We start from the raw sequence: 72,089 nt of genomic DNA, 5'->3' as shown, positions 1-72,089 counted from the left end.
TGAGAAATTTCACCTTTTCCTAGTACACTTGTTATATATCCAACCTCTCGGCTGAACTGTCTTATTATTTCTTTTCTTTTTTTAAAAAATATTTTATTTATTTATTTGAGAGAGAGAGAGAGAGAGTAGAGAAGGCAAGTGAGAGGGAGAAGAAGACTCCTGCTGAGCAGAGAGCCCGACATGGGACTCAATCCCAGGACCCTGAGATCATGATCTGAGCCGAAGTCAGATGCTTAACCAACTTAGCCACACAGACACCACTTTCATTATTATTTCTAAAGAGAAAAGAAATGCTCAGTTTCAATGGATAAAATCACAAATATAATGAGGGGTTTATGTGTTAATTTTTATCATTTAATCATAATTTACTTATTTTAATCATCTTCTAGGATATTCAATACAATATCCAACAGAGTTCCAAGAGTGGGCATCGTGATTTTTCCTGTTTTTAAGAGGAATATTGCTAATGTTTTATGATCATATACTACAGTCAACCACACACATATTTACCCCAGCACATGCAACTGTTAGACACACAACATTGCTAACTGAAGCTTTGCCTTTTCTAACTTTCACCATGCATGTTCAACTATACATAGTATAATGACCTTTTGACCTCAAGATATTTCAGCTCATTGGCATTTCTACTGTAGTTCCAATTTGTCTTCACTTTTTTCTAATTTATTTTAATATTTCTTGTCCATCATTTTAGTAATTCTTCTATTGATATATAAAATTCTTATTCTGTCTTTTTCTCAAATTTTGCCTGAAAAATTTCAAGTCTGGATGATCCCAAGTCTTTGCCTGTGCTTATATTCAAAAATTTAATATTGCTATAAAAAGTCACACAAAAATTTTGATGTTTTATACTATAAACTCAGAATAGGCACACTTAAATTGTCCTACAACTTCGATAATCATGCCTACTGTCTTTATCTGGCTAGGCCATTTTTTACTTCCCATGGTAAGTTTTCAAATGCCCTTTAGTTTTATCCAACTTCTATTTCCCCAGATTTTCACTCTGACTCATAGCATACAGCCTCATAAGAAAAATAAAAGCCTTCAGTAATTTCCAAATCTCTGTTTCCAATCATATAAATTTCACTACATTCACACTCATCTAACTCTCTTCACTCCTATTATAAAGGAAGAGCTGATCTCTACCAGCAATTGGATTCCACTCCTTTTTACTCTTCAAGAAATTTTCAATACCGGTGTCTAATAACCTTGACAAGGCACTGTGTTAGTCCTCGCATTTTCTGTAAATTGTAGCTTTTTTTTTGTTTCTCAATTTCTTTTGCTTTTTAAAAAAATTTGCATGTCTCATTGTTTTGATGACTAAGATATCAGTTATAATATAGAATAGGGCCACTGAAAAAGTGAATTTAATTTATCTTTGTCCACTAAATGCGAATGGTTGCAATATTCACCAAGAATATATAACAATTATAAACATATGCACCTAACATCAGAGCTCTAAAATGCATGGAGCAAACTTTGACATAATTCAGGGGAGAAAAGTTTTTATAATAAAAATTGGAGACTTCAATGCTTGACTTTCAATAATGGATAGAACAGATAGAAAAGCAAGAAGCAAATAGAGGACTTGAATAACACTGTAAGATGATTGTGCCTAACAGACATACAGAACACCCCACCCAACAAGAGTAGAGTACACATTTTCTCCAGTGCATATGGAACATTCCCTAGTATAGACCTTAAGCTAGGTAACAAAACAGGTGTTAATAATTTTCAAAATACCAATTCGGCTGGCTAACTATCACAAAAGCAAAAAAAAAAAAAAAAAAAACAGAAAATGAGTTTATTAAGGATGTGGAGAAATTGGAATGCCTCTGCATTTCTGGTGGGAATATAACTAGTATGACATTTCCTCAAAATAATAAATATAGAATTACTAAATGATCCAGCAAGTATATGCCCAAAAGACAGTAGCGACTTAAGCAGATATCTGTACACCAGTGTTTATAGTAGCATTATTCACAGCAGCCAAAAGGCGAAAATACCCCAACTATAATCAAAATATTATATATACATACTATGGAATGTTATTCAGACTTTAAGAAGAAATAAATTCTTATACATGCTGCAACATGGATGAACTTTGAAATATTATGTTCTGTGAAATAAGCCATCCAAATAAGGACAACAAGGGTATACTTCAATTTACATGAAGTATCTAAAATAGTCAAATTCTTAGACAGTAGAATATAGGTTACTAGGAGTTGGGAGGTTTGGGGAAGTATTGTTTAGTAATTTGGATGATAAAACTGTTCTGGAAATGGATAGGGTAAGAATCACATAATAATGTGAATGTACTTGATGCCACATAATTATACACTTAAATGTTTAAAATGCTTAATTTTACTTTATGTATATTTTACTACAACAAACAACAGAAAAAAATAACACAAATTAGCTATAATAACCTTTTATGTGTATTGCCCACGAATCTATGGGTTAGTTGGGCTCTTCTTTTGATCTGAGCTGGGCTCAGTTGATTCATGAAACCTGTGGGTCAAAGAGGTAACTTTGCTAATGTAAGGCGTACCTTCTCACATGTGTGGAGTTTGGCTGGGCAACCAGAGTGACTTAGCTCATTTTATGTTATCTTATTTTCTAGCAAGCAAGTCTGGGCTTTTGCTCATGGTGGAGAAAGGGTCTAAAAAAGAGACTGGAAACGCACAGTCCTCTTGAGGCCTGGGTTCAGAAATATTACATCTTTCCTACCATATTGCATTAGTCAAAGTAAGTCACAAGGATAGCTCAGATTCAAGAGATGAGAAAATGGACTCTACACTTTGAGGACAAAATCTTTGAAGTCAAATTTTGAAGCGATGAACAGAAGGAGCAGTGTAGAATTGCTACTCATCTACAATAATGATAAACCATCTTTTAGTATTTTGCTAATATACGACTTTGGATTTAAAAAAATAATCAATAATATTGTCCTGAACTTTTTTTCACTACTCTTTTCCAGTTTACTATCAGGATTTTAAAAGTGTTATGACAAGCAGTTCACTGTTTCTTTTATTTTTATGTTCTGGGTTAAGGCTATTTATTTAGGATTAGCAGTACTGAATCATAAAATATCTACATTATTTTAAAGATTATGATTTTAATTTATTCTATCTCTTCTTAACGTTTTCTTAACTTCTTATTTTGTGGAGGAATTTCCAAAGTTTATGTTTTTATAGAGATATTTCATTTCATGTCTATTTGAATAGACTCTTATACACATAGACATTTATACCATATTTATATGTTACAGATAAATACATTCTAAAAACACATTATACTATGAATAAATATATTAGAAATATGTTATATTTATCATAGTTCATATAATTTATATAACATATTCCATATGAAAAATATCAGTTTCACATTCTATGTATGAACATGTAACCTATAATGTGAGCCCTCCACAGTTAACACTCAAAATTCTAATGCCATGCCTATTTTTAATTTGTTCTATTTTCAGTTCATTTTATTAGATACTATGAGGACAGAATTTGAGCAGTCTATTATGCTAGAGAATAAAGAGTTTGGAGAAAATAAACATATTATTTTGTTCATGTTCATGAAGTTTTTCACCCCAATTCTTCAAAACATAATAATGCTATTGTAGAAAACTATCCATCAGTTGCCAATTTGCAACTTCAAATAGGCTACTCCACCCTTGGAATAACATTTGAGAAATATATAAATTACACTGATATATAACCTATCCTTTATTATATTAGAACATCATGCCATTCATCCACTTTCTCATTCTTTTAAAGAAAAAACAGGAATGCCAGTCATATTTAGGAGGTTTTATCTCTTAGACTATTTCTGAGTTTAAAAAGATTTTTCCTATACTTTCAAAATTACATAGGATGCCTACATTTGTGTCAATTTTATGTGTCCTACTCTCTGATCAAAATTTCTTATGTTTTCCAACTGCTTTGCTTTAATAAGTCAATTGCATCTATTTCCCATATTAGTGGCATTGCAATCCATTGATCTTATAAACTTTTAACCTTATTTTATGCTGTTTTTCCATACTTATTCAAGTTAAATACATATTTAATTCTTTTCTTAGTCTGCCTCCTTCCCCCTCACCTTTTAATCTTGGAGATGCCCTTTTCTCTTCTCTGTCTACACTTATTCTGTTACATTTTCTTTTTTTTTTTAAAGATTTATATATTTATTTGGGAAAGAGAGAGAGAGAGCAAGCCCCGGGGTGGGGGGAGGCATAAGGAGAGGGAGAGAGAATTTTAAGCCAGACTCGGGGCTCAATCTTACAACCCTGAGATCACAACCTGAGCTGAAACCAAGAGTTGGACGCTTAACTGACTGTGCCACCCAGGCACCCCCATTAAATTTTCTGATCTTAAGTATCATTTGTGTATCAGTATCTTCCAGGTTTATATTTCCAGTTTAGAGTTGTTTTTCCTGAACACCATACTCACAAATACAACTATCTCCTTGATACTTCTACTTGGATGAATAATAAACATTCTAAAACACCATACATCAAAACTGAACTTTTAATTTTCCATCCAAACTGGCTCTTAAGCATCCATTCCTATCTCAGTGAACAATAACTCCATCCTTCCAGTTATCTGGGCCAAATGCCTTGGAGTCATTCACGATTCTTCTATTTCTTCTCATCCATATACAATACATTAAGAAATATTGCTGGTTCTATTGTTACAACATATCCAGAATCAAACCACTTCTGACTGTCAACACTACTGCCACTATGAGTCAAGACATCATCAAGTCTGACTTGAGTTATTTCAATAATTTTTTTTTTTAGGAGTTGTAAAATCGCTTTAATTCGGTTCTCTCTGCATTACAAGCCGTAGGTACGGGTAGGCAGTGAAATGTGCCATGCTCCTTATCACAATATAATCTATTCTGTTATTGCTTTCCTACAGTCTATTTTCAACAGAGAAATAAAAATGATTCTACCCAAATTCAAGTAATTTAGGGTCCTACATAATCTGGCTTCAATCTCCATCCCCATTATCATACCCTTCTGGAATTTTACTACTTTCTCTGTTCCGGCCACATTGTTCTCCTTATTCTTTTGCCACACAAAACACACTCCCACCTTAAGGCTTTTACACTAGTTGCCTTCTCTGCCTGCAGTGGTCTTTTCACAGATATGATGCTGGTAACATCTTCATTTCTTCCAAGCCTTTCCTAAAGAATTGCATTACAACAAAACCTAATCCTCCATGTTATTTAAAATCGCAAGCGTCAGCTGTTTCATCTGCCCCAAACATTTGGTTTTCCCAATACCTCATTCCATGCTCTATTGTTTTTTCATAAAATAGTGTATAATTCACTTATTTTCTATATCTATGATCTGTTGTCTGTCCTCTCCTAAAATGTAAGTAAGATCAAGATAGTGATCTTTGCTGTTTTCTACTTATTTTACTGATACATCTATACCAGATATTTAGAACAATAAATAAGACAAAGTTGTAGATCAATTAATATTTGTGGAATGGGGACTCAGATCTCTGGAGGGGGAGCACTGTCTAATTGGAATTGATATGTCAGGGCTTTGAAGTTGGGGCCCCCTGAGGTTGAGAATCCATCAACAGGAAGGAGAGGGGATTTGTAATGAGGCTATATCATGTACATTCTTGTGGGGAAGTTTAGCATTTGAATCATTTGTCATTTCTGGGTATGATGCTTTTTAAAATTTATTTTATTTTATTGTAGTAAAAGCACTTAACATGAGATCTATCTCTTAACAAATTTTTAGTACAGTATTAAGTATAAGCACAATGTTGTACAGCAGATCTATAGAACTTATTCATCTTGCACAATTGAAACCTTATGTTCATTGATTAGCAAATTCAAACAATCAACAGAGTGACTGAGCAACCTACAGAATGGGAGAAAAGGATTTGCAAACCATATATCAGATAAGGGGTTAATTTCCAAAATGTATAACAAACTCCCAAACTTCAATAGAAAAAAACAAATAACCCAAATGGAAAATCGGCTAAAGGTTTGAATTGAGATTTCTGCAAAGAAAATATACAAATGATATAGTGATTTTGATGAGATAAAGCAGATAGGAATAGCACAGAATTCTACGTCCCCTTCCCAACCTCCCCCTGCCCCAGCATTTAGTGCCTTGTATCAGTGGAAACCAAGAGGGACTCAACTGGCAAAGGTAAATATGTTTTGTTAACATTTGGGCATAGCATCAAATTGTAGAATATATGAGATGACTTTCACGTGTTTGGAGTTGAAAAATAATAGTTTAATTTTTGAAAAGATTCAGCTGATGAAAAAGGCCAGAAATCTGAGTAATCAAAAAATATAAAACAAAAGTTAGTGGAGGGGCGCCTGTGTGGCTCAGTTGGTTAAGCGACTGCCTTCGGCTCAGGTCATGATCCTGGAGTCCCGGAATCGAGTCCCGCATCGGGCTCCCTGCTCAGGGGGGGTCTACTTCTCCCTCTGACCCTCCCCCCCTCATGTGCTCTCTCTCTCTCTCATTCTCTCTCTCTCAAATAAATAAATCTTAAAAAAAAAAAGTTAGTGGAAAAAAAGCAGAGATATTAATGAACATTCACTTTTGTGTAAATGATATATATGAATACATATTTTACCACACTAAACATTTTTTAATATTAAAAGATGTAAATCCAGTTATTGTGTTCCTGAAAGTTTAGCACTTAACAATTCCATTCTATCAGCACGGGTTTTATATTCCACATTTAGCTTCTATTAAAGTTCAATATAAAATTTCAGTTTTAAAATGTTATGTTCTAATTTTGAGCTTTCTAACAATGTATTTAAATGTTTAATGTCATAAATATTTTAGCTTTATAATTGGTTTCAATATTTAGCATATAAACCATACTTTATTCTGTCTATATCTTATTTAAAAGGGTTTGAAAATCAACATATTATTTTTGATGAAAAAATTACAAGGAGTAAAAAAAAAATAGTATCCAGAATTGACAAGAAACTTGCATACCCACACTACACTAAAATTAACTGTTTTTACTATTCATGCCTTTAAGGAAGTTAAACAATCAAAGAATGTCAATAATTCTGTTCTTTGAACTATATTTATGGAAGTCCTAAAAAACTTTATGTTAAGCTATCCCCACTGCAATTTTACTGTTAAAAATTAAACTAAAAAAAAATTGGAATTAAAGGTCATACAGTTGAGGATTTATGGGTTAATTATGCTTGGTGATGATTCAATATATATAATATTATATTGCCTTTATAGTTAGTTAGAAACGTGTTGTCAACAAAGAAAACACTCATGCTAAATTACATGATAAAAAATTACAGAAATATGTCTATGATACACCACTTTTTTTTTTTTAAGATTTATTTATTTGACAGAGAGAGAGAGACAGCGAGAGAGGGAACACAAGCAGGGGGAGTGGGAGAGAGAGAAGCAGGCTTCCCGCCGAGCAGGGAGCCCGACGTGGGACTCGATCCCAGGACCCTGGGATCATGACCTGAGTCGAAGGCAGACGCCTAATGACTGAGCCACCCAGGTGCCCCTATGATATACCACTTTTGAAGAATAAAAGACTACATTATGTTGAACTACGTGAAATAGTTCCTATGCTCAAATGGCATGACCTTCACACTGTTCAACCTAAGAGCATATGAGAAAGAGAGAGATTGATTAACTGTGATTATCTTCAATCAATAAACTAAATTATCTAGTCTAAAGGCAAATTACTTGGGATTAAATACAGGATTGCTGATCATTCAATAGTGTGCCTTAGTTTCTTCACTATCAAAACTTTAATGAGAGCAATAAGACACATTTCATAGTGTGGTAAAAAAACGCATGCAAGCCCTTAGTACAGTGTCTGGAATACATTTGCCTTTCTATAATTAGTAAAGTATTTTCTTTTTTTCTTTTTTTTTTCAATGGGCATATAGTATTCAGTAATAATATTATTCAATAATCATAAAGTGTTTTTAATCACACAAAGTAAATATTTTAGCCATATAGAGCCATCAGGCAAGGGAGTTATGTTAAAACTAAATAGCAGAACCTATCATCAATGTGTTGAAGAAATGTATGATGTGGATCAAAGACTAAGGAATGGAATGGCTAGAAGGACATATAAAAAACATCATAGCCTAGTTGAGCACAAACAAGGGAATAATACAGTTAAATAGCAGAACTTAGATAAGGGATTTTAGTCTGTCGGGGTTTCTCAACCTGGACAATAGTGTCACTCAAGGCCAGATAATTCTTTGTTGTTGGGGGTTGCCCTCTTGCACTGTAGGATATTTAGCCACATCCCTGGACTCCAACCACTAGATGACAATACTCCTCACTATCCACCCGCTATGGCAACCAAAATTGTTGGCAAAATTCATTCTCGGGAGCTTGGCAAAATTCATTCTCTTCCCGGCTGACAACCATGGTAGTAGACTGAAATGAATGTATCAATGTTTTCTGCAGTTGAGAATAATTGTAATTAGTGATATTTGAGCAGCAACTTTGAGATTAAGAATTCTCAGAACTTATTAATAGATACCCTGATCTGAGATAACATTCCAGTTTGCATTTCCATGAGACACAAAATGGGATCTGATGCAGAAGCCAGGACAGAAATAATTTCCAATTTTGTCTCTTACATTCTTACAATGAAGAGGCTATTCTTATACTTAAATATAATAGTTATTATTTGGAGGTTTTTTGCATAAGTTTACTCTTAAATGCACAAATAATGTATCTGGAAGTGTAAGTAGATTCTATAAACACATGAGTGAAAGAACATTTTTAAGTATTTTTATAAGTAAATTTGAGAATTAAGATGGTTTCAGTTATTGCCTATATAAGCAAAATAATTTAAAGGCAATCAGCCTAATGGCTGTACATGCTACATGATGCATTTGCACACTGGGAAGGAAAATCAATTCCATACCATCTAAATCTATAGAAAACCAGAATAAACTGCTAATTTGAAATACAATTTTTCATGATTTTTATATGTTATAATTTATTTTCTCCTCATCTTTTGCACCTAATGTATGAGATTCATAGATTACATGAATGTATGAGAATCATACATTTGTAAATAAAGCAGATAAGTTCTTTTAATCTTTCTACCCACAGCACTTAATAAAATTCTAACACATTATGACTGCTTAATAGTTGTTTAATCGATTTGTTTTGCTGGAGAGTATAAACTCTGCCTGCCTTAAAATTTTGTTGTGTTATCTAACTTTTCCCTCTTAAAGTATGCCCTGAACTCAAAATTATGTGAAAAAGTTTTCCTGAGCTTCCTAATAAAGCAATTTAAAGGCTTTCTCTTCCATCCATTTTTCTTTTACTCATGGGTTATACCCTGGACATTTAGTTGCATTGTATTGGTTCTCCTATCGATTCTATCATACTCTTAGCCATTTTTGTCTAGACTTCTCTTGTTATGAGACTACATTTTAAGTTTTCCAATATTCTTATTATTCACCTTTATCTTCTCATATATTTTACCAAAATCCCAAACACATTCAACCAGTATTTTCAACAAAGACAGTGTATGGATTATACATATGCCTACAATATTGAATAAATATGCAAACTGAGGGTTAAAATTTATTTGATGAATCATCAGAAGGCATCTTTTTCTAATTTCTTTAAAATTGTATTAATATTAAAGTCTATAATATTCCTGTAACTAATTGCAATATCCTCCCTGACTCTTCACTTACTTCTAATTGGAGTTATACTCATCCCATTTTTTTTTTTTTTTTTTTTTTTTTGGACCAATGGATTGTGAGGCAAAGTGACAAAGAGTCACTTTTGGATAAATCTTAAGAAGTATCATGTATTTCAGCTCACCCTTCTTGTTCTCACCCTCTACCATTAGAGCAACATTTCTGAAGTAGTCGCTTTTCTTATCTTTTATATCATGAAAAGAGAAGATAATGTTGTGCCAGATCAAGCTTAACTCAGGTGAGCTCACAGAGCCAGCAGAGTCTAGAAGAGGCATAATTAAACAGAAAACCTCTTGTGAAATGAGCAAGAAATATTTGGTGATGAAAGCATTGGAGTTTTGAGATTGTTTTTATACTGCATAACCTACCATAAGCTAGCTAAAATAAGCCCCAATAGCATCTTTTAGTATTATTTCAACATTCCAGAATTTTCCCTTCCTATTATATCATGGTCATAAATTACAAAATAGAAAAAAAAAATGACAAAAACAACTCCAAAGGCATTATCAATTACTTTATTGCTAATCAAACAATTTGTAATGTTTATTATACATATTTTAAAACATTGTTTCTGATTTCTGTCAAGACAAATCCTATGAAGAATGTGGATATTTTATTTTTCCAATAACTAATGTAGATTAAATTCTCAAGGTTTAATCCATATATTTGCCCTTGTGACAAATTCAGTAATTTGAGAGCCAGTGTTAGGAAGAAAAACTGACTTCCAAGAACACAACTATGCTAACTTATTTTTAGTAGAAATGAAATCATTAACTTAACCTGGACAAAATAATCACTTAAATGATTTGATCAGATTTCCAGTAATATGGTTTCTCTCTACAACTTGTGTCAAATAAATCCTCCTTTTACTTTTAATATGATCAGATGATAGTTGACCACAAATAATGAATAGTAATATTAGTGATGCAGGTATTTACAGTGGGATGAAATCTAGCAACTATTTTTTTTTTTTTTAATGGCTAACTTTGCTTTTCTTATCCTTACAAGCTCAGACTTTCTTATTATTTTATAGGATCTATGTGTAGGTCTTTGAATTTCTAAGTATTGATCACAGACCTATAGTTTTCTCAGGTTTGGGAAGGACGTATATAGCCTAAGTAATCATATTTTATTAAAGTAGAGAAGCTGATATTTTCCTTTGAAGTATTACACCTGCTCTTTAATGGTCTCAAAAGAATTAACCCCCTGGTCATTATGAAATGATCTTCATTTAGTTTGTAATATTCTGCTCTTAAATATACTTTCTCTGATATTAATAAAGCCACTCCATCTTTTTGGTTAGCATTAGCAAGGTACATTTTCCCCCCCATCTTTTATTTTAACCTTTGACTCTTTATATGGTAAGCTTTATGTAGGAAATGTATAGTTAATACTATATTCTTATCCAATCTGACAATCTCTTCCTTTTATTAGCATGTATATACCATTTATACTTAATGATTATTAATATAATTGGTTTTAAATCTACTATCTTGCTCTTTGGTTTCTATTCGTCCAATATGTTTTTGTACTTTTGTTGTTATTGTTTTGGAAGAAATAGATATTTTGTATGATCCTATTTTATTTTTCTCTGATGGATTATTAACTATTATTATTTTGTGTTATTTTTGTGTATATTTATAGAACTATCACTATTTTATCTCAGTCTAATTTTAAGTGATATATACAATGGTACATATATAAGAACATTAAAATAGTACACAACTATTTCTCCTTTCTCAGTCTGTGCATTTTTGTCACATATTTAATCAATATATATGCAATATTATCACTTTTTATTTAAGTAGTTCATTGTTTCTTAAAAAGATTAAATTTTAAAACCTTTATATTGGGGCACCTGGGTGGCTCAGTGGGTTAAGTGTCTGCCTTTGGCTTAGGTCACGACCCCAGATTCCTGGGATGGAGCCCCGCATGGGACTCCCTGCTCTGCGCAGAGTCTGTTTCTCCCTCTGCCTGCCGCTCCCCCCTGCTTGTGCATGCTCTCTCTCTCTCTCTCTGTCAAATAAATAAATAAAATCTTAAAAAAATAAAACCTTTATATTTATCTATGTCTTAAGATTTTCTGGTGCTCTCCATTCTTTTGTACAGATCCAGAATGTCATCAAGTATGACACGCGTAATATTCCATATGAATGTAGAAATTCCTTTATTTCTTGTAGTTGAGGTCTAGTGGTGATGAAAACTTTTGGTCTTTGTATGTCTGAAAAAGTATTTATTTCACTTTTGTTTTTGAAAGTATTTTTCCTGCGTAATGCATTCAAAGTCGACTGATGTTTGTTTTTACTTCAATACTTTAAGCATGTTGTTCAATAGAACATGCTTAAGCACATAAGTCTTCTATCTTACATTGTCTTCAGTGAAAAATCTGCTTTTATCCCTTTTTGTTCCTTAGTATCCAATGTCTCTCACTGTTTTTAAGCAATTTGATTACATAACTGTTTCATGATTCTTGTACTTTGGTTTCAAAGAGCATCTTAGCTATATGAGTTTATGGCTTTCACCAAATTTATTAACACTTCAGACATTATTTCTTCATCTAAAAGCTAGGCGAATTTTCCATAGCAGTAGGAATAAATGCAAAGATTTTTCTATATTCCTTTGGGTCAGTTTTTCATTCTCCAGTGAGTCATCTTCATTAGCACTGAAAACTCAATTTGGGTCAGTAAGCAACTGAATATTAGTCAATGTCTTATCCATGGTTTCCCACAGAAGTATGTCTGGGAAAGTTTGTCCAGAGGGACAAAGTTGCATTATACGAGTCAGTACTGGATGTAAGAAATTCTGGGACAGTTTCATTTCCTGGAACATATAGATCTGTAGTGGCAAAATGGAATATGGAAGGGGTTGAATAATAAGACGACCCTTTCTTCCTTAATAAGCATTACATTCTCTACCTCTTCATCTCCCAAGTGATCCAACCAAGTTTCTAATGAAGAACCTGGTTTTTATAGTGACTACAAATTTTCTTCCTTTCACGTTTAGTGTAGATTTATCTTTCTGAAACTACTGACTGAAATACTGAAAGGGGGAAGGAACCTCTGCCCATTCAGGATGAATCTAGGATAAGTTATCATGAAAAGTTGGTCCTGAGGCAGCACACCAAGCTAGCAAAGAAGTCCACTCAACCTGAAGATCAGGTCTTTAAACACTCTTTCCAGTACTCAATCTGTGACTACTTCACCAATCCCTTCTTATTAATAGGCAATACTGTTTGCTAATCGAATTATTTGATTAATATGTTTACTGTCAATTTTCAAGAATTTCCTTCAAATAGCAATGACTGCTCTCCAAGGCCCCTATCCTTCCTGTTTTGGAAATTTAGGTTTCCTTCAGCCTCCTGTCTTCTTATCCTCAGCACCATAACTGTCTAAAACTGTGAAAGGTGTGAAATTTTACTCCACTTGCAAGTTTACAATTTAACCTGTCACAGTATAATGATGGTGGTGGAAAACACAAGTCTCCTGGATTACGAACAAAAAATCTTTATTTTAACAGAAATAGCAGTGGTCCATGTAACAGCATTTTTACTGATTCCCCAAGCCCCAGTACTTTAAGGGTAACAGAGAAAAGGAAAGACTGCACACACAGTGGATTACATTACAGAAGGTTAGGAAACTCAAATCTTTTAGAAAGGGCAGTAAATATATAGTTGATTTTAGAACAATGTGGGGGCTAGGGGGCCAACCCCCTGAGCAGTCAAAAATCTACATATAACTTTTGAATCCTCAAAACTTAACTATTAATAGCCTACTATTGACTGGAAGCTTTACTGATAGCATAAACAGTTAACACTATTTTAAGTTATATGTATTATATACTATATTCTTACAATAAAGTAAGCTAGAGAAAAGAAAATGTTATTAAGAAAGTCCTAAGGAAGATAAAAAAAAAACCCACTTATCTGTACACTATACTGTATTTATAAAAAAATCCATTCATAAGTGGACGTGCACAGTCCAAACTTGTGTTGTTCAAGGGTCAACTGTACAAGCTACCCTTGATATTAGTTGTATTCTTAGAAAATTTCATTTATTTATTAAAGTTGCATAAAAAATACTTGACTTTTACATATGAATTACTGTCATTTTCTAGTCTTAATAAGCAACATTTCACACATGATTGATGATCCTTTTTAAGATAGTCAGCCATGATCATTGCAAGGTGTCTAGCAATATTGCCCTCCAAATGATAGTAATCGAAAACATGGTCACAAAATTCTAAACTATTCTTTAGGTAGATGTAGTTGTCCCACCTCATGCTATTGTTCTAAAGAACACACAATCCTTGCAATTCATAGAGATTGTGGGCAACAGGCATAGAAAACAGAGTAAATGGAAAGTTTTTAATGAGAGTGATCATTCTGGTAAGTCATGTTTTTATATTCCACCCTGTCTGTGTTATCCATATTGGTGGAGACTTCTATGCATCAGTACTTTCTAAATTGAATATCCACAGACTTTACTATATATGGTAATTGTTCATATATTGCATTGAATGATTATCTGGTCACCCAAGTGTTCAAAGCTTTTATAAGATTTTTCCAAACCACTGAGGACTCTTCTGCATTGATCATGTCTCTAGGATGGAATTTAAAATAGCTTCATTGATCCAATGTGCTCTTCTATCTTCTAACACAAGAATACCCTCTACTTTGAAAAACACTATTTGGGAAAAACTAAATAAGAAGGAAAAGGAGGAGGAGGAACAGAAAAAGAAGAAGAAGAAAAGGGAGGAGGTAGAGGAGTTATCATCAAAGGAGAAAGATAAAGGGAAATAACATACACATATAAAGTATATGTATGTATAAATATACACACATATATGTATATATGTATAAATGTATATATCTTATTACCATTTTCACAATTATTTCTGAAAAACACTGATAATGAAAGATTAACTTTCCCCATAAAGGTTTATGGACAAATGAGTTAAGGAAATACAGGACACTATTTTTTTTAGGCTCAATATCGGGCTTATAATCATGAATTTCAATACTATCATATTCAATCTACACTCATACTTCTTCCTTTCTCCCTTTCAATCAACTGGCTATCTCATTTTATGCATGCATATTTGCTGCACTGTATCATGATACTGTATGAGGTCAGGGACCATATTTGATTTATCTTACTCACTCCAGCCCATGGAATTATGTTTTATATTCAGCAATCATTAAATATATGTTTGATTTAAAGTGATTCTGAAAATGCCAAATTCAGCATCTTCTATTTTGCTAAAAAATGTAGAATACCTATGTCATGTGTTTCCTCTGATCATCTGTTCCATGTCACTAATAGAGGCACTCCAGACAATGGTCAGGATGAAAACTTACAATACCTCTGTGGCCAATATATGTGGTGAGTGGAGCTCTTAATTTATGCCGCTTGCTCTTTTTAAAATATATTTTATTTTATTTTTTTTTAAAGATTTATTTATTTATTTATTTGAGAGAGAGAGAATGAGAGAGAGCGAGTACATGAGAAGGGGGAGGGTCAGAGGGAGAAGCAGACTCCCTGCCGAGCAGGGAGCCCGATGCGGGACTCAATCCAGGGACTCCAGGATCATGACCTGAGCCGAAGGCAGTCGCTTAACCAACTGAGCCACCCAGGCGCCCTTAAAATATATTTTAAAAATATTTTAACTAGATTAAGTTGCTTAACAGAGAGCTCATTAATGATAGTCTGCCTTATTTAAATAGAGTAGTTGAAGGACAAAGTATGTTTTTAAATCTATAGAGAGGAAACCATGTGAAGAAAATAGTGTGACATGTTAATTTCCCACAGCAAACATTAGAAAACATGCATTTTAAAGAGGCTGCAAATGTCCTAACAATAAATACAGAGATACCCTCAATATGATTATACTGTCTTAAACCTTGTACACTAATGTTCATAGCAGCAGTATTCTTAATAGTCAAACGGTACAAAAAACCCAAATGTCCATCAGCTGATGAATGGATAAGCAAAATATCCATACAATTGAATATTAGTCAGTCATAAGAAGGAATGATGTACTGAGTCAGCCTGCAACAAAGATGAATTCTGACAGGATTATGCTAAGTGAAAGAAGCCAGTCAAAAAGGACCACACATGTATAATTCCATTTAGACAAACTGTCCAGATAGGCAAATCTATACAGAAAGTAGATTAGTGCCTTAGAGCTGGTGTGGGTGTGGGGGAAAGTTGGAGGAAACAGGGAGTGAGTCCCAATGGGTTGAGAGTTTTCTTTTAGGAGTGATCCAAATACTAAAAATACTGAATATACTAAATACCATTGAATTATACACTTTAAATGGGTATATTGCTTGGTATGTGATATATATCTCAATAATGTTGTTATTTAAAAAAAAGTGTGAGCCACTACCACCTGTTCTAACAGAATCTTTCAGAATCCTATCAGAATCTTTGGTGGGCAGAACCCAACTCTGAATTTCCCCAGGGCATATTGAATGAAGTTCAAAATACAGTTGTCACTTTAACAATGTGGGTGGTAGGCACCAACCCTTCACCAGTGCAGTCAAAAATCTGTGTATTTTGACTTCCCCAAAACCTAACTACTAAGAGTTTATTGTTGACTGGAAGCCATAACAATAACATAAACAGTGAACTAACACATATTTTGTATATTATATGTATCTCATGCTATATCATTACAATAAAGTAAGCTAAAGAAAAAATGTTATTAAGAAAATCATAAAGAAAATACAGTTACAGTACTGTATTATATTTATAAAAAAATCTGCATGTAGGTGGAACCATGAAGTTCAAACCTGTACTGTTAAAGTGTCAACTATATTTACTATTTTTTCCAGTGGGAAAAATTATCTCTATCTCCAAAATCTGTTCACCTTTGAATTTTCCTTGAGAAGATAGCCCAGAACAAAGGGCAATCAAGCCTTCACCTCAAAAGACATACAATAATGTGAGAAACTATGAAGAATCATCTTCCAACATTTAATATGTCTTAAAATTCACTAATCTTTTCTTCTTTAATGTTTATGTTTTAATCTCATGCAGTGTATGTTAAGTATTTTTATATCTTCCATATATTTACTAAATATCTTCCATCTTTAGCTTCCTTAATATATAAAATAAAGTTCTAATGCCTCTTTGAATTCCTCTGTCTACTAATTTTGTCATCTGTGTTATTGCTGATCAGCTTGAGTTCATTGATTTTTCTCCTCGTTATGGATTTTATTTCCCTGCTTCTTTGCATGCCTGTTAGTTGTTATTGGATGCAGACACTGTGAATTTTAACTTTATTTTGTATTGGTAGTTTTATATTTCTATAGATATTCTTGAGTTGTTTTTTTTTTTTTTTTCTAGGACTTGGATAGACTTATTGGGAACAAATGGATCTTTCCAATTCTTGATTTAAGATTTATTAGGCCCAGAACTTCATTTGTCTAGAACTAAATTTCTGCACTACTTTGGCAAGGCCCTTTTTAGGACTCTGACTGATGTTACCTGAATTATGAAGTTTTCTATTCTAGCTGTAGGCACTATTCCCAGTCTCCTGTGATTCTGTTTTGTATAATTATTTTAGTTGGTCCTTTTCCCTGCCTTAGAGAGTTTCCTCAAATACATATACTGATCACATTCCCCAGAATACCTAAGGACTATTCAAAACAACTCTGCAAACCCCTGAAGTCTGTGCATCTCTCTCTTCTGTGGTACTCAGTCCTGTTTACTTTAGCTGCCTTGGCTTGCATGGACTTCAAGCCCCGTCCCATCACCTGACGGAGATTTCTGGGCTCCATTGTTCAGCATCCTAGAAAATTTTTCTAGTCCATAAGCTGGGACATTTCTAAAGCTCACTTCATTTGTTTCTGGTTTTACAGGGAAAGCTAGCTGTCCTTCATTTCCTGATGTTTGATATATTAAGCACTGTTGTTTCATATATTTTTTCCCATTCTTTTAGTTGTTTCTGGTGGGAGGGTAAATCTGGTCCTTGTCACTCTATCTTCACCAGCAAGTGAAATTCTAACTTACCTTTTGAAAACTTAAACATGCCTTTAATAGTAGCATTCAATGTTTCCATCTACATCTGACCATTTTATCCATCATCAAGGTTAGAATTAATCCTTCCCACCTCTAGGCTCATGTCACATTTTGCATATAATTGGACAATTTTATAATAATATTCGCTAACTTATACCACTCTACATTTTATTTGTCTTCTCTCTCATCTCAGTTTTAAATATCTTCTGATATGAAGACAGGTTTTATTTATTTATTTATTTTATTGTCCACACGATTTACATGTAGTAAATTATCCAAAAATGTTGTCAGATTGAATTAAGTGTAATAATTCCTAATCAGTAGTTAGAAAGTATAGAAACCAAACTCATCGTTTATGTGACAATATCCAGATAATAGAGGAATATAAAGAATAAATTTGATAACAAACAAAAGTGGAGCTCTATGGCCTGAGCCATTTGAGTTTATGCTAGATTTTTACCTGCATCTTATTTCTTAACTTTCTAAACTTTGGTTTCCATGTTCCTTATTTGTAAGAGAAAGACTAAAATACTTTATATTTTATAGGCACTTTGGACTGACTAATTAAGGTAACACATACTAGTCTTGTTACAGAGTAAATTTTGAATATATTCATGCTATTATTAGCAGGGTATTTTGGGTATGAGTGGCAGAATAAAGTAAGTAAAAATTGTTTAAAATTCAGGATTGGGTTTTTCTCCTATCACGTCAAATCCGGAGGTCAGGCAGCACCACAGTTAGTTATTTCAGCAACTCGATAATGCCATCTAGGGCCAGATTCTTCCTGTATCTTCACTGTCCCCTAGTACCCGTGGGATTTCACATTTAAGTTTGTCCATTCATGTTCACACACGGGTGTCACAGTTTCATTAATCATGTTCTTACCCAACCACACTGAGTGGCAGGAGAAAGAGTAATTTTTCCTTGTGCATTTGTTCTCTGCAATGACAAAAATATCCCTTTCTTGAGGAATCTCAGCAGTTTTTAATCTATGCGGTATTGGTCAGAATTTCTTTGCATGGGTATTCCTAAACCAAATGGACAAAAAAATGCAATTTTTTTGAAAGGTATTAGACTCAGCTCTTCCTCAATTTAATTGGTTTAATGGAGGGTGACTAAAATCAAGTCTGAAGATGGCACATAGGCAGGAAAGTTGTTAGTCACTTTTTTTTTTTAAGTTAAAAGCTAGTATATAGCAAGTAATAGCATCTTTCATTTAGAAACACAAAAAAGTTGCAGAAATATATTTTTCCTAACATTTTTCTAAATGCCAGTGCTTTTTATATATTTCAACCTAGCTTACTCATGATTAAAATGCCATGAAAATTATGTAAGGTAATATGTCTTGTTATAGTGATACATTTTTATTAAAATTTAATGAAAAAGTTCTGAATAGCACAATCAGAGACAATTAGGATAAATGTGTTTTGAAATGCATATACTTTAGTAAATTAAAAATTATCTTTATGGAAAATACCTATTTTTCTGCCTTGGTATGGTATTGCATTAGTATATTCGGGATGCCATGACAATATACCACAGATTGTATAACTTAAACAACATAAATTATTTTCTTAAAGTTCTGGAGGCTGGAAGTCTAAGATCAAAGTTCCAGAAGGTCTGGTTTCTCCTAAGTCTTATCTCCTTGGCTTGCAGATGGCTACTTTCTTGCTGTGTCTTCAGATGTCCTTTTCTCTGTACATACACCTCCCTGGTGTCTCTTCCTCTTCCTATACGGACACCAGTAAGACAGATTGGATTTGGGCTCCCCCTTTATTACCTTACTTAATCTTAACTACCTCTTTAAAGGCCCTATTTCCAAATACAGTCACACTGGAGGTTAGGACCCCAACATATGAATTTTAGGGGAACATGATTCAGTCAGTAACAGGTATATGTATTTCTCTAGGTTGATTGAAGTTGCTACCCATCTCTGAGTTATTTTTGTGCCTTGTTTCCACATTCCAAACTGTATTTTATTAATCTACAACACGTTGTAAACTCAAAGGTAGGTGGGAGACTATATACATACCTTTCCCTAATCTAAATCAAAAAATGATTTTTTCAAAAATATTTAGAAAACACAAATAAGCTTTAAAATTTTTTCTCACCTATCAAAAGTTACTAGTAAACCCAAACTGAAATACTTTCCACCCTTTCATTAAAAGTGTTATAATGGTGAGAAAGAACTTTTCAGATATCAGAGTTTTAGCCTTGAGAACCCCCACGACTACTAATCAGTCTGGATTTTTTCCCGACATTGTTATTTAATTTAAGGCATTCCGGACAAAGTGCTTGAAACAACTTTCTTACAAAATCAATTCAGTAAGAATGAAATCCATGAAATACACTTCAAAATGAAAATTATAAACCAGTGCTTTCCTCCTGACTGCATTCAGCAATAAAATATTAAATGGAACATTAAGAACAACAATTAAAGAGCTTAGCTTTTAAGCTGTCTGGTGGTGTGTAAGATTTGGTTCTTTATTGGCTATTAGAAAAATTACCAAAGATTACTTTAGTTATTCTAAGAGAATACAGAACTGCCTGCTCAGCAGTAGTGACAGGAAATACTTAATGAGGACTAAACATTCTTACATTTTCATTTTGGAAAAATTATTTTGTAATTTTTCAGAGTTGAGTTTATTTAGTTTGAAAAAATTAAAAAATGTTGATATTATATATATAAAATAAATATTTACAACTAAATTGTTCCTAACCCTGGAAATGTTTGAAAAGTCATTTCTAATGGGTCTGCTCCAGGGCAGTCAATCACATTAAAATGTCCACTTAATAAGTCCTTAATGAATATTAATAGGAAAAAAATCCATAGATAAGCATATGGTAAGAAAAACACTGCGGTTTTTTTTTTTTTTTTTTTTTTTAAAGAGATTTTATTTATTTATTTTTATTTTTTTTTTTTAAAGATTTTATTTATTTATTCATTAGAGACAGAGAGAGAGAAGCAGAGGGAGAAGCAGGCTCCCAAGGAGCAGGGAGCCCGATGTGGGACTCGATCCCAGGACCCTGAGATCATGACCTGAGCCGAAGGCAGACGCTTAACCATCTGAGCCACCCAGGCGCCCAACACTGCGGTTTTAAGACAAACATAATCTATAAAAAATAGCAGTGAGTTATAAAACAAACTATATATGTCTTCTGTTTTTAATCAATTGTACACCTGAAATGGAAGTGAGATGATTGAAGGGGGAGGCCTTTTAGCACCTGGTTGCTTTTGGTTGCTTAGGTACACAAGATAGAAAGGATAACAGAATACAAAGTGAGGAGGAAAAAAAAAAAACAAAACAAAAACCAAAACCCTTAATGCAAACTGCTGACTGGATGTGCTACAACAAAAACAAGATTTTATTTCAGTTCATAGGAGCTCTTTCTTTCATTCAGTAGTCTTAACTTTTCAGAAAATAACATGCCACTCTATGGTAACACAGCCTCTCCTTTTCAGTCTCATAGTAAAAGAGCTCTGGGATCAAGGTGATAAGACTCTTTATCGAGTGTTTTAGTAGTCCAGGAAATGAGGGGCACTATAATCGCAGCCCTCCAGCAGTGTTGTGGTAAGAGAACCTCTACTACATCAACTCCACTGGATGTACTTCACTAAAGTCTTGTTTCAATGAGGTCAGACAATGGTAATTTGTTATGTGGGTCATGGCAGAATCCTTCTTCTAAACACTACAAAGAATGACTCCTTTGTCAATATAAATACATCCTAATGCATTTAGTCTCCCTGTTGGCTGTATTATACACTCGAGAGCTATCGTGTCAAATTCTGCCACTCAGCATTAAAATACCTTTTCATCTTGCCTTTTTCTCCCCACTTTATAGTAGAAGTGAATAAAACACACACAAATACAAGATGTAGGTTGTTTTCTTTTTAAAAAATATTTTACTTTGCAGACATTATAGAGAATGAACATCAGATTTAGCATGTTAGCAGATGCATTTCAAAGAACAGGACATAATACAACAGAAATATTACATTAAAAATTTGAGTCATTCATATTTTCCCCACAATATTTGTTTCTGTAAATCTTTATTATTTCATCCTCATCCAAATAAATATGTATATGTAAAATAAGAAAACTAGAAGAGGTAATTTTCCCACAAAATTGTAAATTGAAATAATATAATAGTGATTTTAGAATTACCTGAATCAATATAGACATGTCTTTCAATTGTTACTAGTAACATTATTCTAAACTTCCTATCTTTAAAATTCTTTGAATTTCTAAAATATTAGATTTAAATATTGTAAAGCAATTAGAATGAATGTATATTAAAAATTATAATACAATCTACACTATGATGAAAATTTTTGTTATATATGTACTTAGTCTCCATTCTTATCTGTTCATTCATAAAAAGAAAGACTTGGAGATTTCTAGAGTCTCTTCAAATATTAACTTATTTTATATTACTTGTTTTTCTATTCAATCTTCACTTAATAAATCTCCACATTGACCCCTCGCCTCTGAAAAAATGTGAACATACACAGACTAACAGACAACTCAGAATGGATAATGGACTGATTAGAAATGTTGGGTTTCAAATTGGTGGATACTATTCTATTTTGACTGCTCTGAGAAAAGGAGATTTGGGGTCAAAAAGGCCAGGTTTGAAGTGCTTATGTGATGTAGCTTTGAGACAAAAAATGTTAACTCAGACAAACTTTAAAAATGTCTTCCTCAAAAATCTGTATAAATAAATTAAAAAAAAGGCAACCTTATTCTCAATGGGTCATAAAGCCTAGAGGCAAAAAACCTTAGACAAGACGTTAAACAAAGGTCATTTGCTGTATTAGGATTCAAAGATATTGTACTCCTCTTGTTGTTTGAAACCTACAATAAATTTTAAAAGATGTAGTTATAGCAGGTATGTTTTACAAGTTTGAACTTGAAAAATTAACTCCAATTTCTAAATATTCATTGGTGATAAACTTTGAAAACAAATACACACTACCAAGTAGCACTTCTCTGATGCTGGGTAATTTGAAGAACAAAGTGTTATGCATATGTGCTTACATTCTGACACTGATCATTACCAAATGTCTGATACTTGAAAATGATTTTTAATAATAGCAAAATTATTCCTATTGAAGCTTATAAGTACTTTGATAAGTAATTTGCAAAAATGCCTTATTAAGTATTCACACTTGCTCTCTGATATAAATGTTATTGTTACTGATAAAGTACCCGCGATTTAAGACTCAAGTATAGACCCTCAAACAATGTGGAATGGGAGATGGGGAGTAAATACTCTCCCTCCCCACCCTTTCTGAAACAAATCTGATGTATATTCAATACAGTATATCAGAAAGTCCCTAGGAGGTAAAATCTGTGTTATTAGCCAGGAAACACTGTAATTACATAACTAATATTAATAATTTTCTATTATTTCTCTTCCACTTCTCCCCCTTCCTCATGGTAGTACCTGGAAACAACCTTCCAAATAAATGTTGTTTAAATTTACATCTTCCTAGTGACAAATGATGTAACATAATCTTTGATTGAGAGTCTACTTTTAGTAAATTTGGACTAGGACATTACTATTAGAAGTGACCTTAGAAAGCACAATCTTGGTTTAAGATTCAGGAATTTCATCAGATAGCAGTAAGGATTCCATCAGTGGTAGTAAGTGGTTATAATAACCTCTGGCATGCTACAGTGTTATATTTACTAAGACTCATCCACCAGGATGGATTGTTATGCATACTGTTGGGGTCTTTATGTAGGGTTCATCACGTAGGCATGATCAAATATTAACTCCATTGACAGCCCCACTATAGGGTTTGGAGAACTTCCAGGTTGGTGAACACAGGGAGGTGGCAGAACTGGAGAGGGCATGGAAGCTCTGTGCCCCATCCCACAGACCTTTCCTAATGCATCTCTTCCACCTGGATATTCATGTGTATCCTTTATCATATATTATTATAAAAAAACAGTAAACAGTAAGTAAACTCTTCCTGAATTTTATGAGATGCTCTAGCAAATTAATCAACCCCAAGGAGGGGGTTGTGGGAATCTCTGGTTGGTCAGAAGCACAGATCACAGCCTGGACTTGTGATTGACATCGGAAGTGGGAAGACTGGCAGTCTTGTGGATCTGAACCCTTAATGATGGGATTTGTGGGATTTGATGCTATCTCCAGATTGATGATATCAGAAATGAGTTAAATTATAGGTGTCACAGAGAGTTGCCTGGTGTGGGAAAAACAAAACCAACACCTATCTGGTGTTGGAAGTGTTGTGAGTATGGTTGTAGTGTGGGAGTAAAGGAGGAACACAGGAGGAAGACTGAGATTTTCCTACACAAAGGAGAGTTTCTACATCTCACAAGAGATATAGGAACAGAATCTGAGCTAAGAGTGATATGAAGTGATCTAGACCGCCATCATGTCCTGCCCTAGTAGAGCAGGAGTATATGGAAAGCCATAATTAATTCAGTCTGTTTCAAGCTCATCCTATAGTAGATCCAATGAATGTACAGACACACCATGAGGTCACTACCTTGGTTCTTGAGTTCATAATTATGATGAATATTCTTAGAATCCAGAAGAATCTTCACATTGCTTTCCTGATATTTGTCATAAGAGAATGACAAAAAGGCAGAGTAGAAGCCTTTTAAACTGCTTGTTTCTACCAAGATCATTGGTATTGCATAAATCAGTAAATTGTTCCTTTTTTATCCCTAAATAGTTAGTCCATTGTATGGATGCAATACAGTTTGCATATCCATTCATCTGTGGAAAGACATCTTGGTTGCTTTCAGTGCTTTGTGATTATAAATCAATGAAGTTTCTATAAGCATGAACACACAGGTTTTTGTACAAAAATAAGTTTTCACTTTCTAGGAGCATGACTGCTACACTGTCTGGTAAATCTATGTTTCACTTTACAATAAACTGCCAAATGATCCTTTCAAAGTGACTGTACATTGTTAGTTTCAACCAGTCATGAATAGTATTTGCCAGCATTTTATATTATCAGGTTTTTTTTTTTTTTTTTTGATTTTGTACCATTCTATAGTGCACAAAGGTTACGCTTATGTGATGTAACTTTGAGACAACGAATGTTACTCAAACTTTAAAAATGTCTTCCTCAAAAATCTGTATAAATAAATTTTAAAAAAGGCAACCTTATTCTCAATGTTGTTTAAATTTACATCTCCCTAGTGACAAATGATGTTGAGAATCTTTATATATGCACATTTGCAATCTATCATCTTTGATGAAGTGTCTATTGACATCATTTATCTACTTTTGTACTGGGTAGTTTATTTTCTTGTTACTGGTTTTTAAATGTTCTTTATATATCCAGGAAAAATGCCCTTAATCAAATACATGATTTGTAAATATTTTCTTCCCATCCATGGCTCATATCTTATTTTTTCATGAGAATGTTAACAAAGTACAATTTATTAGTTTTTTAATATATTGTACTTTTTTGTTATATATAAAAACTCATCAAACTTAAAGTCAAAGCAATGTCTCCTATTTTTATTTCTATAAGTTTTATAGTTTAACATTTTATATTTAGGTCCATGATCTTTTTTTTTAAGATTTTATTTATTTATTTGGAAGAGAGAGAGAGGGAGAGACAGCACAGAGGGAGAGGGAGGAGCAGACTCCCTGCTGAGCAGGGAGCCCGATGTGGGGCTCGATCCCAGGACCCTGGGATCACGACCTGAGCTGAAGGCAGACGCTTAACCGACTGAGCCACCCAGGCGACCCTTTAGGTCTATGATCTATTATGAATTCACATTTTGTGTAACTTGTAGCAACCATAAGTGTCTCACAGAACCTATCGGAGACTCACTGGAAGAAATTACATTTACCTTAACTCAAAGATTAATTCAAAAGATCGTTTATTTTTAGTAATTGTATAACCAGGATACAATTGTATAACCAGAATACAATTAATATTAATCTAACTCTTATGGAAACAAAGTACCATGAATGAGAATAGGAATAAAACATGAGGTTTACTGGGATTTTTTTTTGAGATTTTATGTATGTATGTATGTATGTATTTATGTATGTTAGAGAAAGAGAGAGTTGGGGTGGGGAGGAGCAGAGGGACAGGGACAAGCAGACTCCACACTGAACATGGAGCCCCATGTGGGGCTCCATCTCACGACCCTGAGATCATGACCTGAGCCAAAACCAAGAGTGGGACACTTAACCGACTGACCCACCCAGGTGCCCTGAGATTATCATTTTTTTTAAATGCCAGGTTGAAAACTATAGCCAGGGAAGAGGAGTCAGTAAAAAAAAAAACAAAAAAAAAACAAAGACAAAAAACAGAAAGAAAAACCTAGATTAAAATAAGATCTACAGGGACACCTGGGTGGCTCAGTCTGTTAAGCGTCTGCCTTTGACTCAGATAATGATCCCAGGGTCCTGGGATCCAGTCCCCCATCGGGCTCCTTCCTCGGAGGGCAGCCTGCTTCTCCCTCTGCCTGCCACTCCCCCTGCTTGTACATTCTCTCTCTGACAAATAAATAAAGAAAAAAATCTTTAAAGAATAAAATAAGATCTACAAATGAAAAAAAAAAATAAGCTAATTTAAAAAAATGATTTTAACAGCAAATTAAATTCAGCTAGAGAGAGAAAATTTAAAAAAGTGTTGTCAGATTGCAGTATGGAAGAACATAAAAACATAAAATACAGGAAACTGATTACGAGTTATAGAGAGTTGAGCTGCCTGGGTGGCTCAGTCCGGTAAGTGTCTGCCTGAAGGCAGCTCAAGTCATGATCCCAGGGTCCTGGGATCAAGCACCACATCAGGCTTCCTACTCTGCTCTGCTTCTTCCTCTCCATCTACCTTCCCCCCTGATGGTGCTCTCATGCGTGCTCTCTCTCTCTCTCAAATGAATAAATAAAAAATCTTTAAAAAAAAAAAGTGATAGAGGGTAGAGCAAGGATCTAACAAATATTTAATTGGAACTCTGTAAGTCAAGAAGCAGGTTGGAGCCAGAATATAAAGACAATGTCTGAGGATTTTCCAGAATCGATGAAAGACACAAACTCATAATTCCAAGAAGCCAGCAAATACAAAGTGGAATAACTATAAGTAAATTCATTCTTAGACACATCATAATAAAATTCCAGAATACAATAGCTAGTGGGATGGAAATAGATGGGGGTGGGGAGAGAAGATTCATTACTTTTTGTAGGAGGAAGAATTAAATTGACTATTAACTTTCTACAGTAACCATGGTAACGAGGACTTAGACCAAAAAAATTATTTCCAATGATCTGAAAGAAAATAACTGCCTATCTATAATTCTATTTTCTACAGATACTTTAAAAATAGACAAAATCTAAAAATCTAAGAGAAGGTAAAATTAATCAACCAGAAACAAGTCAGAGAACTTGAGAATGAAAAAGCTGTTGTAAAATAGTTCTAGTGTGCAAAAGTTTTGTTTCAATAACAATAACAATACAAATAATAATAATAATAATAATAATAACAATAATAATAATAAAATCTTTGGAAATTGTGGTTGTACAACAGACGTTAAAATCAGCGTTCCTCTGTCACCCATTAACCCCAGGTTATTTCCCTCATTATCTCATAGTTTTAACTTACTTTTCATAGTCTTCCTTTCTTTTCTTATTTTTTCCTCTTCTTTCTTTTCTTCTTTTTCTTTTCATTTTTTTAGGCTCAAACCAGAGAAGTAAAACTCTTGTTTTCACTGTCTGAACATCAATATGCTGGGAAAGCCAGCAGAAGCCCTTGTCATAATAGCCTTGCCTCTTGAGCACAGTGCAAGTAACACTTCCATGGGGCACGTATTCAGCTCCTTCAGGGTCACATTCCCCTTCCTGTGGTCTATCCATAAAGCCCAAATATCTCACGGAGCTTTTCTTCACTGATTGCATCTGTTCTGTCGTTTTTGTTACCCAAGATAAGGATTGGCACATTGGATATTGTTTCATTCATTGGTCATTAAAGCATTTAGCTCAAGTGTGGTTTCCACGAGGTGAGGATGATCTGCACAATCCACCAGAAAGACAATCCCATTGATTGCTGGGAGATAATTTTTCCAGACCCAACATGCTTGCTCATGCCCTCCAAGATCAAATGTTGTAAAAGTCATTCTAGTAATTGTCAGCTCTTCTGATGTTGGATCTAATGTTGAAACATGTTGGCCCAATCAGTCATCATTGAGTATGTGTAGAAGAGTGGTTTTGCCTGCATTGTCCAAACCCAAGAATACAGGTTTTCCAGATTTCTTATAGAGTCCTAGGAACTGGAACACACTGTTGATCCACTCAAAGAAGAAAGACATTATTAATTCTTACTGTGGCCAAGGGTTTCCTCTGGCAGCAGCAGGAGGCTTTGACCCTCCCTCACAGCATATAGCCCAGCAGCACCCCCACCCCCAGAACCACCAGTCACACCTCTTTTCTTATTTTTCTAACCATCATCCTTTCCCTTGACTACCATGTGCACAGATAATCCATCCAAGATCACATTCACTCAGTTTCAAAGATCTTTTCCTCATATGGTGTTAGTCACTATTCCATGGTTTTACCTTTAATTTTGATTTGTTAACTGCACCTTCTCAGAGATCTTGGTTACTTCTCAGAGTAACAGAAACATGGCTGTCCTCTATGATACTGTTTTCTATGGAACTGATGTTTTACACAGGGAGACATAATTTTTCTAAGTGTTGACTAACTTTCAATCCCCTTCATCTGTTTAAGGAATTAGAGTGAATAAACTACTTGAATGTTTGCTGAACACATTCATCATTTTTATATATAAAAATATAAATGAAAATTACTAAAATAGTCTTATGCAATTAATTTGAATATTATATACATTTTTTTTTAATCTGACATAGAGCTAAGATTCTGTATGTGTTCAAATTTGGAAAGACTTAACTTTATTCCATCAGATGATGTCTCCCTTTGTGCATCTTAAGCAGGATTTTCCTCTTTCTTTGCTAAAGATTGTTTATCCAGGTCTCTCTTGCTGCTTAAAAAAAAAAAAAAAAAACTGATAAAAAGGCAGAGATGTGCACATTTGCTGCCATTGACACTTTGCTGTGTATCTCATTCTAATTTCCTGCCACCAACTCCTAAACTGATCTATATCTTGGCAATTCTCTGAGACAATCTGCTCAAAGTACCATCTACAGGTTTAAAGATAAGGTAATTATTTTTACAACCAAATAACAACAACAAATGACCTTTACGCTTTTACTAAAACAATGTCTGATGATTACTGATATGTTTCCAGTCAAGACTACAGCAAACAACCCTGATTCATGTTACAAAAATAGTAAAATTAATTCAAAGCTTTGAAAATGTTCCTCTTGTCCCTTCTCCCCTCCCCATTCCAGAGATAACTTCAGTCTCATTGCTAAACTTGCTGCTCTGTTAATGCCATCAAATAAGAAAAAGAATAGGCAAATGAACATTATTGTTCAATATACCACCTGAATCAGAAAAATAGTAGCCCCAAAAGTTAGAAAACATATTTCAGGACTTGTTCCAGTCATCTCACTCCACCCAAACAATAATCCTTTCCTCCTATTTCTGAGTGCTAGAGAGCAGTTGCCCTTTTAGGTCTGGAGGGGACTTGGGTAGCATAAGATAAATTAGATTCTTGGTTTGGTTTATTGGCTTCTTTTTTCCTCTTTTCAGTGTTCCACTTATGCTGTTTCCTATTGTGCACCCCTTTTCCCTCCTCACCAAAGGGCTGACCCCAGAAGACAGAAAAGATCAGGTTTTGTTGTAAGCTAATTAGAGAGGGTAGATTCCTGGGAAACTGGCTACCAGCATCACACTAACACCTGAAGATCTTTATATTTAACAAACATTTACCAAATACTTTAGTATGTGCAGGGCTCTGTACTAAGCTCATTTTTTTTCTTTTTGAGGATATGGCCAAAAGCTTGACGTGCTTACTTTAAATATGTCATATAACCTTATTGAATCTTATTCAAAAATCTTAGAAAACTATGTATTAATTGGGCCAGTAAAAGACTGCTATTTGATATTTAATATGGGAGCTGACTTCTTTGTTTTCATACTTAAAGAAGACATATATATAAATGCACACACATATACACCATGAAACACTTACAGGGCTCACACACATATATACACACACACACACTCCTATATATGCTTACTATACTCAGTTCTTAATGTCTTGAACTTCAGTCCTAATTTATGAAGTAAACTTAACTCAAATCATCAATTTGAAAACGTATTAGTGTGCAGTAATGACATGTAAATTTCAGGGTTTTTTCTCTTCATATATAAAAAAGAATAAAATTCAATTATGTTTTAGGGAGTTGTTTATTTGGTTTTCACTAGTTTAAGTAATCTAAAGGAAAATACATAACTTTGGAATTGAAAAAAAGGAAGTAAATTTTTATTTATTAGGAAACATAAACTTTATCAGGCTCTAAAACCAAAAGGTATTATAACTAAATTATATAAATTTAAGTGTTATAACCTGACTTTGATATGTGATTATGGCCCAGTGCTACAAAATCATTATTCCATTCTCTTTCATGTATTTATTTAATGATTTGGGAAAATGGGTTACTATGGGCTGAATTTCATGCCCCCCCAAAATGTATATGTTGACATCATAACCCCTCGTACCTCATAAGGTGACTGTATTTTAATTAAGTTAAAATTCTGGCACTTTATCAAGTTGACAAGTGAGAAATTTTTGGCAGCAGTTGATTTCTATTTCCTAAGAAGTCCACTAAGCACTGCCCATTTTAAAGCAATATTATAGATCTTGTGCTTTCATATATTGTGTTTGAATGTTATTAACTTTTTAATATCTTGTTATGTGTATATATAAAATAAATAAACCATATTAATCATCTATGGGAAATCAATGGTTATCGAGATTCCCTGGAAGACTTTTAAATAGTTCTTATCAATTTTCTAGAAGACAACTTAATTTTATAACTATTTTTAAAGTTTTTGTTCAAATAACCTAACCATATTTAATTTACTATAAACACGTCAATATTTTATGTCAAAATGTGTAAGAGTTTTTGATCTCATTGCATGTATACAATACCTATACTTTCAAGTCTGCTGAAGGAAAAATGAGGTTGCTAAACTCAATGCCTATAATGCCTATAAAGAGGCTATAATGTATTCATCTAAAGCAGACCAATCATTGAGGATTGTAGAAAACGAAAAACTGGAGATCAACACATATAAAGATATTTAGAGACACTTTTGTTTGCCATAGCTAGTCAAAATGAACATTATCATGAGATGATCAAAGATATCTGAAGTCTAAATAAGGCCCAATGGTAATACATCTGGTGTCTTCACATAAATTAAGTAATCATGATTCTCTATATTTTCAATATGAACAGCAGTAAAATATGAACAAACTGAGGGTTGCTGGAGTGGTGGGCGGTGGGAGGGATGGGGTGGTTGGGTGATAGACATTGGGGAGGGGATGTGCTATGGTGAGAGCTGTGAATTGGGTAAGACTGTTGAATCACAGACCTGTACCTCTGAAACAAATAATACATTATATGGTAAAAAAAAAAAAAGAAGAAGAAGAAGAAGATAGCAGGATCCATAATCCATAAACTAGATGTAGAATGTAAACCATTATCTCATTGACTATGTATAATTTGCCTTAACTCATTATTCTACATTTTATGTGATAACAACCCAGCAGTAGCAAACATTTGACCTTCCGAGTCTATAGTATTGTGCTGTCTGACTAAAAGTAGTAATAGGTATTCTCTTCCTCTGGTTCACTAATCTGATGATGCATTTTTAATTTCATTCATTCCATTAATATAATGGAGGAATGAAGTTGGTTCTCTGCCTGCAAACAAAATGACATTTAACATTATGAAAAAATGTAAATAATAGGATTCTGAAATATAACTTGGAAAGTCTCCAAAAAGCTTGACCTTTCTAGGCTTTATGTATAAATAAACACCATGAGATTTTATTCTAAAGTAATTTTATGTAAGAAAAGCTCAGTGCACATAATAATGATAAAATTAATAAATCCCACATTTTTTTAACCAAATGGCTGAATAACAGTTTAACTGGACTATTCTTTTTTTTTTCTTTTTCCTTATCTCACTTTAAAGGTCAAAGCTAACTCAGCTTAATGGTTCAATCTTTTAGGGACATACAGAACGACAAAGTAATAATGGTAGGGACACAAAATTGCAGGAATCATACTTACAAGTGATGTAGTGAATGGGATAATTCATTTACCAAAATTTATGCCATTCTCAAACTTGTATATATGGAAAATAATAAAATAATATTTAGAGGACAAACCATTACTATTTAAGAATTTTCAGATATCAGGGGCGCCTGGGTGGCTCAGTCGTTAAGCGTCTGCCTTCGGCTCAGGTCACGATCCCAGGGTCCTGGGATCGAGCGCCACATCGGGCTCCCTGCTGCGCGGGGAAGCCTGCTTCTCCCTCTCCTACTCCCCCTGCTTGTGTTCCCTCTCTCGCTATGTCTCTGTCAAATAAATAAATAAAATCTTAAAAAAAAAAAAAAAGAATTTTCAGATATCCACAAAAAGTAAGATGGTGAAATGTTTTGATCAAATTTAGCTTGTAGTGGCATTTAATTGTGTTGCTCTTTCCTGTTATATGTGACTTTTTTACTGAATTCACTTGTGGACCTAAATACCAAAAGAGTAAAAAAAAATGGAAATATTCTATAGTATGCATAATACACCACACATAATGTATGTGACAAAAATCTATATAAATAGAAGCTTTTTTCTATAGTCAGTTGAACATATTCTATTTTTCCCACAATTTATTCTTCATTTAGATCATTGCAAATTGACATTTCTAACACAAATTTTAATTATAGGATTAATGCGATGCACAATAAAATAATATCAAGTATGGCTTTATATCTCACAGGAATTTAAATATTATTATATTTAGTCCACACTTCACATCTGTAATGTACTTAACTATGCCTCTCCTTTTTTTTGCATGAGATGAAAATGAGGCATCAAGACATTTGGGAGCCTATGTAATGCCATACAGCTGATACAGGTGCAAGCTCAGATTCATTCACTTGAAATTTATCTACTATCAGCACCAAACTCTCATTTGATATTCATATCTCCTTCTCCTAAATTTCCTACTACCTCTCCAGTCTGTCCATTTTTGTTTCCTTGTAGACTCTCTTTGTTTTATTTAGTTTCTTTCAATGGTGGTACACCCACAAATCTTTCCCATGCCCCCCTTTTTACCCACAATCCTACAGTTAGTCCTAGGAGATTCTCATCTATTTTAAATGACTTCAGTTACCATTTTAATGTGGAGATGGTTCCAACTTATATTTTAATCTAGATCCTCTCCTTCATGTGTCTACATAGCAGTGATTATTATAGTGCTGATACAGAAAGATAAATATACAGAAATACACACACACACATATATAGGTAATGTGTGTATGTATATTTGTTTTATATTTAGATGTGTGTGTATCTATATACCTGTGTATGTCCATGAAGTACATACAAATACATATTTGCTCTCTGGCCTATGCTTACTATTTCCTGAAATGACTTGTTAAAGAATGTCAAATCAGTTATTTATAACAATTAGTAGTCATATCACAGAAACAATAAAAATCTCACAATCTTTGAAAACTATCTGAGGGTGTAAGTTTTTTTAATTAATCTTTCTTGCTTGATTGCATTTAACTTCCACACCTTCTATTTTTAGACATCATGAGACAGTTCACAGTAACTCTATTTACAGACTATATAAAATCATAATAGAAGAAAATGAGTCATGGAAATAAGTACATGTTATTCAGGATGGTAATAGCTATCAAATATTATGCAAAATGCAGCATGAGTTTTCAATCATTTGATACTATACAAAGACACCTTTTTTGATGAAGTCATCTGTGAACAGCAATTTGCTGAAACAAGGCATAAAAATGTCCTGAGAATTCACACACCTACCAAAATTCCTAATAGTACTTAGAATTAGGCTATGGGATAGTATCCCAAAGGATGCTTAGAGGAAGCCTCATTGCTGTAGTCATTTAAAACTAGGTTGCACAAATCATGGGGGAATATAACTGAGGAAATAATGCTCTACATTTCTTAAAGATCATCACACTGATTTAATGGCCTTTTTTTTCATTTTGAAATTCTATAATAATATGAAGCTTTCAACTCACTTTTATGTTCAGTTTCTGTAGCTCTAGGGTTCACTCTGTAAAGTATATTTGTAGACATTTTAAGGAAAGGAAATGTTCTGCAGGTTTGTGGATAATTCTAAGAATGCTGCCTATGTGTAGTATCAGTTTATTTCATGGATTACTGATAATACATATATTCCCAAAGTTTTCATCATGTTAACACAACATCTCAAATTTGTGACATAAAGTTGTGAAAGAAGGAGTCTCTTTGGATATCAATTTGTCATATTTAGAATTTTTTTTAAGTCTCAGCTTTTGCAATGGAGAAAGATAGCATGCTATGTAAAAGTATGCTTATGCTAAGTAAAGGAAAATATTTAAGAAGCACCTGAATTTATTAACTTTTTAATTGATTGATGGCTAGAGGAAGGAGAAGCAGTAACAATTTAAAATATACTAAAATCTGTAACTAGGGTGAAATCACTTTATTAGTATTATTATTGATATTATTAAGAACCAGATGAGGGGATTTACTTAACCACTTAACTGGAAACAAGAAAGGAAGAGGGTACGTTCTTTAGGAAAAGTAAATATATACTTAATCCCAATAACCAATTATGGTGTCAATATTTTTTATGAAATTTTTCTAGTCTTTTTTCTAAGTGAAATCATATAAATATAAAAATTATATAAATGTTTAATATTTTTAAGATATTAAATAAAGAAAAATAAATTTCCATTATTTTTTTCAGTTAAAAATAGTATTTTCTCAGCAAAGCTGGTGGCATCAGAATTCCAGACTTCCAAGCTCTATTACAAAGCTCTAATCATCAAGACAGTATGGTACTGGCACAAAATCAGACACATAGATTAATGCAACAGAATAGAGAGCCCAGAAATGGCCCCTCAACTCTATGGTCAACTAATCTTTGACAAAGCAGGAAAGAATGTCCAATGGAAAAAAGACAGTCTCTTCAACAAATGGTGTTGGGAAACTTGGATAGCCACCTGCAGAAGAATGAAACTGGACCATTTCCTTACATCACACATAAAAATAGACTCAAAATGGATGAAAGACCTCAATGTGAGAGAGGAATCCATCAAAATCCTTGCACAGGCAGCAACTTCTTCGACCTCAGCCGCAGCAACTTCTTCCTAGAAACATCGCCAAAAGCAAGGGAAGCAAGGGCAAAAATGAACTTTTGGGACTTCATCAAGATAAAAAGATTTTGCACAGCAAAGGAAACAGTCAACAAAACCAAAAGACAACTGACAGAATGGGCGAAGATATTTGCAAATGACATATCAGATAAAGGGCTAGTATCCAAATTCTATTAAGAACTTATCAAACTTAACACTCAAAGAACAAATAATCAAATTAAGAAATGGGCAGAAGACATGAACAGACATTTCTGCAAAGAAGACATCCAATGGCCAACAGACACATGAAAAAGTGCTCAACATCACTCAGCATCAGGGAAATCCAAATCAAAACCTCAATGTAACCTCACACCAGTGAGAATGGCTAAAATTAACAAGTCAGGAAACGACAGATGTTGGCGAGAATGCAGAGAAAGGGGAACCCTCCTACACGGTTGGTGGGAATGCAAGCTGGTACAGCCACTCCAGAAAATGGAGGTTCCAGTATGGAGGTTCCTCAAAAAGTTGGAAATAGAGCTAACCTACGACCCAGCAATTACACTACTGGGTATTTACCCCAAAGATACAGATGTAATGATCCGAAGGGCCAAGTGCATCCCAATGTTTATAGCAGCAATGTCCACAATAGCCAAACTATGGAAAGAGCCAAGATGTCCATCAACAGATGAATGGATAAAGAAGCTGTGGTGTATATATACAATGGAATATTATGCAGCTATCAAAAAATGAAATCTTACCGTTTACAACAACATGGATGGAACTAGAGAGTATTATGCTGAGCGAAATAAGTCAATCAGAAAAAGACAAGTATCATATGATCTCACTGATAATGAGGAATTTGAGAAACAAGACAGAGGATCATAGGGGAAGGGAGGGAAAAATGAAACAAGATAAAACCAGAGAGGGAGACAAACCATAAGAGAATCTTAACCTCAGGAAACAAACTGAGGGTTGCTGGAGTGGAGGGGGGTGGGAGGGATAGGGTGGCTGGGTGATGGACATTGGGGAGGGTATGTGCTATGGTGAGCGCTGTGAATTGTGTAAGACTGATGAATCACAGACCTGTACCCCTGAAACAAATAATACATTATATGTTTTTTTTTATTATGTTATGTTAATGACCATACATCACATCATTAGTTTTTGATGTAGTGTTCCATGATTCATTGTTTGCGTATAACACCCAGTGCTCCATGCAGAACGTGCCCTCTTTAATACCCATCACCAGACTAACCCATCCTCCCACCCCCCTCCTCTCTAGAACCCTCAGTTTGTTTTTCAGAGTCCATAGTCTCTCATGGTTCATCTCCCCCTCCGATTTCCCCCCCTTCATTCTTCCCCCCCACTATCTTCTTCTTCTTTTTTTTTTTTTTTAACATATAATGTATTATTTGTTTCAGAGGTACAGGTTTGTGATTCAACAGTCTTACACAATTCGCAGCGCTCACCATAGCACATACATACCCTCCCCAATGTTAATTAAAAAAAAAAAAATTAAAAATAGTATTTTCTCAAGTTAGGAAAACTACCAAGGATGGAAATGATGAGATTTTAACATCAGCTAGATCTGGCCCAAAACACTTCCTTTGATTCTAATTAGCTAAGAGAATGTGCTTGCTGGCAGAATTCTGGATTCTGGAAATACCATGAGTTTTATTCAGAGACACAGTACATTTTCTGCTATATACTTTTTTCTCTTTCTCATTCTCCTTCTTCTTGGCAGGTAAAGTGTAACAAGCTATCTTTTATTCCCTTGAGAAAGACTCCACTCTTAACTTTTTCTCAGATTTATTAGGTTAGATATATAGTTATCATTCTTTCTCTTGTCTTATCTATTTTCTTTTATGGCACATAAGTTGAATCCTATTAAAATCTAGGCCCTTTTGGATTATCATGGAATTAATTTTACCCTAACATACTTTTTTTTTCTCCAAAGGAAATCAAACAATTTTTATAACTTGCCACTTTCTAAAGCTTATATAATATATACTCTAATTCTTGTTTTAGAAAATATTTAATACATTTGTTTTTCATTCCTTATGTTAAATTCTCTTAAAAACTACTGAAACAATCTTGAGAAAGAGAACATTAATATTTATACATGCATGTAAAGAAGTCTTTAAATTTTAGGAATACTTTAATTATCACTAGGAATTTGGAGACTGAACACTACATATTAACTTAGTCAACAACACAAGCAATACATTATCAGTTTCAGATTGAAGATGGAGTAGAGCATGCTTGGACTGAAAAATCTCTAAATAACATAGGATTTATTATTAGAAATTTCAGTCCACAAAGTAAAATTTCTATAATGTTTCCAGATAATTTTACCTGGTAAAATGGGAGTACATCCACTTTATTAACTTCATAGTATGTGGCTTCTAAAGGATTATTCAGACCAGTAAAGGGAATTTTATTTGATTTATAATTATAAAAGTGCTAGAGGTATTCCACTCTGATCATTTCCCCCAATTCTGATTAATGGATGTGCAGATTAGGATTCTTTGTGTCTCAAGAATACATGCTTGGCGGATGCAAAATCCAGGCATTATTTTAATAGAATATGGCCCCTCTTCCTATGATCTAACTTGAAAACCTGTAAACTTCTGGTTGTACACAGACATTCTACTGTCAGTTTACCTGATTTCTTTCACTTCTTTGTGCCTATTGTATTCCGTTCACTTTGGATGGTCTTCTAATACTGTGATCAAACTTCACTACTATATGGGCCAAGGGCAGGCAGCCCTAAGATGGGCCACTTTGGCATGAACATTGTTTTGAGTTAAAAGCAGTAAAAACCCAGCAGATTCAGGAAAAGTTCTTTAGTTCCTGCTGCCTGCTGTACCAGGAAGAGAGCTATTAACATAGATTCCTCTTTACCTAAGAAATAAATTAACGTAATAGGGCAACCTTTGTTTTCCAAACACTTCCTCTCACCTTTCTGTAAATGGTCTTTCTCCACTTCATTTTTTTAAAGATTTTATTTATTTATTTATTTATTTATTTATTTATTTATTTATTTATTTAGAGAGCACATGCTGGGAGGCAGGGAGGGAGAGAAAGAATCTCAAGCAGACTGCTCACTGAGCCTGAGGTGGGGCTCCATCTTACAACCCTGAGATCATGACCTGAGCCAAAATCAAGTGTCAGAGGCTTAACTGACTGAGACACCCAGACGCCCCTATCTTTCTCCACTTTGTATCCTCAGACTTCTACCTCTCTCCTGTTACCTCACTGACTTTGGAATTTCATCTCTATATGGATAGCCCAATTTTCTCCTGTTAATCAGTCTCATGCCAATTTGATTCTTAGTCCAGCTAGAAGGACCTTGAAGGGAAGAGAAAATTCCTTCTTCCTGAAACTACCCTGGAGCCTTACATCTCTACTTGTGAAGATGTGAATTATATGTTCCAAGAAGCATGTGAGGTTCCTAGAAAGAGTGTTAGGTCTGGCCCAAATGGAGCAGGGAATTAGTGTATAGAAGGTTAACCAAACACATGATGCAGGAAAAGGAGACAGAGGTCCTCTCTAATACAAAACAAAATATTCTGTTCTATGTCTTGTTATCCCTCTCAATCTACTAGACAAGTTCTTCAAGTATCTATATTTAACAAAATAAAATGTTCATTACTAATTAATTCTATTCAGTCTTGAACAGAATTATTGTTATTCTTATTTAAAGCAGGTTAAGAAAACACTATGAATATTCAAACATTTGCAAACTGTATCTCAAATGTAAAAACATTGGAATTAATTAGAACTCAAGCCTTTAGCCACTGCATATTTGATTATAATTTCTAAAGGTGACTATACAGGTTATTTCTTTTATACACACACACACACACACACACACACACACACACACACACACACATATTAGAGCTCCATCCTCTAGAGTAGAATGAGAGAAAAATAATTTTTCCCATAAAATATTTTTTACTATTGCCTATAAATCCAGGGAACAGAAAGAGTATGGAAGTAATCTATATGAAAAATCAGAGAAGATAATAATTAGAGATTGTAAATGATATTAACATGGTTGACTGTCAAACATATCCACTATATTTTGATCATTACAAGGTGCAGAACAAAAGTAGTGTTCATTGGAATGCCCAGGTGGCTTAGTCGGTTGAGCTTGGTTTCTGCTCAGGTCATGATCTCATTGGTTGTGAGATTGAGCCCTGCCTCTGCCTGGGCTCTGTGCGCAGTGGGGAGTCTGCTGGAAGATTCTCTCCCTCTGCCCCTCCCCCAACTTCTGAGCATGCATGCCCATGTGTGCGCTCTCTCTCTCTCTTTCTCTCAAAATAAATAAATAAATCTTTAGAAGAGAAAAAGTAGTGTTCATCAAGTCATGCTCTTTTTCTGATATTTGTAAAAGTGAAATACAAAAAGCCACTGTATATCAATATAATATTTAAAGGCACCTTATTATCATTTAAATTAGGAAGTTTCCAAATGCATAAGTTTTAGAAGCAAGATAATTTGGTAAGAGGCAAATTCACTATGATGATTAATATAAATATTCATTTATTTCAGCCACTATTTGGAACTACAGACATTTTAGATGTTGCCAAATCACTATCCATAAAGTTTTCAATAATTTGTCCACACACAGAATGAATATATGAGAGTTTCTTCATACACTTTGGATGGTCTTCTAATACTGTGATCAAACTTCACTACTATATGGGCCAAGGGCAGGCAGCCCTAAGATGGGCCACTTTGGCATGAACATTGTTTTGAGTTAAAAGCAATAAAAACCCAGCAGATTCAGGAAAAGTTCTTTAGTTGCCCCTCAGCTGCCTGCTGTACCAGGAAGACAGCTATTAACAGGGATTCCTCTTTACCTAAGAAACAAATTAACATAATAGGGCAACCTTTGTTTTCCAAACACTTCCTCTCACCTTTCTTCATATACTAATCAACCCTTGATATTTCCTTTTTAAAAAGGTAACTTTAAAAATACTTTCCAATAATACAAATGGAAAATTGTATTTTATGATTCATAGGTGAGGTAAGCATTATTGCATGCATTTACTGGCTTTGATATCTATTTTTCTTTGATCTGTCTGTTCTTATATTTTACACATCAGGATGATTTTTTAATCTAAATTTTTATTTGCATATTAAGAACTCGGCTTTTTGGTTAACATTATCAACATTATCCAGCTTATCTTTTTTTTTTTTTTTGTCTAAATTTGTGGTATTATTCTGACATACTAACACTTATCTATTCATTTATTTATTCTTGAAGCAAAATAATAAATCCTATAACTGTTTTATTGAATGTCTGAAGTTGGTAGACACATCAGGAAACATCTATATAGTTCCCAACCACAATGCTCCAGGCCAGCCTGTAGTCTTCAATACCTTCTGAATTCTCAAATAGACCCCAGATGGTTTCCAAACTACAGGTATTGGAAAACCTCACTTGAAGTGATTACTAAGCACAGTCTAATCAAAATTAACTTTTTCAATTGCATTCAATTTATTTTTCTACACACAGCTTTACCCACAATTCAGACAAGACCCATGTCCATTTGCTTGTTGAAGAAAAGTAAAGGGAAATAAGACCTTATCTTTCACCTTTCTTATTCCACAGCATCCCTTGTTGTGCTAGATGCTGCTTCTAACTCTTCTAGGGTTGAATTTTTGAAGGATGATGATGTGTTCTGTGTGGATGATACCCACACATCTGCACTCTTTCATTGTCAGCATAAACTCTGTCAATGCACACTAATGATGGCCACTCACAGTTTACATTGACCAAGACCATCTTAAAATTTCACTCAATTTGACTAACCCTATCCACTCACCACTCCCACAACCTGATACTAGTAGAAGATGAGACTTTTGGGATGTAATTAAGATGAGGTTGAGGGTGGAGCTCTCATAAATAGGATCAGTATTCACATGAGTCAGGAGAGAGTTTGCTTCCTCTTTCTGCTCTCTGCCATATGAAGATGGATACAAGAGAAACCAGTCTGCAACTCAGAAGACAGCTCTCAACAGAACCTAAGTGTGCTTGCACTGGGTTCTTGCACTTCCAGCTTCCAGAACTATGAGAAATAAATTTCTGTTGCTTTCAAGCCATACATTTATGGCTTTTTGTTATACGAGCCTGAACTAAGACACCCATCAGTCCCTTCAAAGACACTGACTTACTCTCATCCTTCACTGGCATTTTTTTACATAGTGGCTGGGAGTGAATAATGGATTAAAAGTGGAGAAAAAAAATCTTAATTTTGTCTACTTCTCAGCAAGTTGAATATAGATTACTCTACCATATTTGTGCAGTATGTGAATTATATTCAGATACTGTTCTCTTTCTTTTTTTCATACTTCAACTCACTTTAATGTTAATCATAATACATCAGAAACAAGATGGTATTACAAAGGGCCAGAGAGAAAGAATCTCTTTTATAAAGAAACAACAATTAGATTGAGGGTAGATGTTTTCAAAACAATGGAATCCAGAAGACAGGAAAAGAACAGAGAACTGAGAGGAAATAACTCTCAACCTAGAACTGTGTACCATCAAAACAATTTTTCAAGAAAAATGGTGCAAAAAGAACATTTATAGGCTAGCAAAAACTGAGAACATTTGCCATCAAGAAATCTGTACTAAAGACATTTGTAAAGGATGTTCTTTTTTTTTAATTTTTATTTTAATTCCAATTAGTTAACATACAGTGTTATGTTAGTTTCAGGTGTACAATATAGTAATTCAACACTTCCATACATCACCTGGTGCTGATCACAGATATTGTTCTCTGTAACACTGTGTTTTCCTAGCCAAGTACATGAGTGACTTTAAATTTTGTAACTGTCTTATAGTAAAGGTTTAAACATTTTCATAAAGTATTTGTATAATTTCACTAAGTTTATTCCTGGATGCTATATTTTTATTGATACCTTTAAGAATATTTACTATTTCTGATTTGCTAATTATATCCTATATAAAAACTTTAATTGCAGCTAATTTTCTCTCCTTTTGTCAGAATGCAATTGGAAACTGTTATCATTACTACTTTTATTTTAAAATTTATTTGATTTTGACCTTGGGGCCTAGCAGAGAGAAACAACATATTTCATGAGCTTTAAAAATAAAATTGCATTTCTTATTATTAAAGATAGATTTAATTTATATTTACTTGATCAATTTCAGTCATTTGATTTACCATGGGTTCAAAAAAATGGGTCAGACTAAGAATTTATTTCTTTAAATATTTCCATATGGTTTCTGTATGTTTACATTTCCATTTTTAAGTGTATAAATTATGTGACGTAAGAGCTCTTTTACTCTTTGAATCATGCTCTTAGTTTAAACACTTCTGAAATACTTTCTCTTAGATGCATCTCTGGCATGAATATATATGGATGAGCTATGTTATTTAGCTAATCTTAAAGTCATCTTTTTTCTTTGCAAATTTAAATTTGTCCCATTTATATTGGTTAGAACAGCAAATATATTTAGTTTGAAACTTTTAGCATATTTTTATGTGAATTTCTATTTTAATGCTCTGGTGTTTTCTACTTCAAGGTCTATAAATTACTTTTTCTCTCTGTGTAATATTTGTACTTAGTATTTAATAAACTTCAAAGTTTGTACAACAAATCCATATTTGTGTAACATGCATCCATGTATATTTTTGATTCCCAAATTGGGATTGGAACTATTGGTTTTTGATACAAATGACATGAAAATTGATAAACTTGTGCTTTTCCTTTTACATCTTGATTTAATTTTGTTTTTACTTTAATTTTCCTATCATTAATTTTAGGATGATAATTAACAGACATTCATAGGAAATCCAAACAAATTTTTAAAAAACATGTTTTTTTTAGCTTATTATTGTTTTTCAATGTAAATTCTTGCAAGGAAGGTAAGATTAGTACCACTACACTTCACAGCCCTGTGTGAGTTGAATACGAGAGTGGGTCCTCTTTGTGTCTGTACTTCAATAAAAATTGCTTGGGTATAAATTTCTTCACTTACACTTTTTTTGCCTTGAGAATTAAATTTGCTCCTTTTCTTTTGACATTGTGAGACCAGCCTGATCACTGATTCTTCCCTCTTACCATCACCAACAGCAACACCAGGACCACATCATTCACCACACACAAATCCACACAAACACATGCTGTGCATGCAGTCAATTCACTTATTCACTTACTTTAGATCTTAGTAACTTCACTAGGATATTACTCAATATTTCTGTATTAAAATGTATGAAATATGATTACCCTTTCACTTTAGATTCCCGGTGCTTATTTATAACCTTATATGCTTCCTTCCTCTCTGTAAAGTTTTTCAAGGATAACTACTCTTAATTTGGGTCATACTGAGCTTGTAATTATTATGATTTTCTAATTATGCTACTGTCTTTTATTTTTTATTTATATTCACTACAACAATGAAAATATACTCTTCTCACTTATTTTATTCTTGCCATATGCATTTACTTTACTCAAATATCAGTTATAGAATTCATTAGTGAAAATGTGTTCCCTTATTTTGTGAGAATTGCTTCATTGTTTTTGATCATCCACTATATCAGTGAACAGCAAAATGTCATTTTAAATCTCACTTGTAAGTGACATGATTTTATTTTCTCTGAAAGGTTTAGTATTTCTGTTTACAACTGGCTTCTTATATTTCTCAGTGACATCATTTGGTGGATTTCATTTCCTTTCACCTATCTTGACATTTATTAGTACCTTCAATCGAGCAGCATAGGTCCTTTAGCTGCAAAAACTTTTGTATTATTTCTTAGGAAAAATAATTTTCTACATTTTTGTTGTTGCTATCACATTCTGGAATACATACAATTTTCAGAACTTCTGGACCAATTTTAAGGTATATTATTTCTCTCTAACAGCTATCTTTTTGTTCTAGCTTTTGCTATATTTATTCAACTTTATATTACCACTTTGCTATTAAATAATTTTTCTCCAAAATTATCTGTAATGTTAAAGCTTAATTTTATTCTCTTCATTTTATATCATATTCTGATACAGTTTGATGAATAAAATTTCTTTCCAAATGCATATATTTAGTCAACCCAAACTTTTTTCAAGTGTTCTTCTGAATCTTTTATTTTTCCTACATTCCTTAGAGTTTTATTTTTAACTTACATGCATTATTAATCACTCTCGGTTTTGGAAATTTTCATCAATTGTCTAAGGATCTTTGACTCATAGGTTTGAGTGGAAACTTTAAAATTCCATGGAAAGCTCTTTAAACATGGTGGCTTAATGTACTACTTTTCTTTAGGTTTTATTTCTCCAGAGAAAAGAAAAAGAAAATTATCAAATGTGCTGCCATTACATTTGATGCCTACTACATTTCTTTACAGAAATAGAACATAGGGGCATGTGGTTGTGCGTGTATGTATGTATGTATGTTTGTGTGTGTGCATGCTTGTGGGGGCAAGGAGACAGAGAGAGAGAGAGACAGACAGACAGACAACAAGGTAGGACAGGAATAATAATGGAAGCCAGGATTTTAATATGCTTCATTTCATGGCAAAAGTGAAAATCATGCTAAAAGTTTGCAATTACTCCTACAATTTAATTTCAGAGCAAAATTAGCAACAGTGTCAGAAAAATCAAGTGTTTTATTCTCTGTACTGTTTCATTTAATAAAGTGTGTTTTTGTAACTGGTAGAATTGACATTTCTCCAAGTGCAGACATGATCTCTTCATGTAAAAGTTTTTGTAGTTTATAAGTCCATACTACTTTGATATATTTTTTGCCTTAAATTCTGCTTCCAGGAAGCATCAGTGACTTAATTTTTCAGTTTTTAAATCATAAATTTTAAGTCAAATCTATTTTTAAAATGTTTGCTGAATGGGGGCATATAATGTAAACCTACTAATCCAGGTCTCACCCAAATTGTCTTTATTTCATTGTGTATATATTTGTGACATATTGGAACAAGTAGTTAGTTTTGATTAAGCAGATCAGTTCTCAATACAGAGATTATAGTCAAATCTTTCATACAATGTCAAAGAAAACAAATTTCCCTATCGATGCATGAATTGCAGACACTTAAATGAAAAACCAAGTTTCTGCTGTATGATTGTCTGGAAAATCTGTGATACTGTATCATTTTAAATGCTTTCAACTCAGAAGAGTAATCAAACTACTGAGGTACAGAGCAGAAGAACCGCTTAATAAATATCAAAAAGGCAGCTGTATTTTCAGAAACAAAAATATCATTCTAAATTAAGCCATATACAAGATGATTACAAAATAGAAGGATAGGAGGTGATAGGGCTAATTTATGTATTAGTGATTTTTTTTTCAAATTAATTGGATAGAGCTACAAAAATTTAACTCAAAACATATGACATTAAAAACAGTGGTAGAGGGTGCCTAGGTGGCTCAGTCAGTTGGGCCTCTGCTTTCTGCTAGGGTCATGATATCAGGGTCCTTGGATCAAGACCCGCATCGGGCTCCCTGCTCAGCGGGGAGCCTGCTTCTCCCTCTCCTCCCCGTTTGTGCTCTCTGTCACTATCTCTGTCTCTCTCTCTCAAATAAATAAATAAAATCTTAAAAAAATAAAAAAAAAAATAAGTAAATTAATAGAACTGTAGAATGAACCCTGTGTAAACCTCCTCCTCAGTCTTAGATTCTTTTGCTGGCCTTCTTCTTCCACTTTAGGTTATCAGTAATAGAGGAGGACTCTCCTGCTAAGACTAACTGAACTAAAAGGAAATAATCAGTGAAATGAAATGACATAACAACTGATTTATTTCTAATCCTTTGAATCTATGTTTTGTAATTGCAGTTAAAACTTCCTAAACAGTCTGTTGGTCTCATCTCATTCCAATCCATGGTACCAATAACCACCTTACTTTTAACTCTTTGTTTTAGCCCTTCATCACTACTTTTTCATGCTTCTCTGGTTTTATAGCAACAGTCATAAGGACTGGTACAGCTTTTCCTGCTATTCGAAAGTAGAGCATTCCTATGAAATCTTTCATAAGCTGAAATGGCATTAAGCAACGAAGTAATTACTATTTTGTAAAAGTGAAAATCCTCTTTGGATTTCTTTCAGTTAGCAAAAACAGGTACAATGTAGGTTTTTCATAAAATTAAAGTGTGATAAATTGAACTTTCAGATAGTGGGACAACCTGTATGTAATCCCCATAACATTCAACTAAGAATATCTTAATCATCAAATCATTAAATTCTCCCACAATCACCCAGTGTGGTAGGCAGAATAATGGCCTCTCAATGGCAAAAAAGGATTTGTAGATATGATTAATTGAAGTATTTTAAAATTATGCAATTATCTTGTATTATCCAGGCAGGTGCAATCTAATCACATGAATCCTTAAAAGGTAAAGAACCTCTGCTGGCTATGATGAGAGTGAAATATGACTACAAAAGAATGCTCACAGAGATAAAAAGTTGTTAGAGGAAGAAGATAGATGAAAAAGAAGATGAACCAAGAAATGTGAGCAACCTCTAGAAGTTAGGAAATGGAAGGAAATGGATTGCATTCTCTTGAGCATAGCATGAGGAAGTCACCAAGAGTTGAGTGAAATAATCAATGAAGGGATTAGCAATATGCATTTGATTTTGTAATTATACTTTAAAAGTTAACATAAATTATTTATTAGAGTTGAAAACTTATTCCTCAGTAAACATTTCCTCAATGATTACCTGTTTTGATTTTTTTTTTTAGCGACTTTCTTCATTTATTTATTTATTTAAATTATTATTATGTTATGTTAATCACCATACATCACATCATTAGTTTTTGATGTAGTGTTCCATGATTCAATGTTTGCGTATAACACCTCGTGCTCCATGCAGAACGTGCCCTCTTTAATACCCATCACCAGGCTAACCCATCCTCCCACACCCCTCCCCTCTAGAACCCTCAGTTTGTTTTTCAGAGTCCATCGTCTCTCATGGTTCATCTCCCCCTCCGATTTCCCTGCCTTCATTCTTCCCCTCCTGCTATCTTCTTTTTTTTTTTTAACATATAATGTATTATTTGTTTCAGAGGTACAGATCTGTGATTCAATAGTCTTGCACACGTCACAGTGATCACCATAGCACGTACCCTCCCCAATGTCTATCACCCAACATCATCCAAAGATTCTGATGCATGACTGAATTTGACCATTTGGTGGCAATGGCCAGAGACAGGTAGTGGTAAGTAGACCTAAGTTAGAGAAAGACTCACCGCACTCAGCATCCTGGGCTGAGAATAAATTATTTGGATTGTATACAAAAATAGGGATGTGGACACAGGTAAAACAACATTTGATTTGGTGGAAAGAAGAAAGAAACAAGTATCAGGAGAGAGAAGTTCTAATCCCAAATCTGTAAATCCGTCACATTTTAGCTCAGTGACCTTGAGAAAATCTCTTAAATTTCCTGCATGTCTGTTTATTCACATTCCTCACATATGAGGAATTTGCATCAGAAGGACTTTGTGGCTCTAATTTTGCTTCCTTAGATCATAAATCCTCATTATTGTAAGACTTAAATTTGATAACAAAAAACATAAGACATATAGGGGTCAACATGCATGTGAGAAAGGCATTTAACCATCAATAAGAGGCTAGCAGACAATTTTTACACACATTATCACATTTCTCATGTACTGCATTTCCTCTGCTCCTGGGTTAACCTGATAGGGATGCTCTTGGCTCAAGCATAATTTTGCTTCCTTAGTAAATAACCTTATTGTTTACAACCTGACTGTTCTCTCTTACATGTTGCACTGCACACTTTTCCACTCTGACCTCTTCATGTGGTGGGGGTTTGTCAAGAGACTCAGACACCAGATATATATAGATATATGTATGTTTCAGAAGAAATGTACTGAGTTCAAAAAATAGTGGAATTTTTATTTTATTTTGCATTGAATCACTGATCCGTGTACAAATCCTAACATTTTATAGTAATTTCATAACCTCCAAAATATACAATGTTCTATTCTTAACATAAAATTTTAGTCTATATTATAGAGCTAAATATTTATCTATATAGAGCTTCTCTGTATTATTTGCTAAATTAATTTGTTCAAATTATAAGTAGTGGTACCATTGTGAATGCTGTTTTATTTTTAATAGTAGTTGATTATTGCTGGTGTAGATTAGATGGTGTTCTTCTATGCAGCAATACTGCTAAACTTTCTAATCAGTTTCTATAAATTCTCAGTTGTTTTTTCTATATAGATAATTACATTACTAATAATTGCAGGTTTATTTCTTCTCTTAAAATATTTTTGCTTCTTATTTCATTTTACATTATTGTAGATTATATTAGCTCCTCAGAGCAAATAGTAAAAAGCAGCAATAATAGTTAATAATAGTTGGTCTGCTTATCTTTTTTCTTTTGTTCATACATTTGCTATAGACTTTTTCTATTATCTTTAACAAATTGAGTAAATGCTTTTGTTTCTAAATTGATGAGTTTTTTGAAATAAATATATATATATAAATATGGGCACAAACATACATATATATGATTTGAACTTCTTTTTGAAATAGAAACAGAAGGAAATTTATCTTTTCTGCATATATTGAAATAATCACCCAATTTTTAATTTATTCATTGATAAATTAAAATATATCGACAGAGTATTTAATATTGAGTCATTCTTTCTTTGGACAAATTTTGCTTTAATTCTGACGCAGATATTCATATAAATTTATATATTTTAGAAATACTATTGACTAATTTCATTTTTCACATCTATTTTTATAAAGAAAATTACCTTTTAATTTCCTTTTTTAAAATTAACATGCTGAGATAATTGTAGAATCATATTGTAAGAAATAATACAAAGAGTTTTTTTGTAGCCTTTATTATTCCTCCTAGTGCTAACAACTTGAAAACCTATAGTACGATATCACAATCAGGATATTGCTATTGATAAAGTCAAGACACAAAATATTTTTATCACCAGATAGATCCTCCGTATTGTTCTAGGATAACCACATTTACTTGTCTCCAACCTCCAATCCCCAGAAACCAATAATCTGTTTTCCATTTACAAAATTTTGTCATTTCAAGAATCTTATAAAATGGAACCATATAGTAGGTAATCTTTTGAGATTTGCTTTTTTTTTTTTTTTTCATTCAACATAATTCTCTGGATATTCACCAGGGTTTATTAACCTTGTATCAAGAGTTTATTCCTTTTAATTGTTAGTTAGTATTCCATTGTAAGACAGCTTGTTTAATCACCTGTTGAAGGATATCTGGGTTGTTTCCACTTTTAGGCTATCAAGATAAAGCTGCTAAAGTCTATGTACAAGTTTTTGTGTGAACCTAAATTCTCACTGTTTTAGGTCAAATGTTAAGGAATTTAATTTTGGTTCATCTGTTAGGTGCATGTTTAGTTTTTTGGCTATCTTAACATTTCCACATATGATGTATAAGTGAGCCATATTTTCTGAATCCTTGCCACCATTTGGTGTTGTCTCTATTTCTTATTTTAGACATTCTGATAGGTGGGTAAAAATTTGTATTTTCCTAATGTCTAATGATGTTGAAGATCATTTTATGTGTTCATTTACCTTTTATGAAATGTCTCTTCATGTGTTTTGCTTATTAAATAATCAGAAATTTCTATTATTGAATAATAAAAGTTTTTTACATCTTCTTGATACTAATGTTTTGTTAGATGTATGGTTTGAAAATATTTTCTGTCATACTGTAGCTTGCCATTCCAACTTCTAACAAGGTCTTTCATAGAGCAAAAGGATTTTTTTTTCTTTTAATTTCATTGCAGTCCAAGTCATCAAATTTTCCTTTTGTGGACTATGTTTTTGATATCAAGTTTAACGATTCTTTACATAGTCATAGATCAAAAAGCTTTTCTCCTAGTTTAGTTTTTCCTCTAAGTTTTATTTTTTTTAATACATATTTTATGGTTTTAAATTTGTCATTGAAGTACACGATACAGTTTGAAGTAGTTTTTGTACAAGGTGTGAGCCTTATTGTGTGTGTCTATTTGTAGTTTATTTATTCTGTACCATTTTTCTATAGATGTATGCATCATCAAGATCACACAATCTTGATAACTCTATATAATAATTCTTGAAATCAAGTAGACTACTGATTCCTCCGTCTTCATTTCTAAAGTTTCATTTATGTTATTATAAACTCATTAAATGTTAATTATATTAAATATATTTATATATACAAAATACATATTCCATTATATTTTAATTAACATATTTTAATTTTGTTATCACAAACTTATTGTTAGTATATACAAATACAATTGTATATTTATCATGTATCCTGTTAAGCTGCTAAACTCAGTTATTATCTATAGCAGTTAGAAATATTAGTTTTGTAGATTCCTTGGGATTTTCTACATAAATAATCATGAATCTACAGATAAGAACAGTTTAATTTTTACTTTCTGATACACAAAACTTTTTTGTCCCCCCCTTCTTTTTCTTTTGGCCTTCTTGCTTTAGCTAAAACTTCCAGCATTACATTAAATAATAGTGTTGATGGTGGACATTATTGGCTTGTTCCTATTTTCTACCGGTTTGTTCCAATTCTAATGTGATATAAATTATATTTTTTGTAAGTGTTCTTTACAAAGTTGAGGAAGTTGTCCTTTTTTCCCATTTTCTGAGTTTTTTTTTCTTGAGGTGTTGAGTTTTATCAATTTTTTATATCATTTGATATGATGGTGTGATTTTTCTTCTTTAGTTAATATGGTAAAATACATTGATTTTTTTAATATTAACCAACCTGTATCTCTGCAATAAATCCCACTTGGTCATGGTGTATAATTTTTTTTTTTAAGATTTTATTTATTTATTTGACACAGAGAGAGCATGAGCAGGGGGCAGGAGCAAGGGGAGAGGGAGAAACAGGCTCCCCGCTGAGCAGGGAGCCCGATGCAGGCCGATCCCAGGACCCTGGGATCATGACCTGAGCCGAAGGCAGACACTTAACTGACTGAGCCACCCAGGAGCCCAAGTATAATGTTTTTTATATGTTACTGAGTTCTACTCAGTAGTACAACATTTTTTTAAAAGATTTTATTTATTTACTTGACAGAGAGAGAAACAGCGAGAGAGGGAACACAAGCAGGGGGAGTGGGAGAGGGAGAAGCAAGCCTCCCGCTGAGCAGGGAGCCTGATGTGGGGCTCGATCCCAGGACCCTGGAATCATGACCTAAGCCAAAGGCAGATGCTTAACGACTCAGCCACCCAGGCGTCCCTACTGGTCAACAATTTTGATAGGAATTGTTGTATCTACATCCATGAAGATACTGTCCTCTATTTTCTTCTTTTATTCTGTGTAGTTTTGTATCAGGGTAATAGTCATATAACAAGTAGGAAAGTCTTTCCTCCCTTTCTGTTTTCTGGAAGAGATTATGTAGACTTAACGTTAAGTCTTTTTTAAACGTTTGCAGTTACCACAGGGCCCAGCATTCCAAAGAGCCCCACACTAAGTTTAATGCTCTGGATGTCACTTTCTCGAAATTACCAATAAATTTGGGACAAGGATCCCAGGTTATTCAATTTGCATGGGGGACCCACAAATTTTGTAGCCAGTCCTATTTGTGATGGATAAGTATGACTACTGATGAAGAAGTAACTGACTCATATTAAAATATGTAAGACTTCCAGAACGAAAATGGATAACTCATTTCTTAATTGGCATTGATTTGCAATAAATGACATATTTGAAAAATATTCTTTGGTGTTTATTAATTTCATATTTATTGCATATCCATAAAATTATAGAGCTGTTCTATGTGTCTTCCCTTATTGATTTAAAAAAATATATAACATTGATACTAGATATTTTAATTTGCATATTTAATTATGCATGGGTTAGAAAATAACTATTGAGAAGAAATAGTAGCTTGAGTCCACATTAATATACGAATTTTCTCATTATAATAAAATTTAATTATCAGTTTGAATTATTGATTTCTTGCTTGGGTAAACTAATTCCTCCATTACCAGTGTCAATGCAAACATATCATAATTAGAGGATAGAACTAGGTAATGGAGATGTGTCTCATCAAATAATTATACCTCCCAGTTTGATGGATCTTAAATGAGGATGGAGAAAATGATATCAGTTACAACAATGTATTTTATTTGCTTACTTTCCTACTTATAAATTTATAAATAGTCTAGGTTATGTTATGTGAACATTTTTCTTCTCAGTTATTCAGGTGATTAAAAGAGAAATAAATATATTAAGGTGATATTAACATTAATTTAAAAATATAAATCTTGTAAGTTTATACTTTAAAATTAATGTTAAGATGATGTGAGCAAGATAGTATAATAGGAAGTCTACATTCTTCATCGCCCCCAAAGGAAACATAACTTGTTGGCCATCCACAGAAAAAAATGTGCCTTTGTGAGAACCTTGGCACCCAGGTAGGAGGTTGCAAAACCCTAGTAGTGCCCAAGATTAAGGAGGGTCACTTTGAGAAGGCAGACCCACCCTCTGTGGCAGGCCTGCTGATTGTAGTGTTGTTCCAGCTGTCAACTTGAAATCAACCTCATCTTTCTATTGATTCTGCTATAGCCCCCATGTCCATGGTCCTCTGACCAGCCCAACCCAGCAAGGGATGGAGGAGGAGCCTCAGCTGCCAACATACCCTGTTAACAAACCCACTCTACACTTTGGAGCAGCACCATAACATAGCTCCAGCCCTGCTGTGCTCTGATCCAAAGGTTGTCCCATCAGGCTGATAATTTGACAGAAGAAGGTCTTTATTTGTAAAAAAAAAAAAAAAAAAAAAAAAAAGTGCTTAAAGACTAGAAGAAGTATCTGCTTCTTCAAATGCACAGAAAACAACACAAGACTACACATATCATGAAGAATCAGGCAAACATGACATCACCAAAGGAAACTACTATTATATCTTTACATTTGAATTTGTACAATTTTATCTCCTCTTTTTTGTAAGAAATTACAATTGAAACACATATATTTTCTACTGCAGTTTATACCACATCATACAATTTATGAATAAATATATACTTATCAGAGTGATTAATAGGCAAGAGAATATGTTTTAATTCTCTGTTTTATCTTATGAACTATTCAGAAGTCACTATTTGGTAATGCAAAAAGATGATTAAAATAATGATGATAACAATAAAAATATATTCAGTTTAAAAATATATATTCAGTTAAAAGATATATATATGTATATACTCAGTTTACAATATGCCAGTAAGTGTGGTAGGGATTTTGAGTATGGGGTATCATTTGACTCTCAAATAAACCCATGTGTTATTATTATCTCAATTTACACTTTAAGTACCTAAAACCTATTAAGTAAGTTTCTATAACATTAAATTTATTAAATAGAATAACTAATATTACTCAGCTTTTAGAAACCAGGCTTATTTAATGTAAGAAGAATGCTCTTAGCTACTTCATTTGTTTGCACAAATGTTATTTTATAATTTTTAAAAGATATATTTTCTCACTTAAAAATATTATCTTTATTGTCATGTAACTCATAAAATAATACAGATCTTTTTCTTAGAACATTCATTCTATCCAAATAAAAATCAGCCTCAATCTGAGATTTTTTTGAAGAAAAAATAAATCACCAGTTGCTAAACATAAAGTCTTTGAGGAAATATCTAAGTAGCAGAACAGATGTATATTATGTCATCACAATAAAAGTGTCTGATGTCTTGTTGTGGTGTCTGAATGTTTGTTTGTTTGTTTGTTTTTGCCAGGACAACCTCTGAAATAACATTTACATGTAATGGTTTACATTTACATGTAATGGTTTATAATGTAGAGCAAGTCCCCTTTTCTGAAAGTTGAATATTTTATAAGTACACATTTCCTACCCATGCCTGTTTTTTCTTGATATCTTGATTCTTTTTAATAGAGAGTATTCACTATCCCCTTAAGATTATGATACAGTTATAGTTATTAACATCTAACATGGAAACAATGGAATAAGCTCAGGGATATAAGAGGAAATCTAGAAAAAGTTATTGCATACCTTATTTGGCTCCTATTCCATTTCCCTGAGACTTAAAGAGAAAGTAACTTTCCCTACCCAACACTCACACACAAATATAAAAGAATTTTAAAATTTGCCTGGCCATGCCTAAGTAAATACAGTTTATGCATATGAGAGCCATGTGGGAAATTAAGATTGATTTTGAGTTTGATTATTTGAAACAATGAAGAAATGAATTTTATTTTTTTTTTATTTTTTTATTTTTATTAAGATTATTTATTTATTTATTTGAGAGAGAATGAGAGACAGAGAGTACGAGAGGGAAGAGGGTCAGAGGGAGAAGCAGACCCCCTGCTGAGCAGGGAGCCCGATGTGGGACTCGATCCCGGGACTCCAGGATCACGACCTGAGCTGAAGGCAGTCGCTTAACCAACTGAGCCACCCAGGCGCCCCGAAGAAATGAATTTTAATTGATTTAACTATATAACTCATAGACATATTAATAGAATGGCAGAAAAGTGAATCAATACTTCAAGGAAATATTAAATCAATATATCAGAGGATGTACATACAAATAAAAGAACACTAAACATTGTCAAAACTTATAGAATTTAGAAAACTTCCCAGGCTATCACATAAAAAGTTTAGATGATGAGTTTATAAGACCAACTCAGTACTGCAGTGGCAATTATTCTCTAGATATAAAATAATTGAGGGGGAAGAAAAGCTGATAAAAGAATTTTTGTCTGGCTCTACAGCTTCTATACCATTCTTATATTTTTAAAGGGGTATAATGGGCATTAATAAACCACAAAATGTGTGGTAATTGTTGTCAATCTAGAGCTAAATATAGCTCTATAAAAAATGGTGTTTTGAGAGCATAAACCAAATTTGAACCTGTGTTTTGAGAGCATAAACCAAATTTGAACCTGAAATGAATCTCAAGAGACTAACACAGAACCTGACCTTCATCGTTATCTGTGCAGTACAAAATTAGAATAAATTCAAGATGGCAATTATCTAACACTGTGCCTATTCTATGAAATGAGCAATCTATGGAAATTCTTTCTGGTCATATCTCATTTCATATAGCAATTGAGATATAACTTATTGTTAATATTAAGACACAACATACTTTTTTGCCTCTAGAAAATGAAACCAGCCAAAAATAACATGAACATTCAGAATTGTCCTCGGGTTTTAAAATCACATTAAAACTAGGTACTAGGAACTTGAAATTGCAAGTGAATACACTGTGATAGTATGGAGTCAAGAAAAAGGATAGTTGATACATTTTTCCTTTCATCATTTTTTTTGTAGCATATAGAAAAAATACTGATGACTCGTTACACAGAATACTTTTAGATACAAATTGTTGTCTTGAAACAGCTTTTGTTTTTCCCTACAAACACTGCCTAAGTCAAACAGTAAAAAAAATAAAAATGAGAACAACAACAAAACCACCGAAATTTTAGAAGTGTAGTGGCCAAAAATATAATATCTTGTCTAATAAATTTCAAGTAGAAGAATACAAGTAATTTGCTTCTCTTTGATGAAATTATATGTATTTAACTTAGTCTGATCAACATTTTCTGAAAGTCATGATGTGACTAAAAAATGAGAAAAAAAAAACCCACACTGCATCTGTTTTGAGGAGAACGGGTTTATGAGGAGAACGGGTTTATGAGGAAAATCAAAATATATTAACTCTACTCTATGGAACATAATACTTATGAAGGTAAAATTGCTTTCTTTAATTTGAAAAAAAGTGTTGTTGGCTTGCTAAATAGGAAAAACTCAGTGGGGAAGAAACATTTGTTATTTTTTTCCTACTTTTGGAAGATCACTTGGTCAGTGATCTATACCTTATACTGCAGTATACCTTATCTCTGCCAGCTAACAGAATAATCACTTTATATTTTCAAGGATTAGAAAGTTCAACCCAAATTAAATTTAAAAATGTATCTTATTTTTATTCAAAGCTACTACATTCCTGCTCAAACACAATTCTCTCCCAAGGTCAGTGACCTCCATTGAAATGGAAATTTTTGTTTGCTCACTTTCTTCATTTCCTACTACTATCTTGGTCTGGATCACTTATGATTTGGCTGAGAAAAAGAGTGAGAAAAAACACACAAAACAAAGGCAAAACCTTACCAGTCTTAACATAATTATCAAAAATTAGCATTTATTAAAATATAACCAAACCAGAGCTCATATTTTTTTCAGTTTATGAGAAACAGTAAAATGAATTAATATCATTGCAAACAAAAATAGCTATTGTGTTTAAAGGGAACAATGTCATGTTTTCCACAATTTCAGGTAAACCAACACACAAAGAAATTCTTGTCATGAAAGAGGTGAGAAAAAAATTCAATTAGCAATAGTTCGATAAAGTTTTGTTGCATGCACTTTTATCATTTTGTTTTGAAAAATACATATTTCATTTAACAGTACTTGAGACTTTTTTCCTAGTAAGTATAACATGAAATAAAAATGTACTCATATGTTTGAAGTTGATCATATTATTTTACTGAGAAATGATTTTAAATGTAGTTTAGCAACTGGATTAGATATGATTAAAGAACCTCCCCTTCCTCCCCCCGGGAGGAGCAGCGCAAGAGCGCATCACAGGACTCTGCTGGGTTTGGAGACTCCACATGGGGTCAAGTGCTGGAGATAGAAACGCTCTGTCACAGGCCAGGTGAGCACGGAGTGCGGCAGGAGACCGGGGAAACAGGAGTGATTGACTGCTTTTCTCTGGGGGCTCACTGAGGAGTGGGGGCTCACTGAGGAGTGAGGCCCCGACTTCTCAGCTCCTCCGGGGCAGAGATTGGGAGGCTGCCATTTCAATCTCGTTCTCCAAAGCTCTAAGGAAAGCTTGCAGGGAACAAAAGCTACCAAGAGCAAACCCGAGCAGATGACCTAGCCCACCCTGGCAAGGGCGGGGCACTTCCGCCTCCAGCAAAGACATCTGAGAACCACGGCAACAGGCCCCTCCCCCAGAAGATCAGCAAGAACAGCCAGCCAAGACCAAGTTTACCAATCAATGAGAACAGCAGAACCCCAGCAGTAGGGGAATACTGCACATAGATTCATGGCTTTTTTTGCCCATGATTCTTTAGTCTTTCAAAGTTAATTTTTTTAATTTTCTTTTTTTTTTTTAAATTTTTCTTTTTCCCTTTTTCAACCAACATCAATCCCTTTTTTAAAAAATCTTTTTTTATTTTTCATTTTTAGAGTCCTATTCTATCCCTTCATAGTAGTTAACCTTATTTTTGGTATATATATACATTGTTCTCTCTTTAAAATTTTGGGATACAGTTTCTTCTAACAGACCAAAATATGCCCTAAATCTCTAGTGTATGGCTTTGTTCTAGTCTCCTGCCTGATCACATTCTCTCCCTTTTTTTTTTTTTTAATCCTCTTCTTTCCTTTTTCAACCAACTTCTTATCAATTCCTTTTATAAAATCTTTTATAATTTTCATCTTTACAGTCATATTCCATCCCTTCATCGTATTTACTCTTATTTTTGTACATATATAAGTTTTTCTTTCTTTAAAATTTTGGGAGGCACTTTCTTCTAACAGACCAAAATACACCCAAAATCTAGTGTGTGGCACTGCTCTATGCAACAGCCTGATCATATTTGATCATATTGTTTTTATTTTTTATCTTTTTTTTTTAATCTTTTTTCTTTCTTTCCCTTTCTTTTCCCCCAGTTTCAAGTCTCTTCTGATTTGTTTAGTGTATATTTTTCTGGGGTCGTTGTTACCCTGTTAGCATTTTGTTCTCTCATTCATCTATTCTCCTCTGGACAAAATGACAAGATGGAAAAAATCACCTCAAAAAAAAGAACAAGAGGCAGTACCAACAACTGCCAAGGACCTAATCAATATGGACATTAGTAAGATGTTGGTACTAGAGTTCAGAATGACGATCTTAAAGATACTAGCTGGGCTTGAAAAAAGCATGGAAGATATTAGAGAAACTCTTTCTGGAGAAATAAAAGAACTAAAATCTAACCAAGTCGAAATCAAAAAGGCTATTAATGAGGTGCAACCAAAAATGGAGGATCTAACTACTAGGATAAATGAGGCAGAACAGAGAATTAGTGATATATAAGGCCAAATGATGAAAAATAAAGAAGCCGAGAAAAAGAGAGATAAACTACTGGATCAGGAGGGCAGATTTGAAAGATAAATGACACCATAAGACAAAATAATATTAGAGGTGCAGAAGGTATATTGGAGCAAATTATAGCAGAAAACTTCCCTAATTTGGGGAAGGAAACAGGTATCAAAATCCAGGAGGCACAGAGAACCCACCCCAAAATCAATAAAAATAGGTCAACACTCCAACATCTAATAGTAAAACTTACGAGTCTCAGAGACAAAGAGAAAATCCTGAAAGCAGCTCGGGACAAGAGGTCTGTAACCTACAATGGTAGAAACATTAGATTAGCAACAAACCTGTCCACAGAGACCTGGCAGTCCAGAAAAGACTGGCATGATATATTCAGAGCACTAAATGAGAAAAATATGCAGCCAAGAATACTATATCCAGCTAGGCTGTCATTGAAAATGGAAGGAGAGATAAAAAGTTTCCAGGACAAACAAAAACTAAAGGAATTTTCAAACAGGAAACCAGCCCTACAAGAAATATTGAAAGGTGTCCTCTAAGCAAAGAGAGAGCCTAAAAGTAACATAGACCAGAAAGGAACACAGACAATATACAGTAACAGTAACCTTACAGGCAATACAGTGGCACTAAATTCATATCTTTCAACAGTTACCCTGAATGTAAATGGGCTAAATGCCCCAATTAAAAGACACACGGTATCAGATTGGATAAAAAAAACAAGACCCATCAATATGCTGTCTGCAAGAGACTCATTTTAGACCCAAAGACACCCCCAGATTGAAAGTGAGGGGATGGAAAACCATTTACCATGCTAATGGACACCAAAAGAAAACTGGGGTGGCAATCCTTATATAAGATAAATTAGATTTTAAAGCCAAGACTGTAATAAGAGATGAGGAAGGACACTACATCATACTTAAAGGGTCTATCCAACAAGAAGATCTAACAATTGTAAATATCTATGCCCCTAACATGGGAGCAGCCAATTATATAAACCAATTAATAACAAAAGCACAGAAACACATCGACAACAATACAATAATAGTGGGGGACTTTAACACCCCCCTCACTGAAATGGACAGATCATCTAAGCAAAAGATCAACAAGGAAATAAAGACTTCAAATGATACATTGGACCAAATGGACTTCACAGATCTATTCAGAACATTCCATCCCAAAGCAACAGAATACACATTCTTCTCTAGTGCCCATGAAACATTCTCCAGAATAGATCACATCCTAGGTCATAAATCAGGTCTCAACCGGTACCAAAAGATTAGGATCATTCCCTGCATATTTTCAGACCACAGTGCTTTGAAACTAGAACTCAATCACAAGAGGAAAGTCGGAAAGAACTCAAATACATGGAGGCTAAAGAGCATCCTACTAAAGAATGAATAGGTCAACCAGGAAATTAAAGAAGAATTAAAAAAAATTCATGGAAACAAAGGAAAATGAAAACACAACTGTTCAAAATCTTTGGGATGCAGCAAAGGCAGTCCTAAGAGGAAAGTATATAGCAATACAAGCCTTTCTCAAGAAACAAGAAAGGTCTCAAATACACAACCTAACCCTACACCTAAAGGAGCTGGAGAAAGAACAGCAAATAAAGCCTAAACCCAGCAGGAGAAAAGAAATAATAAAGATCAGAGCAGAAATGAATGAAATAGAAACCAAAAGAACATTAGAACAGATCAACAAAACTAGGAGCTGGTTCTTTGAAAGAATTAACAAGACTGATAAACCCCTGGCCAGACTTATCAAAAAGAAAAGAGAAAGGACCCAAATAAATAAAGTCATGAATGAAAGAGGAGAGATCACAACCAACACCAAAGAAATACAAACAATTGTAAGAACATATTATGAGCAACTCTATGCCAGCAAATTAGATAATCTGGAAGAAATGGATGCATTCCTAGAGATGTATGAAGTACCAAAACTGAACCAGGAAGAAATAGAAAATCTGAACAGACCCATAACCACTAAGGAAAATGAAGCAGTAATCAAAAATCTCCCAACAAACAAAAGCCCAAGGCCAGATAGCTTCCCAGGGGAATTCTACCAAACATTTCAAGAAGAATTAATCCCTATTCTTCTTTAACTGTTCCAAAAAATAGAAATGGAAGGAAAACTTCCAAACTCGTTTTATGAGGCCACCATTACCTTGATCCAAAACTAGACAAAGACCCCATCAAAAAGGAGAATTACAGACCAATATCCTTGATGAACATGGATGCAAAAATTCTCACCAAAATACTAGCCAATAGGATCCAACAGTACATTAAATGGATTATTCACCACGACCAAGTGGGATTTATCCCTGGGCTGCAAGGTTGGTTCAACATCCACAAATCAATCAACGTGATACAATACATTAACAAAAGAAAGAACAAGAATCATATGATCCTCTCAATAGATGCAGAAAAAGCATTTGACAAAGTACAGCATCCTTTCTTGATCAAAACTCTTCAGAGCATAGGGATAGAGGGTACATACCTCAATATCATAAAAGCCATCTATGAAAAACCCACAGCGAATATCATTCTCAATGGGGAAAAACTGAGAGCTTTCCCCCTAAGGTAAGGAACACGGCAGGGATGTCCACTCTCACCACTGCTATTCAACATAGTACTAGAAGTCCTAGCCACAGCAATCAGACAACAAAAAGAAATAAAAGGCATCTGAATCGGCAAAGAAGAAGTCAAACTCTCACTCTTTGCAGATGATATGATACTTTATGTGGGAAACCCAAAAGATTCCACTCCAAAACTGCTAGAACTCATACAGGAATTCAGTAAAGTGGCAGGATGTAAAATCAATGCACAAAAATCAGTGGCATTCCTATACACCAACAAGACAGAAGAAAGAGAAATTAAGGAGTCGATCCCATTTACAATTGCACCCCAAACCATAAGATACCTAGGAATAAATCTAACCAAAGAGGCAAAGTATCTGTACTCAGAAAACTATAAAATACTCATGAAGGAAAATTGAGGAAGACACAAAGAAATGGAAAAACATTCCATGCTCATGGATTGGAAGAACAAATATTGTGAAGATGTCAATGCTACCTACAGCAATCTACACATTCAAAGCAATCCCCATCAAAATACCATCAACTTTTTTCAAAGAAAGGGAACAAATAATCCTAAAATTTGTATGGAACCAGAAAAGACCCTGACTAGCCAGAGGAATGTTGAAAAAGAAAAGCAAAGCTGGTGGCATCACAATTCCGGACTTCAAGCTCTATTACAAAGCTATATTAATCAAGACAGTATGGTAGTTGCACAAAAACAAACACACAGATCAGTGGAACAGAACAGAGAGCCCAGAAATGTGCCCTCACTCTATGGTCAACTAATCTTTGACAAAGCAGGAAAGAATGTCCAGTGGAAAAAAGACAGTCTCTTCAACAAATGGTGTTGGGAAAATTGGACAGCCACATGCAGAAGAATGAAACTGGACCATTTCCTTACACCACACACAAAAATAGACTCGAAATGGTTGAAAGACCTAAATGTGAGACAGGAGTCCATCAAAATCCTTGAGGAGAACACAGACAGCAACCTCTTCGACCTCAGCTGCAGCTACTTCTTCCTAGAAACATCACCAAAGGCAAGAGAAGCAAGGGCAAAAATGAACTTTTGGGACTTCATCAAGATAAAAAGATTTTGCACAGCAAAGGAAACAGTCAACAAAACCAAAAGACAACTGACAGAATGGGAGAAGATATTTGCAAATGACATATCAGATAAAGGGCTGGTATCCAAAATCTATAAAGAACTTATCAAACTCAAAACCTAAAGAACAAATGATCCAATCAAGAAATGGGTAGAAGACATGAACAGACATTTTTCCAAAGAAGACGTCCAAATGGCCAATAGACACATGAAAAAGTGCTCAACATTGCTTGGCATCAGGGAAATCCAAATCAAAACCTCAATGAGATACCACCTCACACCAGTGAGAATGGCTAAAATTAACAAGTCAGGAAATGACAGATGTTGGTGAGGATGTGGAGAAAGGGGAACCCTCCTACACGGTTGGTGGGAATGCAAACTGGTGCAGCCACTCTGAAAAACAGTATGGAGGTTCCTCATATGTTGAAAATAGAGCTACCCTATGACCCAGCAATTATACTACTGGCTATTTACCCCAAAGATACAAACGTAGGGATCCGAAGAGGTACATGCACCCTGATGTTTATAGCAGCTATGTCCACAATAGCCAAACTATGGAAAGAGCCAAGATGTCCATCGACAGATGAATGGATAAAGAAGCTGTGGTGTATATATACGATGGAATATTATGCAGCCATCAAAAGGAATGAAATCTTACCATTTGCAACGACGTGGATAGAACTGGAGGGTATTATTCTGAGCAAAATAAGTCAAACAGAGAAAGACATGTATCATATGACCTCACTGATATGAGGAATTCTTAATCTCAGGAAACAAACTGAGGGTTGCTGGAGTGGTGGGGGTGGGAGGGATGGGGTGGCTGGGTGATAGACATTGGGGAGGGTACGTGCTATGGTGAGCACTGTGAATTGTTTAAGACTGTTGAATCATGAACATGTACCTCTGAAATAAATAATACATTATATGTTAAAAAAAAAAGAAGAAGATAGCAGGAACGGAAAAATGAAGGGGGGGAAATCGGAGGGGGAGATGAACCATGAGAGACTATGGGCTCTGAGAAAGAAATTGAAGGTTCTAGAGGGTAGGGGGGTGGGGGGATGGGTTAGCCTGGTGATGGGTATTAAAGAGGGCACGTACTGAATGTACTGAATGGTGCACTGGGTGTTATATGCAAAGAATGAATCATGGAACACTACATCAAAAACTAATGATGTAATGTATGGTGATTAACATAACACAATAAAAAAACCCCTCTAGATTTGAAGTAAACAAGAAAAAAACAGCAAATTTAGAAACAACGGCCCCCTTTTCATTTAAAAGAGCATTCTTCATAAAATCAGACTCATCTTGCTTCTTCAGCTGAGTTCTGCTATCGTGCTGGTTTTCAGATACATTAGTGGTTTGAGTATTACATATACATGAACCATCCTCAAATGACAATCTTGATAGTAAAAGTTACCATTTTTTGCTCTTCAATTTTGCTGGTTGTGACTGGGCCTCTAGACAATATTTTTTTCTAGAAATAACTATCCAATGATTTGATTATTAGATAACATTTTTGGGGTGATATTTGGGCAGTTCTCTCTTAATTTATTGATGCCAGGAATCCTCCTTCTCCCTGACCTTAAAGTGATGTTCACCTCTTATAGGAAACCCACTTAGAAAAACCAGGTAGAGTACCTGATTATAGTAATCAATTAGTGGGAAAAGAAAATCAGCATAAAATCCTCATGTTTTAACCTCTTCTGTCTTTTACACCTTCAAATTTAACACTATCCTTACTTTTTTAATGTCTCTTTTTCATTTCTCTTCTTCTCCCAATACTTATCAAATCATTTTTTGCAGCTATTATGCAATGTCAGTTATAAAAAGAGCCATATTTACCTGTGTGAAAATCATATTTACAAGCTATAAAATCAGTTTAACTCAATTCAACAAGTACTGTGTGTGTGTTCTTACCATATGCTTAATTGTTACATTCCCAGATAATCTGTCTATAAGTCCTCAGACTATATTAGGTTCCCTATTTCTAGCTACTTTAATTTGAGCAAAACTCAGAAAGGAATTCAATTAGATTTAACATTTACTGTACACCTCAAGCACAAATAATTATTTTACATGTTTTTTGCATGATATTCCATTTAAACCTCATAGCAATCCTTTAGAGATATATGATATTCATGGAAAATTGAAATGCACAGATACGCAGTAATTTACCCTAAGCTCAGGAGTTTTCTACTAGAACATTTATTTAATAACTGCTAATAGCTGTTTTGTGTATTTTACTAAAAATAATAAATATTTTCACAAATCACAAACAGACCTGTCTCTTGTTAAAACAAAACAAAAATAAATAAAACAGACATTTCTCCAAAGAAGACTTATAGATTACCAACAGACATATGAAAAGATGGTCAACATCACTCATCATCAGGGAAATGGAAATCAAAACTACAATGAGATATCGCCTCACATGGGTCAGAATGTTTAAAATCAAAAACACAAGAAAACAAGTGTTGGTGAGGATATGGAGAAAAAGGAACTCTCATGCACTATTGGGAATACAAACCAGTACAGCCACTGTGTAAAACAGTACGGAGATTCCTCAAATGTTAAAAATAGAAGTACTCTACAATCTCATAATCATATGACTGGGTATTTAACCCAAAAATAGAAAAACACAAATTCAAAGGGATACATGCACCCTTATGTTTATTGCAGCATTATTTACAATAGTCAAGTATAGAAGTAGCCCAAGTGTCCATTGATAGATGGATGGATAAAGAGGATGTTTTACACACACACACACACACACACACACATATTCATTCATAAAAAAAACAATGATATCTTGCCATTTGCACAACATGGATGGAGCTAAGTGAAGTAAGTCAATCAGAGAAAGGCAAATACTGTATGATTTCACTCATACATTGAATTTAAGAAATAAAACAAATGAACAAAGAAAAAAAAAGAGCAAGAGAAAGAGAGACAAACTAAGAAACAGACTCTTAACTATAGTGAACAAACTGATGGTTACCAGGAGGGAGGTGGTGGGGGGATGGGCAAAATAGGTAATTAAAGAGTACACTTAAAATGATGAGCACTGGGTAATGTATAGAATTGTTGAATCACTATATTGTACACCTGAAGCTAGTAGAACACCGTATGTTAACTACACTGGAATTAAAATTAAAAAGTTTTAAAAAATAAAATAAATGAAATAAAACAAAAAGTGATAGAGTAGCAGTTAGCTAGATATGAGCAGGAAAAAGAACTAGAGGACTGTTGAGAAAGAAATAACCAACCACCTCCAGAACACAAACAGCTGGAGAAAACCCCAGGATACACACACACACTCTTCCCTATAACCGCGGCCCTAAAGTAACCTATAGTTTCATTAGAATACATTTACACTGGGGTTTTGAGCCCCATTGTGTGTGTGTGGGGGTGCTGCCATGACAGTTCTGATAAGAACCATAGGGCCAAAAGCTTTCCCTCTCCACCTGAGAAGGAATCCTTGAGATGACTGGAGGCAACATCGGTCACAGACAGCCCTGGGTATGACCCTTAACTTATGCAAGTATAAAAAACAAAACCTCGATCCTGGGTGCAGTTGGAACCTCTGGGCTTGCCTGCTTTCCCACCTTAAGAGCGCACGTTCGTTTTGACCACTTCTTGGCCACACTCAAGAACCCAGGTTGAGCTACAGGACTTGCTGCTAACAAAAGAAACAAAACAGAGCCTTGATAGTAGTTAAAGCAGTAAAAGTAGATTTTAATCAGGAACTCTTGCAGTAGGGGGAAGGATACCTCAGTATAAAATGGGGCTCAATTCCGAATACAAAAAAGAAGAGTGGTGATTTATACCCAAGGGAGATTGAAGGGGTTAGTGGATGGAAAATTACCAAGGGACGAGGGCAATTCTTGCTATAAGCTGACCTAATAGGATTCTTCCTAAGGGCAGGCCACGGTGATCAGCTATTTATTACCTGGGGGATGATGAGGGATGAGAGATTTGGTCAGATATTGAGGGTGATCATATATCTAAGGTGGAGATTCTCTAAACTGATTAGCAAGATTCTTGCTAAAATTGGAATCTACAAGAACAGGGACAGAAGCCCAAGATTAATTAAACCCAATGCAGCAGAGGGCTCACAGGAGTCAGAATAAAGTTTGGTCAAGAAGAAACTCTTTGTTACCCTGAAAATCATTCATCCCTGGAAGGAAAATGTCTCATTATAATAATGTTCAAAATGGCTTCAGGAAATTTGTTTTATCACAATCTTAATGCTCCAGTCAATGAACAGCCCCAAAAGTCTCATTAATAATGGCAAAAATGTCTACACATTTATCTGACATTTACTTTCAGGTCAAAAGTCCATTTGGATCTTTCTAAGTGATGTACTAATAGACCATAGTCAGATCAATTTAACAGAGGGCTGGGATTAGACTCCTTTACAATTGTTTTTTCATTATATTTGGAAGAAACCTACATGTAATACACTTGTATTTTCAACTCTGTGGTGAAATAAAGGGATCGAGGGAGTAAGCAGTGACTTTTCCACGAGGCAAAGGCTTCTTTTATTCTCCAGTGTAAACCTAATGAGAGAATTGCTTTCTGTGCAGTACAGTGAACTGAAGGTCATCATCAATTCTGTTTACCCCTGTTGCAAGTGACTCCACTGCTTGTAAATAATTCATGATACTATGTTATAAATAACATTTCATGTAAAAGAAAACCATGCCTGGGTTTGCTAAGTGTTTCTTTAATCTTTAGAAATATATTAACTCAAATAGCTTCCACCTTTGTATATAGCCTTAGTTTAGTCTCATAAAAATGGCTTTCTGAATCTTTACTGTGAAAAATATGGGATGCCTTATTGTTGAAGTATAGAGAACTTGTTGCATAAAGGTAAATTGGCAGGAATTCTGGCTTATTATTTTTAAGCTACCTCAAGGAGAGGCAATATAATATAAGGAACATTTATCTGAATAACAGGAATACTCAGGAGAGCCATGAAGAAATAGATTATAGGCTAAATTTCATAAAATAAAAATTTAGGCAGAAGCAAACCCCCACACTCCCCAAAAATCTTGGTATTTTTTTTCCTTTAAAAAAATAAGCAAAAAGATTTTGAAAAAAAAAGTTTCACTTTGCCTTTTTTTCCTATTAAAATGAACCTCTCAAGGGGTTTTTAAAATTTACAGAGTAAAACATTTTTCCATAAAAATCATTTCCACTTTTATTAGATAAATATAGCCACCAAATTCATAAATAATGAAGTAGAACATATAAATATTCTCATAGTTCAAAAATTACTTTGGAAAATCCTTCTAAAAATATTGTACAAAACATTCTGCTTTTTGGTATTCATTTCCCCGGTTCCTCTCAATTAAGCCTTACTTAAAACTTCATTATGGTTCAGAGTTACCTAGAAAAAAAAAAGATATTTAAAGAAATAGTTGCATTTAACAGCGCATGAATTTATGTGTTTTATTATATATTTTATTTTATAGTTTAGATGTGTAAATAGATGTCTCACAGTTTGTTAAAAGATTTGGCATTTCAAATATGTGCCTATCAAGAAACCAAGCTACATTAATCTTTTTTTTTTAACATTTCTGTATGGTCAGGGCTTTCTGAGGAAGTAAACTGGGTTAAGGAATATTGAATGATAAACATTCCTTACAAGTTAGAAGTTGTGTATTTCCCCAGAGCCATTTGATCACATTCTAATGGCAATATATGCAGAACCATTTGCTCTTTCTCCTTCTCTCCTGATGGCTACTGTCTAAGAAGCTCCTATATAAACTCCGAGATTGATATGTCAGGGTTTTTTTTGTTTGTTTTGTCTTTTTCCCTGTGGTAAAGGAATTTACCCTCTACACATGTTAGCCCTGGTTCCCATGCCCCAACCCCCAAAGGTCAACATGGACTATTACTTCATTTATATATATATATATAGATGTCCATAAATGTGTGTTTATACACACACACACACACACACTGTTGCTCATTACTGGCATATAGGAAAGCAATTGAATTTTGCATAATAACCTCGTATCCTGAAACCTTGCCAGAACTGCTTATTAGCTTGAAGAAGCAAATAATGGATATATATTCCATGGTCATGGAAGGAAAGACTCAATATTGTCATGATGTCACTTCTTCCCATAGTTCTATAGATTCCAGCAATCATTGAAAATCTCAGCAAGTTACTTGTAGATATTGTGAAATTGATTATAAAGTTTACATGGAGAGGCAAAATCCAAAGTAGCCAACATAATATTGAAGAAGAACATATTTGAAGGACTGACACTAGTCAACTATTAGACTTACTACTGTAGAGTTGCAGTAATCATGACATAGTGGTATTTTTTGTTTGTTTCAAGTTTTTGTTTAAATTCTAGTTAGTTAACATATAGTGTAATATTGGTTTCAGGAGTAGAATGTAGTGATTCATCACTTACATATAACACCCGGTGCTCATCACAAGTGCTCTCCTTAATACCCAGCACTCATTTAGCCCATCCTCCACCCACTTCCCTCCAGCAACCTTCAGTTTGTTCTCTATTGTTAATTCTCTTATGGTTTGCCTCTCCTTCTCTTTTTTTCCTTCCTTCCACTATGTCCATCTGTTTTGTTTCTTAAATTCCACATATAGTGAAATCATATGGTATTTGTCTTTCTCTGACTGACTTATTTTGCTTAGCATAATACACTTTAGCTCCATCCACAGTGGTATTTGAAAAGAATAAACAAATAAATAAATTGAACAGAATATAAAGCCCAGAAACAGACCCACAATAAATATAGTCAGCTGATCTTTGACAAAGAAACAAAGGCAATACATTGGAGAAAAAATAGTTTTTTCATCAAATGATGCTGGAGCAATAGATATCCTTATGCCAAAAAATGAATCTAGACAGACTTTAAACCCTTTCCAAAACTTAACTCAAAATGGATCACAGAACTAATTTAAAACACAAAACTATAAACTCCTAGATGATAATGTAGGAGAAAACTTAGATGACATTGGTTATGGAGTTGATTTTTAGATACATCACCAAAGTGCAATTCATAAATGAAATAACTGATAGACTGGACTTCATTAAAATTAAAAACTTATGATCTATGAAAGACATTGCCAAGAGAATGAGAAGTCAAGCTATAGACTGAAAGAAAGTATTTGAGAGACTCATGTAATAAAGGAATGTTATCCAAAATACACAAAGAACTCTTAAAACTCGGGAGTAAGAAAAAGAATCTTAAAAAAAAATAAGGTAAAGACCTTAATAGACACCTCACTAAAGAAGATATACAAGTGACAAATAGTATATTAATAGATATTCCCTGTTATATGTCATCAGGGAAATGCAACAATGAGAACTACTACATACCTATTAGAATGGCCAAAATCTGAAACACTGACCATATCATACTGATAAAGATGTGGAACAGGAATTCTCATGAATTTCTGGTGGGAATGGAAAATGTTACAGCCACCTTGGAAGACAGATTGGCTGTTTCTGAAAAAACTAAACATACTCTTACCATATGATCCAGCAACTGTGCTCCTTTGTATTTACCTGAAGGAGTTGAAAACTTATGTCCATGCAGAAACCTGCACATGAATGTTTATAGCAACTTTATTTATAACTGCCAAAACTTGGAAGCAACCAAGATGTCTTTCAGTATGTGAATGGATATACAAATGGTGATACAGCGGGGCAATGGACTAGTATGCAGCACTAAAAAGAAATAAGCTATCAAGCCATAAAAATGACATGCAGGATCCTTAAATGCATATTACTAAGTGTAAAAAATCCAATCTGAAAAGTCTATATATTATAATTACATAGCATTCTGGAAAAGGTAAACTCTGGAGATGGTAAAAGATCAGTGGCTACCAAAAGTTTGAGGGATGGAGTTAGGGATGATAGGCAGATCACAGAGGAGTTTTAGGGCAATACTCTGCATGATACTATAATGGTGGATATGTGTAATTATAGGTATTTCCAAACTCATAGGATATATAACACTAAGAGTAATCATAATATAAACTTATGAACTTTGGGTGATTATGATGTATCAATGTAGATTTAAGAATTGTAACCAACGTACCACTCTCTTGGGGGATGTAGATAATGGAGGGATCTATGCATGTATGGTAGAAGAAGATATATAGGAAATCTCCATACCTTCCTCTCAATTGTGCTCTAAACCAAAACTCCTCTAGAAAAATAGTCTCAAAACATAATTAAGTTCTGAGATATTTTAGAACATGGATGAACTTTGAAAATGTTCTAAGAAAAACACAAGAAAGAAAGAAAAAAGACTAGTCACAAAATTCCACATATTATATGATTCCATTTACATGAAAATCTCTATGTAGAGACAGTAGATTAGTGGTTGCTTAAGATTACAGGAAAGGCGGTTGAAAGTGTGATGGCTGAAGGTGATAAAGATTTTCTTTTTTTTTAGGTAATAAAAATATTCTAAAATTGACTGTGGTGGTAATTGCACACATCTGTGAATATACTGAAAACCATTAATCATACTCTTTTTTTATTGGGATGTAAATTGACACAAAACATTGTGTAAGCTTAAGGTGTGAAACATGTTGATTTGATACACTTATATATTGCAGTATGATTACCACCAGTGTTAATTAACACCTGCATTACCTTACATAATTATCATTTCTTTTCGGTGGTGATAACATTTAAGATCAAGTCTCTTAGCAGTTTTCAAGTATATAATACATATTTTTTACTATAATCACAATGCTGTGCATTTGATCCCCAGAATTTATTAATCTACAAAGTGCAAGTTTGTACCCTTTGATCACCATCTCCCCAGTTTCCCCACATCCCAGTCCCTGGCAACCACCATTCTATTGTTTGGTTCTATGAATTTGAGTTTTTTAAATTCCACATAAAAGTGAGATCATATGGTATTTTGTCTTTCTCTGTCCGATTTACCTAACTTAGCATAATGCCCTCAAAGTCTACCTATATTGGCAGGGTTTCCTTCTTTCTCATGACTAAATATTTACATATATTGGTGATGTTGAGCATCTTTTCGTGTACCTGTTGGTCATCTGTATGTCTTTTTTGGAAAATGTCTAATTAGTCCCTCTGCCTTTGTGTGAACTGTACACTGATTTCTGTCTTGATAAAATTGTTTTAAAAAGTGGAAAGATATGGGAGCTTTTAGGATGTAAGAATACACATATGTATCTGTGTCTCTCTGTATCTTACTCTCATCCACTCATTTACATTTATTTATATATATGTCTATCGATCATCTATCTACATATCTATCATCTATCATATATCTACCTACCTATTTCTTTATTATCTGTTTTAAATTTTAACTTTAAATACTTTTCCAGGCATTTTTTTTTTTTCGTATGGAGTATTTTATTCTCAGGATGTATACATTAGTATTAAATTTATTAAAATTTGGTCTTTTTATTTACTAGTGTTCGTTGCAATACCTAGCACTATGTAAAGCAGAATTTCATTAAAATTTATTAATCAGTAAGTAAAGAAAATTATTATTAGCAATATTTAATGCAGTCCAATAATTGGCATTGAAGGTAAAATGGGCTACAACAAATGAAATACCCTTGAAAAATGCTATTGTATTTTTATGTGCTTCTCAATTATTAAATACATTTTTATGCTTATGAACTGCTTATTTAATCATCATGAATTGTCATTATTTCATCTTTCTTATGTGTTTTGTTGGCTTGATTAAACACTACAGAAAAATTACAGTTTTGTGAACTCTTACAGGTTGCTGTGTTTGTGTGCAAGTGTAAATTTTGTGAAAAATTTGAATGAAACTACCAGCTTAAGAATAAACAGAAAGCCACAACTGGAACTATATTTCTTAGATACCATTTCACATTTAAAAAACATCATCTAGTTATTAATGAGAATTAGCAAATAAAATTAATACCTATGGTGCATGAAGCAAAGGCCTTTAAGTTATAGTAGATACACAGTATACAGAGACATAGTGTAATACATAGTATATATCTCTGTATACATAGTATATAGAGAGGTACAGAGAAGGCCTGGATAAAATCCTGTCACTGCTAGTTCTTAATGATAGGACCTTAGGAAACTGACTTATTTTTGTGTATGAAATGAGAATAGGTTTATAGTATGAAATTCAACCAGATTTCATACATAAACACTTTGTAAACTGCCTTCTAAAAGTTAAGTAATG

General features: G+C 33.8%; 1 pseudogene; it reads right to left on the bottom strand.

Moving 5' to 3' along the window:
- Positions 1-26,732: 26,732 nt before the first annotated feature.
- LOC116639060 lies at positions 26,733-28,072 on the bottom strand (annotated as a pseudogene).
- Positions 28,073-72,089: the final 44,017 nt, after the last annotated feature.

The sequence above is a fragment of the Phoca vitulina genome, unplaced genomic scaffold, assembly GCF_004348235.1.
Source record: "Phoca vitulina isolate PV1807 unplaced genomic scaffold, GSC_HSeal_1.0 scaffold17, whole genome shotgun sequence".
In the NCBI taxonomy this organism is placed as follows: domain Eukaryota; kingdom Metazoa; phylum Chordata; class Mammalia; order Carnivora; family Phocidae; genus Phoca; species Phoca vitulina.
This window is presented reverse-complemented; position numbering and strand designations above follow the sequence as displayed.